Source organism: Nelusetta ayraudi, unplaced genomic scaffold (assembly GCF_046127955.1).
Source record: "Nelusetta ayraudi isolate G7.1 ecotype Tasmania unplaced genomic scaffold, CSIRO-AGI_Nayr_v1 ptg000052l, whole genome shotgun sequence".
Taxonomy (NCBI): Eukaryota; Metazoa; Chordata; class Actinopteri; order Tetraodontiformes; family Monacanthidae; genus Nelusetta; species Nelusetta ayraudi.
Window position 1 is genome coordinate 296,542 of NW_027466102.1, and position 71,793 is coordinate 368,334.

Below are 71,793 nucleotides of genomic sequence, written 5' to 3' on the forward strand. Positions count from 1 at the left end.
AGTAATGCTTGTACTCTTTACCTCTGAGTTGAATAGAAAAGATTGAGTGTCATGTTTTTCTAACTATTGAGTTGGAAGATATAAACCTCTGAATATCTCAACCTAGATGTCTGGGCTGTTCTTCTATGTTAAGAAGGTCACTGAATGCTTTGTCTATATCTGCCATCACTGAACTAAGATAGGGATTAATCAGAATCCCAAAGACCTTAGTTATATGGTAAGTTTCACTGGACATTATTCAAACCCTTAACCTCTGAGTTGGTCAGATAAGATTGGGTATCATGTTCAATAACCTCTGAATACTCCAACCCAGACATCAGGCTATTCTTCCATGTTTAATGAACAAACTGAATAGTTTTGTTAATTTATAGAAGCCATCCCTGAACTGAAGACTAATGTCAGATCACGAGAATTTTATTATTATTGAGTCTATATTCTTAATTGTTAATCAAGTCTTTCTCTCAATCAAGATATAATCTTCTGTTAAACCTTTAACAAGAGGATTATTTTTCTGCATCACCTCAAGTGGTGTTATGGGTTTAGCAACGACCTCCGTCATTTTCGTCTTTCGCGGGGTTTATCTATTGTAAAAAAAGAACTGAAAGGTTTCCGATATGGGCTCTCAATCTAAAAAATAAACTCAGTTATGAATTCTAAAAAATTGACCCTTAATTTTCAAAAACAGAGATAACAAAGGCAAAGCAAGATAATATGCACCGAGCCAGAAAAAGACAAAAGATTAAAAAATGACCTGTAAAAAATCAGAGTATGCAAGAATAGTTCGGAATGTGTATAAACGTATTTTATGTCCTTCTGAACCTGTTCAAAAGGAGGCCACAAGAGAACAAGCGTAAATTCCAAATCATAAACAATATATGTATATATATAAATTTCACTGGCCTTAAATGCAAGACCTCCATGCCGTCACCAACAGGGCAACTCGTCCTCCTGTCTGCCTCCAAAGGATCCAGGTTCAGATGAATCACAAATACAGAAAAGGAAAAGAGAAAAAAATTAGATAATAAATAAACTGGTAAAATTCTCTAAAGAAAACACAAAGCTTATTTACTTTTTATTATTAATTACTGAGAAATCATTATTTTAGTTTATAAAGTTATAAACAATTATTATCAAATTATAAACAGCCATCAACAAAAGTTAATAAACCGCTCTATCATAGTAGACCTACTCCCCCCCCCCCCCCCCCTTTTTTTTTTTTTTTTTTTTATCTCAAAAAACTGTGAGGAGGGGGTGAGGAAAAAGAATAACCCCCACTTGTAGGAGGAGCAAACAAGCCCCGCCCCTCGAGGCAGGGAAGAACTTCCAGTCCACACTTGACCACCGAAGGTGAAACACCCCACTCAGCTCCTTGGGAGCCAGGCGCACCAACCCCTGACTGACCACACAAAGAAAGACCACGCCCTAGTCCAAAAAAAAAAAAACCCCAAGGCCAAAATAACCCAAAATGAACCAAAATAAACGCACACAATCCTTATGAGAAAAGAAAAACCCACAAAATCACCCAATCCTGAAACAAACAAAGGAAAATTCTTTATTTCCACACATTTCTTTATCTAGCCCCCCTTGCACGCGCTCTTCGCTCCGGCTGCTCATTCACAGCCAGCGCCACACGCACACAAGAGCCAGCACATTCAACGCATATGTGTGTTGGTGCAACAAAAAGTCACTGATGAGGCTCCTCTCTTCACCACCTCAACAGAGACCTCCAAAAATGTTACCTAAGCAAAAAGTCCTCATTTGGGCTCATAGAAATTAACTTCAAAATATTCTAAAAAGTCCTCATTTGGGCTCATAGAAATTAACTTCAAAATATTCTAATAAACAATAAAACGTCCTAGCTGGGGCTCATAAGTTATTATTACTTATATTCAGTCTATGCAAAAGTCCCCAGTAGGCTCATAAACTTAACAATGAGGGAATCAACTCAACCTCTCCACATACATCACTATATTTCTAATATCAGCTCTAACACAGGTGATGTAAAACTCCAAACTTCCAACTTCTCCACACACAAAGAACATCAAGACAGACACACAGAGAACAAAAACAAACCCCAGTCACTCCTCCTCTCATACACACACACACATGCACATCCCCCCAAAAGAAAAACACAGACAACGGTACCCGACAAAAATAACACAGTCACACACTCCTAACCGGCATATCAACTACGGCCGCAAAGAAAAAGACTACAGCATAAAAATTATGCAAACTAAATTTGTGCTACCTTGAAGTGTGGAGATCAGATCAAACGGCATCAAACATCACTCGTCAGCATATGCCAGAGAGGTCATTTACAACCTGATATTTAACCCACAGTTCCAGCTGCCCGAAAGCTGCTGACCAGAATATCCCTAACGGACATCCAGGATTTCACAGCCACGTATGCTAGACGGCCTCCCAGAGGGCTTAGGTCAAATCCCGTGGCAGCTCGAGCGAACGTCCCAGACGCTCAAAACACGTGCACAAATAAAACACTTCACTAAACAGTGAACTTCTTGGGGGAGCCGTAAAACAACAAACTTCACTAAAGAGCGAACGTCCTGGAGAAAACTTAAAACAACAAACTTCACGAAAAACTGAACATACTGGCCACCAATCGAACCTACACGTCGCTGAAAAGCGACTTTCCAGGGGAACTAAAACAAAAATCTTCGCATATCAGCGAACTTCCCAAGGTATCCTAAAACATTTAAAATAATAAAAAAAAGAATTTTGACGAAGGGTCCTACAACATCAACACCCAAATCCACACCCACACAAATGATCTTTATACAGTGTGACCAGACGACAGCCAGCCAAAGGCCTAACTGAACCAGCCAACACTCCTAAGATAAAAGGAACATTGTGCATTATTATCTTTTGTCGACAAGGAGCAGCAGTCAGGCCAAGGAAGCAGATGGCGACAGCGTCAGCAGCCACAGCAGATCCTGTTCGTGACGCCAAATTTGTGGTGAATTCTTCTGGTGGATTCAGGTGATGTAGATGTTGAAGGAGTCTTCACTGACACAGACTTAGTTGGATAAAAACTGGTTTATTTCAAAGAAGTCAAGAGTCAGACAGCCACCATGGAACGCCTGGGGATGTCTCTGGGCCAGATGTGAGCAACTCCAATGATGCTTTGTTCGCATCACCTTTTATGCCTCCCAACAAGAAGAGGAGGAAGATCCAGGATATGGGGGGGATGTATGCATTCATAGTTACACCCCTAATGGCCATCTGGTTTCAATCTAATAACAGTGGTAAGAACAAAACCATAAATGGACAATAATTCCCCTTTTTGGGAGGAAGGCAACAGAGGGTTCAGATTGAGTTCACATTCTGCCATGTATCAAATGATGTCATATGCATAGGAAGGCAGCAGCGGGTTCAGATACCACACAGGCCAGAGCTCTGGGTGCGATGGTGAAGACAAAGGCTGGTGAGGGCTTGTAGTTCTGGAGAAAGATTATGTCAGCCAAAGATCATCCCAGGGACAATATGGAGAATAAACTCAAGAAATGTAATTTAAAGTTTACCTTCAGACAAGGGAGGCAAATGCAACCAAAAGGGAGGCCTGGGGAAAGCTTGATCGAGAGGGCGACGCCCACTGCAACGACAACCACCGCCTAAGGCTGGGCACCCCTGGTGAGCGTGGGGGACCGGGCAGCAATGCTGGAGCCCTGGCTGGAGCCCCGGTGTGGCCTGGAGTCACATGCTGGTGAGGGCTTGTAGTTCTGGAGCAAGATTAAGTCAGCCGTAGATCATCCCAGGGACAATATGGAGAATAAACTAGAGAAAGGGAATTTAAAGTTTACCTTCAGACAAGGGAGGCAAATGCAACCAACAGGGAGGCCTGGTGACAGCTCGTCCGACATGGGACGGCACACTGCAATGACAAACTCGGCCTCAGGCTGGGCCCCCCTAGTGCGAGTGGCTGACCGGGTTGCAGGCCAGAGCTCTGGGTGCGATGGTGAAGACAAAGGCTGGTGAGGGCTTGTAGTTCTGGAGAAAGATTATGTCAGCAAAAGATCATCCCAGGGACAATATGGAGAATAAACTCAAGAAATGGAATTTAAAGTTTAACTTCAGACAAGGCAGGCAAATGCAACCAACAGGGAGGCCTGGTGAGAGCTCATCCGATGTGGGGCGGCAAACTGCAATGACAAAATTGCCCTCTGGCTGGGCCCCCCTAGTGTGAGTGGGGGACCGGGTTGCAGTGCTGGAGCTCTGGGTGCGGTATTGAAGACAGAGGCTGGTGAGGGCTTGTAGTTCTGGAGAAAGATTATGTCAGCCAAAGATCATCCCAGGGACAATATGGAGAAAAAACTCAAGAAATGGAATTTAAAGTTTACCTTCAGACAAGGGAGGCAAATGCAACAAACAAGGAGGCCTGGGGAAAGCTTGATCGAGAGGGCGACGCCCACTGGAACGACAACCACCGCCTATTGCTGGGCACCCCTGGTGAGAGTGGGGGACCGGGCAGCAGTGCTGGAGCCATGACTGGAGTCCCAGGGTGGCCTGGAGTCACATGCTGGTGAGAGCTTGTAGTTCTGGAGCAAGATTATGTCAGCCAAAGATCATCCCAGGGACAATATGGAGAATAAACTCAAGAAATGGAATTTAAAGTTTACCTTCAGACAAGGGAGGAATATGCAACCAACAGGGAGGCCTGGTGACAGCTCGTCCGATGTGGGGCGGCACACTGCAATGACAAAATCGCCCTCCGGCTGGGCCCCCCTACTATGAGTGGGGGACCGGGTTGCAGTGCTGGAGCTCTAGGTGCAGTGCTGAAGACAAAGGCTGGTGAGGGCTTGTAGTTCTGGAGAAAAATTATGTCATCAAAACATCATCCCAGGGACAATATGGAGAATAAACTCAAGAAATGGAATTTAAAGTTTACCTTCAGACAAGGGAGGCAAATGCAACCAACAGGGAGGCCTGATGACAGGTCGTCCGACATGGGACGGCACACTGCAATGACAAACTCGGCCTCAGGCTGGGCTCCCCTGGTGCGAGTGGCTGACCGGGTTGCAGGCCAGAGCTCTGGGTGCGATGGTGAAGACAAAGGCTGGTGAGGGCTTGTTGTTCTGGAGAAAGATTATGTCAGCAAAAGATCATCCCAGGGACAATATGGAGAATAAACTCAAGAAATGGAATTTAAAGTTTACCTTCAGACAAGGCAGGCAAATGCAACCAACAGGGAGGCCTGGTGAGAGCTCATCCGATGTGGGGCAGCAAACTGCAATGACAAAATTGCCCTCTGGCTGGGCCCCCCTAGTGTGAGTGGGGGACCGAGTTGCAGTGCTGGAGCTCTGGGTAGGTGCTGAAGACAGAGGCTGGTGAGGACTTGTGGTTTTGGAGAAAGATTATGTCAGCCAAAGATCATCCCAGGCACAATATGGAGAATAAACTCAAGAAATGGAATTTAAAGTTTACCTTCAGACAAGGGAGGCAAATGCAACCAACAGGGAGGCCTGGTGATAGCGCGTCCGATGTGGGACGGCACACTGCAATGACAAAATCAGCCTCAGGCTGGGCCCCCCTGGTGTGAGTGGGGGACCGGGTTGCAGTGCTGGAGCCCGGGGTGTGGTGCTGGAGACAAAGGCTTGTGCGGGCTTGTAGTTCTGGAGAAAGATTATGTCAGCCAAAGATCATCCCAGGGACAATATGGAGAATAAACTCAAGAAATGTAATTTAAAGTTTACCTTCAGACAAGGGAGGCAAATGCAACCAACAGGGAGGCCTGGGGACAGCTCGTCCGATGTGGGGCGGCACACTGCAATGACAAAATCGCCCTCAGGCTGGGCCCCCCTAGTGTGAGTGGGGGACCGGGTTGCAGTGCTGGAGCTCTGGGTGCGATGGTGAAGACAGAGGCTGGTGAGGGCTTGTAGTTCTGGAGAAAGATTATGTCAGCAAAAGATCATCCCAGGGACAATATGGAGAATAAACTCAAGAAATGGAATTTAAAGTTTACCTTCAGACAAGGCAGGCAAATGCAACCAACAGGGAGGCCTGGTGAGAGCTCATCCGATGTGGGGCAGCAAACTGCAATGACAAAATTGCCCTCTGGCTGGGCCCCCCTAGTGTGAGTGGGGGACCGGGTTGCAGTGCTGGAGCTCTGGGTAGGTGCTGAAGACAGAGGCTGGTGAGGACTTGTGGTTTTGGAGAAAGATTATGTCAGCCAAAGATCATCCCAGGCACAATATGGAGAATAAACACAAGAAATGGAATTTAAAGTTTACCTTCAGACAAGGGAGGCAAATGCAACCAACAGGGAGGCCTGGTGATAGCGCGTCCGATGTGGGACGGCACACTGCAATGACAAAATCAGCCTCAGGCTGGGCCCCCCTGGTGTGAGTGGGGGACCGAGGTTGCAATGCTGGAGCCCTGGGTGTGGTGCTGGAGACAAAGGCTTGTGAGGGCTTGTAGTTCTGGAGAAAGATTATGTCAGCCAAAGATCATCCCAGGGACAATATGGAGAATAAAGTCAAGAAATTGAATTTAAAGTTTACCTTCAGACAAGGGAGGCAAATGCAACCAACAAGGAGGCCTGGTGAAAGCTTGATCGAGGGGGTGCCGCCCACTGCAACGACAACCACCGCCTATTGCTGGGCACCCATGGTGAGAGTGGGGGACCGGGCAGCAGTGCTGGAGCCATGGCTGGAGTCCCGGGGTGGCCTGGAGTCACATGCTGGTGAGAGCTTGTAGTTCTGGAGCAAGATTATGTCAGCCAAAGATCATCCCAGGGACAATATGGAGAATAAACTCAAGAAATGGAATTTAAAGTTTACCTTCAGACAAGGGAGGCAAATGCAACCAACAGGGAGGCCTGGTGATAGCGCGTCCGATGTGGGACGGCACACTGCAATGACAAAATCAGCCTCAGGCTGGGCCCCCCTGGTGTGAGTGGGGGACCGGGTTGCAGTGCTGGAGCCCAGGGTGTGGTGCTGGAGACAAAGGCTTGTGCGGGCTTGTAGTTCTAGAGCAAGATTATGTCAGCCAAAGATCATCCCAGGGACAATATGGAGAATAAACTCAAGAAATGTAATTTAAAGTTTACCTTCAGACAAGGGAGGCAAATGCAACCAACAGGGAGGCCTGGGGACAGCTCGTCCGATGTGGGGCGGCACACTGCAATGACAAAATCGCCCTCAGGCTGGGCCCCCCTAGTGTGAGTGGGGGACCGGGTTGCAGTGCTGGAGCTCTGAGTGCGATGGTGAAGACAGAGGCTGGTGAGGGCTTGTAGTTCTGGAGAAAGATTATGTCAGCCAAAGATCATCCCAGGGACAATATGGAGAATAAACTCAAGAAAGGGAATTTAAAGTTTACCTTCAGACAAGGGAGGCAAATGCAACCAACAGGGAGGCCTGGTGATAGCGCGTCCGATGTGGGACGGCACACTGCAATGACAAAATCAGCCTCAGGCTGGGCCCCCCTGGTGCGAGTGGGGGACCGAGGTTGCACTGGCGGAACTCCTGGTGCGGTGCTGAAGACAAATGCTGGTGAGGGCTTGTAGTTCTGGAGCAAGATTATGTCAGCCAAAGATCATCCCAGGGACAATATGGAGAATAAACTCAAGACATGTAATTTAAAGTTTACCTTCAGACAAGGGAGGCAAATGCAACCAACAGGGAGGCCTGGTGACAGCGCGTCCGACATGGGACAGCACACTGCAATGACAACCTCGGCCTCAAGCTGGGCCCCCCTGGTGCGAGTGGGGGACCGAGGTTGCACTGGCGGAACTCCTGGTGCGGTGGTGAAGACAAAGGCTGGTGAGGGCTTGTAGTTCTGGAGAAAGATTATGTCAGCCAAAGATCATCCCAGGGACAAGATGGAGAATAAACTCAAGAAATGGAATTTAAAGTTTACCTTCAGACAAGGGAGGCAATTGCAACAAACAAGGAGGCCTGGTGAAAGCTTGATCAAGGGGGTGCCGCCCACTGCAACGACAACCACCGCCTATTGCTGGGCACCCATGGTGAGAGTGGGGGACCGGGCAGCAGTGCTGGAGCCATGGCTGGAGTCCCGGGGTGGCCTGGAGTCACATGCTGGTGAGAGCTTGTAGTTCTGGAGCAAGATTATGTCAGCCAAAGATCATCCCAGGGACAATATGGAGAATAAACTCAAGAAATGGAATTTAAAGTTTACCTTCAGACAAGGGAGGCAAATGCAACCAACAGGGAGGCCTGGTGATAGCGCGTCCGATGTGGGACGGCACACTGCAATGACAAAATCAGCCTCAGGCTGGGCCCCCCTGGTGTGAGTAGGGGACCGGGTTGCAGTGCTGGAGCCCGGGGTGTGGTGCTGGAGACAAAGGCTTGTGAGGGCTTGTAGTTCTGGAGCAAGATTATGTGTGCCAAAGATCATCCCAGGGACAATATGGAGAATAAACTCAAGAAATGGAATTTAAAGTTTACCTTCAGACAAGGGAGGCAAATGCAACCAACAGGGAGGCCTGGTGACAGCTCGTCCGATGTGGGGCGGCACACTGCAATGACAAAATCGCCCTCAGGCTGGGCCCCCCTAGTGTGAGTGGGGGACCGGGTTGCAGTGCTGGAGCTCTGGGTGCGATGGTGAAGAAAGAGGCTGGTGAGGGCTTGTAGTTCTGGAGAAAGATTATGTCAGCCAAAGATCATCCCAGGGACAAGATGGAGAATAAACTCAAGAAATGTAATTTAAAGTTTACCTTCAGACAAGGGAGGCAATTGCAACAAACAAGGAGGCCTGGTGAAAGCTTGATCGAGGGGGTGCCGCCCACTGCAACGACAACCACCGCCTATTGCTGGGCACCCATGGTGAGAGTGGGGGACCGGGCAGCAGTGCTGGAGCCATGGCTGGAGTCCCGGGGTGGCCTGGAGTGACATGCTGGTGAGAGCTTGTAGTTCTGGAGCAAGATTATGTCAGCCAAAGATCATCCCAGGGACAATATGGAGAATAAACTCAAGAAATGGAATTTAAAGTTTACCTTCAGACAAGGGAGGCAAATGAAACCAACAGGGAGGCCTGGTGATAGCGCGTCCGATGTGGGACGGCACACTGCAATGACAAAATCAGCCTCAGGCTGGGCCCCCCTGGTGTGAGTGGGGGACCGGGTTGCAGTGCTGGAGCCCGGGGTGTGGTGCTGGAGACAAAGGCTTGTGCGGGCTTGTAGTTCTGGAGAAAGATTATGTCAGCCAAAGATCATCCCAGGGACAATATGGAGAATAAACTCAAGAAATGTAATTTAAAGTTTACCTTCAGACAAGGGAGGCAAATGCAACCAACAGGGAGGCCTGGGGACAGCTCGTCCGATGTGGGGCAGCACACTGCAATGACAAAATCGCCCTCAGGCTGGGCCCCCCTAGTGTGAGTGGGGGACCGGGTTGCAGTGCTTGAGCTCTGGGTGCGATGGTGAAGACAGAGGCTGGTGAGGGCTTGTAGTTCTGGAGAAAGATTATGTCAGCCAAAGATCATCCCAGGGACAATATGGAGAATAAACTCAAGAAAGGGAATTTAAAGTTTACCTTCAGACAAGGGAGGCAAATGCAACCAACAGGGAGGCCTGGTGATAGCGCGTCCGATGTGGGACGGCACACTGCAATGACAAAATCAGCCTCAGGCTGGGCCCCCCTGGTGCGAGTGGGGGACCGAGGTTGCACTGGCGGAACTCCTGGTGCGGTGCTGAAGACAAATGCTGGTGAGGGCTTGTAGTTCTGGAGAAAGATTATGTCAGCCAAAGATCATCAAAGGGACAATATGGAGAATAAACTCAAGACATGTAATTTAAAGTTTACCTTCAGACAAGGGAGGCAAATGCAACCAACAGGGAGGCCTGGTGACAGCGCGTCCGACATGGGACAGCACACTGCAATGACAACCTCGGACTCAGGCTGGGCCCCCCTGGTGCGAGTGGGGGACCGAGGTTGCACTGGCGGAACTCCTGGTGCGGTGGTGAAGACAAAGGCTGGTGAGGGCTTGTAGTTCTGGAGAAAGATTATGTCAGCCAAAGATCATCCCAGGGACAATATGGAGAATAAACTCAAGAAATGGAATTTAAAGTTTACCTTCAGACAAGGGAGGCAAATGCAACCAACAGGGAGGCCTGGTGACAGCTCGTCCGATGTGGGGCGGCACACTGCAATGACAAAATCGCCCTCAGGCTGGGCCCCCCTAGTGTGAGTGGGGGACCGGGTTGCAGTGCTGGAGCTCTGGGTGCGATGGTGAAGAAAGAGGCTGGTGAGGGCTTGTAGTTCTGGAGAAAGATTATGTCAGCCAAAGATCATCCCAGGGACAATATGGAGAATAAAGTCAAGAAATGGAATTTAAAGTTTACCTTCAGACAAGGGAGGCAAATGCAACCAACAGGGAGGCCTGGTGATAGCGCGTCCGATGTGGGACGGCACACTCCAATGACAAAATCAGTCTCAGGCTGGGCCCCCCTGGTGCGAGTGGGGGACCGAGGTTGCACTGGCGGAACTCCTGGTGCGGTGCTGAAGACAAATGCTGGTGAGGGCTTGTAGTTCTGGAGCAAGATTATGTCACCCAAAGATCATCCCAGGGACAATATGGAGAATAAACTCAAGAAATGAAATTTAAAGTTTACCTTCAGACAAGGGAGGCAAATGCAACCAACAGGGAGGCCTGGGGAAAGCTTGATCAAGAGGGCGACGCCCACTGCAACGACAACCACCCCCTAAGGCTGGACACCCCTGGTGAGGGTGGGGGACCGGGCAGCAGTGCTGGAGCCCTGGCTGGAGCCCCGGTCTGGCCTGGAGTTACATGCTGGTGAGGGCTTATAGTTCTGGAGCAAGATTATGTCAGCCAAAGATCATCCCAGGGACAATATGGAGAATAAACTCAAGAAAGGGAATTTAAAGTTTACCTTCAGACAAGGGAAGAAAATGCAACCAACAGGGAGGCCTGGTGACAGCGCGTCCGATGTGGGACGGCACACTGCAATGACAACCTCGGCCTCAGGCTGGGCCCCCCTGGTGTGAGTGGGGGACCGAGGTTGCACTGGCAGAAATCCTGGTGCGGTGCTGAAGACAAAGGCAGGTGAGGGCTTGTAGTTCTGGAGAAAGATTATGTCAGCCAAAGATCATCCCAGGGACAATATGGAGAATAAACTAAAGAAATGTAATTTAAAGTTTACCTTCAGACAAGGGAGGCAAATGCAACCAACAGGGAGGCCTGGTGACAGTGCGTCCGACATGGGACGGCACACTGCAATGACAAACTCGGCCTCAGACTGGGCCCCCCTGGTGCGAGTGGGTGACCGGGTTGCAGGCCAGAGCTCTGGGTGCGATGGTGAAGACAAAGGCAGGTGAGGGCTTGTAGTTCTGGAGAAAGATTATGTCAGCCAAAGATCATCCCAGGGACAATATGGAGAATAAACTCAAGAAATGGAATTTAAAGTTTACCTTCAGACAAGGGAGGCAAATGCAACCAACAGGGAGGCCTTGGGAAAGCTTGATCGAGAGGGCGACGCCCACTGCAACGACAACCACCGCCTAAGGATGGGCACCCCTGGTGAGGGTGGGGGACCGGGCAACAGTGCTGGAGCCCTGGCTGGAGCCCCGGTCTGGCCTGGAGTCACATGCTAGTGAGGGCTTGTAGTTCTGGAGAAAGATTAAGTGAGCCGTAGATCATCCCAGGGACAATATGGAGAATAAACTCAAGAAAGGGAATTTAAAGTTTACCTTCAGACAAGGGAGGCAAATGCAACCAACAGGGAGGCCTGATGACAGGTCGTCCGACATGGGACGGCAAACTGCAATGACAAAATCAGCCTCAGGCTGGGCCCCCCTGGTGCCAGTGGCTGACCGGGTTGCAGGCCAGAGCTCTGGGTGCGATGATGAAGACAAAGAATGGTGAGGGCTTGTAGTTCTGGAGAAAGATTATGTCAGCCAAAGATCATCCCAGGGACAATATGGAGAATAAACTCAAGAAATGGAATTTAAAGTTTACCTTCAGACAAGGGAGGCAAATGCAACCAACAGGGAGGCCTGGTGACAGTGCGTCCGATGTGGGACAGCACACTGCAATGACAACCTCGGCCTCAGGCTGGGCCCCCCTGGTGCGAGTGGGGGACCGAGGTTGCACTGGCGGAACTCCTGGTGCGGTGCTGAAGACAAAGGCTTGTGAGGGCTTGTAGTTCTGGAGCAAGATTATGTCAGCCAAAGATCATCCCAGGGACAATATGGAGAATAAACTCAAGAAATGGAATTTAAAGTTTACCTTCAGACAAGGGAGGCAAATGCAACCAACAGGGAGGCATGGTGACAGCGCGTCCGATGTGGGACGGCACACTGCAATGACAACCTCGGCCTCAGGCTGGGCCACCCTGGTGAGAGTGGGGGACCGGGCAGCAGTGCTGGAGCCCTGGCTGGAGCCCCAGGGTGGACTGGAGTCACATGCTGGTGAGGGCTTGTAGTACTGGAGAAAGATTATGTCAGCCAAAGATCATCCCAGGGACAATATGGAGAATAAACTCAAGAAATGGAATTTAAAGTTTACCTTCAGACAAGGGAGGCAAATGCAACCAACAGGGAGGCCTGGTGACAGCACGTCCGACATGGGACGGCACACTGCAATGAAAAACTCGGCCTCAGGCTGGGCCCCCCTGGTGCGAGTGGCTGACCGGGTTGCAGGCCAGAGCTCTGGGTGCGGTGGCGAAGACAAAGGCTGGTGAGGGCTTGTAGTTCTGGAGAAAGATTATGTCACCCAAAGATCATCCCAGGGATAATATGGAGAATAAACTCAAGAAATGGAATTTAAAGTTTACCTTCAGACAAGGGAGGCAAATGCAACCAACAGGGAGACCTGGGGAAACTTGATCGAGAGGGCGACGCCCACTGCAACGACAACCACCGCCTAAGGCTGGGCACCCCTGGTGAGAGTGGGGGACTGGGCAGCAGTGCTGGAGCCCTGGCTGGAGCCCCAGGGTGGCCTGGACTCACATGCTGGTGAGGGCTTGTAGTTCTGGAGCAAGGTTAAGTCAGCCGTAGATCATCCCATGGACAATATGGAGAATAAACTCAAGAAAGGGAATTTAAAGTTTACCTTCAGACAAGGGAGGCAAATGCAACCAACAGGGAGGCCTGGTGACAGTGCGTCCGATGTGGGACGGCACACTGCAATGACAACCTCGGCCTCAGGCTGGGCCCCCCTGGTGCGAGTGGGGGACCGAGGTTGCACTGGCTGAACTCCTGGTGCGGTGCTGAAGACAAAGGCTTGTGAGGGCTTGTAGTTCTGGAGCAAGATTATGTCAGCCAAAGATCATCCCAGGGACAATATGGAGAATAAACTCAAGAAATGGAATTTAAAGTTTACCTTCAGACAAGGGAGGCAAATGCAACCAACAGGGAGGCCTGATGACAGGTCGTCCGACATGGGACAGCACACTGCAATGACAAAATCGCCCTCAGGCTGGGCACCCCTGGTGCGAGTGGGGGACCGAGTTGCAGTGCTGGAGTTCTGGGTGCGGTGCTGAAGACAGAGGCTGGTGAGGGCTTGTAGTTCTGGAGAAAGATTATGTCAGCCAAAGATCATCCCAGGGACAATATGGAAAATAAACTCAAGAAATGGAATTTAAAGTTTACCTTCAGACAAGGGAGGCAAATGCAACCAACAGGGAGGCCTGGGGAAAGCTTGATCGAGAGGGCGACGCCCACTGCGAACGACAACCACCGCCTAAGGCTGGGCACCCCTGGTGAGAGTGGGGGACCGGGCAGCAGTGCTGGAGCCCTGGTTGGAGCCCCAGGGTGGCCTGGAGTCACATGCTGGTGAGGGCTTGTAGTTCTGGAGCAAGATTAAGTCAGCCAAAGATCATCCCAGGGACAATATGGAGTATAAACTCAAGAAAGGGAATTTAAAGTTTACCTTCAGAAAAGGGAGGCAAATGCAACCAACAGGTAGGCCTGGTGATAGCGCGTCCGATGTGGGACGGCACACTGCAATGACAAAATCAGCCTCAGGCTGGGCCCCCCTGGTGTGAGTGGGGGACCGGGTTGCAGTGCTGGAGCCCTGGGTGTGGTGCTGGAGACAAAGGCTTGTGAGGGCTTGTCGTTCTGGAGCAAGATTATGTCAGCCAAAGATCATCCCAGGGATAATATGGAGAATAAACTCAAGAAATGGAATTTAAAGTTTACCTTCAGACAAGGGAGGCAAATGCAACCAACAGGGAGACCTGGGGAAACTTGATCGAGAGGGCGACGCCCACTGCAACGACAACCACCGCCTAAGGCTGGGCACCCCTGGTGAGAGTGGGGGACTGGGCAGCAGTGCTGGAGCCCTGGCTGGAGCCCCAGGGTGGCCTGGACTCACATGCTGGTGAGGGCTTGTAGTTCTGGAGCAAGATTAAGTCAGCCGTAGATCATCCCATGGACAATATGGAGAATAAACTCAAGAAAGGGAATTTAAAGTTTACCTTCAGACAAGGGAGGCAAATGCAACCAACAGGGAGGCCTGGTGACAGTGCGTCCGATGTGGGACGGCACACTGCAATGACAACCTCGGCCTCAGGCTGGGCCCCCCTGGTGCGAGTGGGGGACCGAGGTTGCACTGGCTGAACTCCTGGTGCGGTGCTGAAGACAAAGGCTTGTGAGGGCTTGTAGTTCTGGAGCAAGATTATGTCAGCCAAAGATCATCCCAGGGACAATATGGAGAATAAACTCAAGAAATGTAATTTAAAGTTTACCTTCAGACAAGGGAGGCAAATGCAACCAACAGGGAGGCCTGATGACAGGTCGTCCGACATGGGACGGCACACTGCAATGACAAAATCGCCCTCAGGCTGGGCACCCCTGGTGCGAGTGGGGGACCGAGTTGCAGTGCTGGAGCTCTGGGTGCGGTGCTGAAGACAGAGGCTGGTGAGGGCTTGTAGTTCTGGAGAAAGATTATGTCAGCCAAAGATCATCCCAGGGACAATATGGAAAATAAACTCAAGAAATGGAATTTAAAGTTTACCTTCAGACAAGGGAGGCAAATGCAACCAACAGGGAGGCCTGGGGAAAGCTTGATCGAGAGGGCGACGCCCACTGCGAACGACAACCACCGACTAAGGCTGGGCACCCCTGGTGAGAGTGGGGGACCGGGCAGCAGTGCTGGAGCCCTGGTTGGAGCCCCAGGGTGGCCTGGAGTCACATGCTGGTGAGGGCTTGTAGTTCTGGAGCAAGATTAAGTCAGCCAAAGATCATCCCAGGGACAATATGGAGTATAAACTCAAGAAAGGGAATTTAAAGTTTACCTTCAGAAAAGGGAGGCAAATGCAACCAACAGGTAGGCCTGGTGATAGCGCGTCCGATGTGGGACGGCACACTGCAATGACAAAATCAGCCTCAGGCTGGGTCCCCCTGGTGTGAGTGGGGGACCGGGTTGCAGTGCTGGAGCCCTGGGTGTGGTGCTGGAGACAAAGGCTTGTGAGGGCTTGTCGTTCTGGAGCAAGATTATGTCAGCCGAAGATCATCCCACGGACAATATGGAGAATAAACTCAAGAAATGGAATTTAAAGTTTACCTTCAGACAAGGGAGGCAAATGCAACCAACAGGGAGGCCTGGGGAAAGCTTGATCGAGAGGGCGACGCCCACTGCAACGACAACCACCGCCTAAGGCTGGGCACCCCTGGTGAGAGTTGGGGACCGGGCAGCAGTGCTGGAGCCCTGGCTGGAGCCCCAGGGTGGCCTGGAGTCACATGCTGGTGAGGGCTTGTAGTTCTGGAGCAAGATTATGTTAGCCAAAGATCATCCCAGGGACAATATGGAAAATAATGTCAAGAAATGGAATATAAAGTTTTCCTTCAGACAAGGGAGGCAAATGCAAACAACAGGTAGGCCTCGTGACAGCACGTCCGACATGGGACGGCACACTGCAATGAAAAACTCGGCCTCAGACTGGGCCCCCCTGGTGCGAGTGGCTGACCGGATTGCAGGCCAGAGCTCTGGGTGCGATGGTGAAGACAAAGGCTGGTGAGGGCTTGTAGTTCTGGAGAAAGATTATGTCAGCCAAAGATCATCCCAGGGACAATATGGAGAATAAACTCAAGAAAGGGAATTTAAAGTTTACCTTCAGACAAGGGAGGCAAATGCAACCAACAGGGAGGCCTGGTGATAGCGCGTCCGATGTGGGAAGGCACACTGCAATGACAAAATCGCCCTCATGCTGGGGCCCCCTAGTGTGAGTGGGGGACCGGGTTGTAGTGCTGGAGCTCTGGGTGCGATGGTGAAGACAGAGGCTGGTGAGGGCTTGTAGTTCTGGAGAAAGATTATGTCAGCCAAAGATCATCCCAGGGACAATATGGAGAATAAACTCAAGAAATGTAATTTAAAGTTTACCTTCAGACAAGGGAGGCAAATGCAACCAAAAGGGAGGCCTGGGGAAAGCTTGATCGAGAGGGCGACGCCCACTGCAACGACAACCACCGCCTAAGGCTGGGCCCCCCTGGTGAGAGTGGGGGACCAGGCAGCAATGCTGGAGCTCTGGCTGGAGCCCCAGGGTGGCCTGGAGTCACATGCTGGTGAGGGCTTGTAGTTCTGGAGCAAGATTAAGTCAGCCAAAGATCATCCCAGGGACAATATGGAGAATAAACTCAAGAAATGGAATTTAAAGGTTACCTTCAGACAAGGGAGGCAAATGCAACCAACAGGGAGGCCTGGTGATAGCGCGTCCGATGTGGGACGGCACACTGCAATGACAAACTCGGCCTCAGGCTGGGCCCCCCTGGTGTGAGTGGGGGAGCGGGTTAAAGTGCTGGAGCTCTGGGTGCGGTGCTGAAGACAGAGGCTGGTGAGGGCTTGTAGTTCTGGAGAAAGATTATGTCACCCAAAGATCATCCCAGGGATAATATGGAGAATAAACTCAAGAAATGGAATTTAAAGTTTACCTTCAGACAAGGGAGGCAAATGCAACCAACAGGGAGACCTGGGGAAACTTGATCGAGAGGGCGACGCCCAATGCAACGACAACCACCGCCTAAGGCTGGGCACCCCTGGTGAGAGTGGGGGACTGGGCAGCAGTGCTGGAGCCCTGGCTGGAGCCCCAGGGTGGCCTGGACTCACATGCTGGTGAGGGCTTGTAGTTCTGGAGCAAGATTAAGTCAGCCGTAGATCATCCCATGGACAATATGGAGAATAAACTCAAGAAAGGGAATTTAAAGTTTACCTTCAGACAAGGGAGGCAAATGCAACCAACAGGGAGGCCTGGTGACAGTGCGTCCGATGTGGGACGGCACACTGCAATGACAACCTCGGCCTCAGGCTGGGCCCCCCTGGTGCGAGTGGGGGACCGAGGTTGCACTGGCGGAACTCCTGGTGCGGTGCTGAAGACAAAGGCTTGTGAGGGCTTGTAGTTCTGGAGCAAGATTATGTCAGCCAAAGATCATCCCAGGGACAATATGGAGAATAAACTCAAGAAATGGAATTTAAAGTTTACCTTCAGACAAGGGAGGCAAATGCAACCAACAGGGAGGCCTGATGACAGGTCGTCCGACATGGGACGGCACACTGCAATGACAAAATCGCCCTCAGGCTGGGCACCCCTGGTGCGAGTGGGGGACCGAGTTGCAGTGCTGGAGCTCTGTGTGCGGTGCTGAAGACAGAGGCTGGTGAGGGCTTGTAGTTCTGGAGAAAGATTATGTCAGCCAAAGATCATCCCAGGGACAATATGGAAAATAAACTCAAGAAATGGAATTTAAAGTTTACCTTCAGACAAGGGAGGCAAATGCAACCAACAGGGAGGCCTGGGGAAAGCTTGATCGAGAGGGCGACGCCCACTGCGAACGACAACCACCGACTAAGGCTGGGCACCCCTGGTGAGAGTGGGGGACCGGGCAGCAGTGCTGGAGCCCTGGTTGGAGCCCCAGGGTGGCCTGGAGTCACATGCTGGTGAGGGCTTGTAGTTCTGGAGCAAGATTAAGTCAGCCAAAGATCATCCCAGGGACAATATGGAGTATAAACTCAAGAAAGGGAATTTAAAGTTTACCTTCAGAAAAGGGAGGCAAATGCAACCAACAGGTAGGCCTGGTGATAGCGCGTCCGATGTGGGACGGCACACTGCAATGACAAAATCAGCCTCAGGCTGGGCCCCCCTGGTGTGAGTGGGGGACCGGGTTGCAGTGCTGGAGCCCTGGGTGTGGTGCTGGAGACAAAGGCTTGTGAGGGCTTGTCGTTCTGGAGCAAGATTATGTCAGCCGAAGATCATCCCAGGGACAATATGGAGAATAAACTCAAGAAATGGAATTTAAAGTTTACCTTCAGACAAGGGAGGCAAATGCAACCAACAGGGAGGCCTGGGGAAAGCTTGATCGAGAGGGCGACGCCCACTGCAACGACAACCACCGCCTAAGGCTGGGCCCCCCTGGTGAGAGTTGGGGACCGGGCAGCAGTGCTGGAGCCCTGGCTGGAGCCCCAGGGTGGCCTGGAGTCACATGCTGGTGAGGGCTTGTAGTTCTGGAGCAAGATTATGTTAGCCAAAGATCATCCCAGGGACAATATGGAAAATAATGTCAAGAAATGGAATTTAAAGTTTTCCTTCAGACAAGGGAGGCAAATGCAAACAACAGGTAGGCCTCGTGACAGCATGTCCGACATGGGACGGCACACTGCAATGAAAAACTCGGCCTCAGACTGGGCCCCCCTGGTGCGAGTGGCTGACCGGATTGCAGGCCAGAGCTCTGGGTGCGATGGTGAAGACAAAGGCTGGTGAGGGCTTGTAGTTCTGGAGAAAGATTATGTCAGCCAAAGATCATCCCAGGGACAATATGGAGAATAAACTCAAGAAATGGAATTTAAAGTTTACCTTCAGAAAAGGGAGGCAAATGCAACCAACAGGGAGGCCTGGTGACAGTGCGTCCGACATGGGACAGCACATTGCACTGTCAAACTCGACCTCAGGCTGGGCCCCCTTGGTGCGAGTGGGTGACAAGGTTGCAGGCCAGAGCTCTGGGTGCGATGGTGAAGACAAAGGCTGGTGAGGGCTTGTAGTTCTGGAGAAAGATTATGTCAGCCAAAGATCATCCCAGGGACAATATGGAGAATAAACTCAAGAAATGGAATTTAAAGTTTACCTTCAGACAAGGGAGGCAAATGCAACAAACAAGGAGGCCTGGGGAAAGCTTGATCGAGAGGGCGACGCCCACTGGAACGACAACCACCGCCTATTGCTGGGTACCCCTGGTGAGAGTGGGGGACCGGGCAGCAGTGCTGGAGCCATGACTGGAGTCCCAGGGTGGCCTGGAGTCACATGCTGGTGAGAGCTTGTAGTTCTGGAGCAAGATTATGTCAGCCAAAGATCATCCCAGGGACAATATGGAGAATAAACTCAAGAAATGGAATTTAAAGTTTACCTTCAGACAAGGGAGGAATATGCAACCAACAGGGAGGCCTGGTGACAGCTCGTCCGATGTGGGGCGGCACACTGCAATGACAAAATCGCCCTCCGGCTGGGCCCCCCTACTATGAGTGGGGGACCGGGTTGCAGTGCTGGAGCTCTGGGTGCAGTGCTGAAGACAAAGGCTGGTGAGGGCTTGTAGTTCTGGAGAAAAATTATGTCATCAAAACATCATCCCAGGGACAATATGGAGAATAAACTCAAGAAATGGAATTTAAAGTTTACCTTCAGACAAGGGAGGCAAATGCAACCAACAGGGAGGCCTGATGACAGGTCGTCCGACATGGGACGGCACACTGCAATGACAAACTCGGCCTCAGGCTGGGCCCCCCTGGTGCGAGTGGCTGACCGGGTTGCAGGCCAGAGCTCTGGGTGCGATGGTGAAGACAAAGGCTGGTGAGGGCTTGTTGTTCTGGAGAAAGATTATGTCAGCAAAAGATCATCCCAGGGACAATATGGAGAATAAACTCAAGAAATGGAATTTAAAGTTTACCTTCAGACAAGGCAGGCAAATGCAACCAACAGGGAGGCCTGGTGAGAGCTCATCCGATGTGGGGCAGCAAACTTCAATGACAAAATTGCCCTCTGGCTGGGCCCCCCTAGTGTGAGTGGGGGACCGGGTTGCAGTGCTGGAGCTCTGGGTAGGTGCTGAAGACAGAGGCTGGTGAGGACTTGTGGTTTTGGAGAAAGATTATGTCAGCCAAAGATCATCCCAGGCACAATATGGAGAATAAACTCAAGAAATGTAATTTAAAGTTTACCTTCAGACAAGGGAGGCAAATGCAACCAACAGGGAGGCCTGGTGATAGCGCGTCCGATGTGGGACGGCACACTGCAATGACAAAATCAGCCTCAGGCTGGGCCCCCCTGGTGTGAGTGGGGGACCGAGGTTGCAATGCTGGAGCCCTGGGTGTGGTGCTGGAGACAAAGGCTTGTGAGGGCTTGTAGTTCTGGAGAAAGATTATGTCAGCCAAAGATCATCCCAGGGACAATATGGAGAATAAAGTCAAGAAATGGAATTTAAAGTTTACCTTCAGACAAGGGAGGCAAATGCAACCAACGGGGAGGCCTGGTGACAGCGCGTCCGATGTGGGACAGCACACTGCAATGACAACCTCGGACTCAGGCTGGGCCCCCCTGGTGCGAGTGGGGGACCGAGGTTGCACTGGCGGAACTCCTGGTGCGGTGGTGAAGACAAAGGCTGGTGAGGGCTTGTAGTCCTGGAGAAAGATTATGTCAGCCAAAGATCATCCCAGGGACAAGATGGAGAATAAACTCAAGAAATGGAATTTAAAGTTTACCTTCAGACAAGGGAGGCAATTGCAACAAACAAGGAGGCCTGGTGAAAGCTTGATCGAGGGGGTGCCGCCCACTGCAACGACAACCACCGCCTATTGCTGGGCACCCATGGTGAGAGTGGGGGACCGGGCAGCAGTGCTGGAGCCATGGCTGGAGTCCCGGGGTGGCCTGGAGTCACATGCTGGTGAGAGCTTGTAGTTCTGGAGCAAGATTATGTCAGCCAAAGATCATCCCAGGGACAATATGGAGAATAAACTCAAGAAATGGAATTTAAAGTTTACCTTCAGACAAGGGAGGCAAATGCAACCAACAGGGAGGCCTGGTGATAGCGCGTCCGATGTGGGACGGCACACTGCAATGACAAAATCAGCCTCAGGCTGGGCCCCCCTGGTGTGAGTGGGGGACCGGGTTGCAGTGCTGGAGCCCGGGGTGTGGTGCTGGAGACAAAGGCTTGTGCGGGCTTGTAGTTCTAGAGCAAGATTATGTCAGCCAAAGATCATCCCAGGGACAATATGGAGAATAAACTCAAGAAATGTAATTTAAAGTTTACCTTCAGACAAGGGAGGCAAATGCAACCAACAGGGAGGCCTGGGGACAGCTCGTCCGATGTGGGGCGGCACACTGCAATGACAAAATCGCCCTCAGGCTGGGCCCCCCTAGTGTGAGTGGGGGACCGGGTTGCAGTGCTGGAGCTCTGGGTGCGATGGTGAAGACAGAGGCTGGTGAGGGCTTGTAGTTCTGGAGAAAGATTATGTCAGCCAAAGATCATCCCAGGGACAATATGGAGAATAAACTCAAGAAAGGGAATTTAAAGTTTACCTTCAGACAAGGGAGGCAAATGCAACCAACAGGGAGGCCTGGTGATAGCGCGTCCGATGTGGGACGGCACACTGCAATGACAAAATCAGCCTCAGGCTGGGCCCCCCTGGTGCGAGTGGGGGACCGAGGTTGCACTGGCGGAACTCCTGGTGCGGTGCTGAAGACAAATGCTGGTGAGGGCTTGTAGTTCTGGAGCAAGATTATGTCAGCCAAAGATCATCCCAGGGACAATATGGAGAATAAACTCAAGACATGTAATTTAAAGTTTACCTTCAGACAAGGGAGGCAAATGCAACCAACAGGGAGGCCTGGTGACAGCGCGTCCGACATGGGACAGCACACTGCAATGACAACCTCGGACTCAGGCTGGGCCCCCCTGGTGCGAGTGGGGGACCGAGGTTGCACTGGCGGAACTCCTGGTGCGGTGGTGAAGACAAAGGCTGGTGAGGGCTTGTAGTTCTGGAGAAAGATTATGTCAGCCAAAGATCATCCCAGGGACAATATGGAGAATAAACTCAAGAAATGTAATTTAAAGTTTACCTTCAGACAAGGGAGGCAAATGCAACCAAAAGGGAGGCCTGGGGAAAGCTTGATCGAGAGGGCGACGCCCACTGCAACGACAACCACCGCCTAAGGCTGGGCCCCCCTGGTGAGAGTGGGGGACCGGGCAGCAATGCTGGAGCTCTGGCTGGAGCCCCAGGGTGGCCTGGAGTCACATGCTGGTGAGGGCTTGTAGTTCTGGAGCAAGATTAAGTCAGCCAAAGATCATCCCAGGGACAATATGGAGAATAAACTCAAGAAATGGAATTTAAAGTTTACCTTCAGACAAGGGAGGCAAATGCAACCAACAGGGAGGCCTGGTGATAGCGCGTCCGATGTGGGACGGCACACTGCAATGACAAACTCGGCCTCAGGCTGGGCCCCCCTGGTGTGAGTGGGGGACCGGGTTAAAGTGCTGGAGCTCTGGGTGCGGTGCTGAAGACAGAGGCTGGTGAGGGCTTGTAGTTCTGGAGAAAGATTATGTCACCCAAAGATCATCCCAGGGATAATATGGAGAATAAACTCAAGAAATGGAATTTAAAGTTTACCTTCAGACAAGGGAGGCAAATGCAACCAACAGGGAGACCTGGGGAAACTTGATCGAGAGGGCGACGCCCACTGCAACGACAACCACCGCCTAAGGCTGGGCACCCCTGGTGAGAGTGGGGGACTGGGCAGCAGTGCTGGAGCCCTGGCTGGAGCCCCAGGGTGGCCTGGACTCACATGCTGGTGAGGGCTTGTAGTTCTGGAGCAAGATTAAGTCAGCCGTAGATCATCCCATGGACAATATGGAGAATAAACTCAAGAAAGGGAATTTAAAGTTTACCTTCAGACAAGGGAGGCAAATGCAACCAACAGGGAGGCCTGGTGACAGTGCGTCCGATGTGGGACGGCACACTGCAATGACAACCTCGGCCTCAGGCTGGGCCCCCCTGGTGCGAGTGGGGGACCGAGGTTGCACTGGCGGAACTCCTGGTGCGGTGCTGAAGACAAAGGCTTGTGAGGGCTTGTAGTTCTGGAGCAAGATTATGTCAGCCAAAGATCATCCCAGGGACAATATGGAGAATAAACTCAAGAAATGTAATTTAAAGTTTACCTTCAGACAAGGGAGGCAAATGCAACCAACAGGGAGGCCTGGTGATAGCGCGTCCGATGTGGGACGGCACACTGCAATGACAAAATCAGCCTCAGGCTGGGCCCCCCTGGTGTGAGTGGGGGACCGGGTTGCAGTGCTGGAGCCCTGGGTGTGGTGCTGGACACAAAGGCTTGTGAGGGCTTGTAGTTCTGGAGCAAGATTATGTCAGCCAAAGATCATCCCAGGGACAATATGGAAAATAAACTCAAGAAATGGAATTTAAAGTTTACCTTCAGACAAGGGAGGCAAATGCAACCAACAGGGAGGCCTGGGGAAAGCTTGATCGAGAGGGCGACGCCCACTGCAACGACAACCACCGCCTAAGGCTGGGCACCCCTGGTGAGAGTGGGGGACCAGGCAGCAGTGCTGGAGCCCTGGCTGGAGGCCCAGGGTGGCCTGGAGTCACATGCTGGTGAGGGCTTGTAGTTCTGGAGCAAGATTAAGTCAGCCGTAGATCATCCCAGGGACAATATGGAGAATAAACTCAAGATAGGGAATTTAAAGTTTACCTTCAGACAAGGGAGGCAAATGCAACCAACAGGGAGGCCTGGGGAAAGCTTGATCGAGAGGGCGACGCCCACTGCAACGACAACCACCGCCTAAGGCTGGGCACCCCTGGTGAGAGTGGGGGACCGGGCAGCAGTGCTGGAGCCCTGGTTGGAGCCCCAGGGTGGATTAGAGTCACATGCTGGTGAGGGCTTGTAGTTCTGGAGCAAGATTAAGTCAGCCGTAGATCATCCCAGGGACAATATGGAGTATAAACTCAAGAAAGGGAATTTAAAGTTTACCTTCAGACAAGGGAGGCAAATGCAACCAACAGGGAGGCCTGGTGACAGCGCGTCCGACATGGGACGGCACACTGCAATGACAACCTCGGCCTCAGGCTGGGCCCCCCTGGTGCGAGTGGGGGACCGAGGTTGCACTGGCGGAACTCCTGGTGCGGTGCTGAAGAAAAAGGCTTGTGAGGGCTTGTAGTTCTGGAGAAAGATTATGTCAGCCAAAGATCATCCCAGGGACAATATGGAGAATAAACTCAAGAAATGGAATTTAAAGTTTACCTTCAGACAAGGGAGGCAAATGCAACCAACAAGGAGGCCTGGTGATAGCGCGTCCGACATGGGACGGCACACTGCAATGACAAACTCAGCCTCAGGCTGGGCCCCCCTGGTGCGAGTGGGTGACCGGGTTGCAGGCCAGAGCTCTGGGTGCGATGGTGAAGACAAAGGCTGGTGAGGGCTTGTAGTTCTGGAGAAAGATTATGTCAGCCAAAGATCATCCCAGGGACAATATGGAGAATAAACTCAAGAAATGGAATTTAAAGTTTACCTTCAGACAAGGGAGGCAAATGCAACCAACAGGGAGGCCTGATGACAGGTCGTCCGACATGGGACGGCACACTGCAATGACAAAATCGCCCCCAGGCTGGGCCCCCCTGGGGCCAGGGGGGACCGGGTTACAGGCCAGAGCTCTGGGTGCGATGGTGAAGACAAAGAATGGTTAGGGCTTGTAGTTCTGGAGAAAGATTATGTCAGCCAAAGATCATCCCAGGGACAATATGGAGAATAAACACAAGAAATGTAATTTAAAGTTTAACTTCAGACAAGGGAGGCAAATGCAACCTACAGGGAGGCCTGGGGAAAGCTTGATCGAGAGGGCGACGCCCACTGCAACGACAACAACCGCCTAAGGCTGGGCACCCCTGGTGAGGGTGGGGGACCGGGCAGCAGTGCTGGAGCCCTGGTTGGAGCCCCAGGGTGGCCTGGAATCAGATGCTGGTGAGGGCTTATAGTTCTGGAGCAAGATTAAGTCAGCCGTAGATCATCCCAGGCACAATATGGAGAATAAACTCAAGAAATGGAATTTAAAGTTTACCTTCAGACAATGGAGGCAAATGCAACCAACAGGGAGGCCTGGTGATAGCGCGTCCGATGTGGGACGGCACACTGCAATGACAAAATCAGCCTCAGGCTGGGCCCCCCGAGTGTGAGTGGGGGACCGGGTTGCAGTGCTGGAGTTCTGGGTGTGGTGCTGGAGTCACATGCTGGTGAGGGCTTGTAGTTCTGGAGCAAGATTAAGTCAGCCGTAGATCATCCCAGGCACAATATGGAGAATAAACTCAAGAAATGGAATTTAAAGTTTACCTTCAGACAAGGGAGGCAAATGCAACCAACAGGGAGGCCTGGTGACAGCGCGTCCGATGTGGGACGGCACACTGCAATGACAAAATCAGCCTCAGGCTGGGCCCCCCTGGTGTGAGTGGGTGACCGGGCAGCAGTGCTGGAGCCCTGGGTGTGGTGCTGGAGACAAAGGCTTGTGAGGGTTTGTAGTTCTGGAGAAAGATTATGTCAGCCAAAGATCATCCCAGGGACAATATGGAGAATAAACTCAAGAAATGGAATTTAAAGTTTACCTTCAGACAAGGGAGGCAAATGCATCCAACAGGGAGGCCTGGTGACAGCACGTCCGACATGGGACGGCACACTGCAATGAAAAACTCGGCCTCAGGCTGGGCCCCCCTGGTGCGAGTGGCTGACCAGGTTGCAGGCCAGAGCTCTGGGTGCGATGGTGAAGACAAAGGCTGGTGAGGGCTTGTAGTTCTGGAGAAAGATTATGTCAGCCAAAGATCATCCCAGGGACAATATGGAGAATAAACTCAAGAAATATAATTTAAGGTTTACCTTCAGACAAGGGAGGCAAATGCAACCAACAGGGAGGCCTGGGGAAAGCTTGATCGAGAGGGCGACGCCCACTGCAACGACAACCACCGCCTAAGGCTGGGCACCCCTGGTGAGAGTGGGGGACTGGGCAGCAGTGCTGGAGTCCTGGCTGGAGCCCCAGGGTGGCCTGGAGTCACATGCTGGTGAGGGCTTGTAGTTCTGGAGCAAGATTAAGTCAGCCAAAGATCATCCCAGGGACAATATGGAGAATAAACTCAAGAAATGGAATTTAAAGTTTAACTTCAGACAAGGGAGGCAAATGCAACCAACAGGGAGGCCTGGTGACAGCGCATCCGATGTGGAACAGCACACTGCAATGACAACCTCGGCCTCAGGCTGGGCCCCCCTGGTGTGAGTGGGGGACCGAGGTTGCACAGACAGAACTCCTGGTGCGGTACTGAAGACAAAGGCTGGTGAGGGCTTGTAGTTCTGGAGAAAGATTATGTCAGCCAAAGATCATCCCAGGGACAATATGGAGAATAAACTCAAGAAATGTAATTTAAAGTTTAACTTCAGACAAGGGAGGCAAATGCAACCAACAGGGAGGCCTGGTGATAGCGCGTCAGATGTGGGACGGCACACTGCAATGACAAAATCAGCCTCAGGCTGGGCCCCCCTGGTGTGAGTGGGGGACCGGGTTGCGGCCAGAGCTCTGGGTGCGATGGTGAAGACAAAGGCTGGTGAGGGCTTGTAGTTCTGGGCACACTGCAATGACAAACCCGGCCTCAGGCTGGGCCCCCCTGGTGCGAGTGGCTGACCGGGTTGCAGGCCAGAGCTCTGGGTGCGATGGTGAAGACAAAGGCTGGTGAGAGCTTGTAGTTCTGGAGAAAGATTATGTCAGCCAAAGATCATCCCAGGCACAATATGGAGAATAAACTCAAGAAATGGAATTTAAAGTTTACCTTCAGACAAGGGAGGCAAATGCAACCAACAGGGAGGCCTGGTGACAGCGCGTCCGACATGGGACGGCACACTGCAATGAAGAAATTAGCCTCAGGCTGGGCCCCCCTGGTGTGAGTGGGGGACCAAGTTGCAGTGCTGGAGCCCTGGGTGTGGTGCTGGAGACAAAGGCTTGTGAAGGCTTTTAGTTCTGGAGAAAGATTATGTCAGCCAAAGATCATCCCAGGGACAATATGGAGAATAAACTCAAGAAATGGAATTTAAAGTTTACCTTCAGACAAGGGAGGCAAATGCAACCAACAGGGAGGCCTGGGGAAAGCTTGATCGAGAGGGCGACGCCCACTGCAACGACAACCACCGCCTAAGGCTGGGCACACCTGGTGAGGCTGGGGGACCGGGCAGCAGTGCTGGAGCCCTGGCTGGAGCCCCAGGGTGACCTGGAGTCACATGCTGGTGAGGGCCAGTAGTTCTGGAGAAAGATTAAGTCAGCCGTAGATCATCCCATGGACAATATGGAGAATAAACTCAAGAAATGGAATTTAAAGTTTACCTTCAGACAAGGGAGGCAAATGCAACCAACAGGGAGGCCTGGTGACAGCGCGTCCGACATGGGACGGCACACTGCAATGACAAAATTAGCCTCAGGCTGGGCCCCCCTGGTGTGAGTGGGGGACCGAATTTCAGTGCTGGAGCCCTGGGTGTGGTGCTGGAGACAAAGGCTGGTGAGGGCTTGTAGTTCTGGAGAAAGATTATGTCAGCCAAAGATCATCCCAGGGACAATATGGAGAATAAACTCAAGAAATGGAATTTAAAGTTTACCTTCAGACAAGGGAGGCAAATGCAACCAACAGGGAGGCCTGGTGACAGCGCGTCCGACATGGGACGGCACACTGCAATGACAAAATTAGCCTCAGGCTGGGCCCTCCTGGTGTGAGTGGGTGACCGAGTTGCAGTGCTGGAGCCCTGGGTGTGGTGCTGGAGACAAAGGCTTGTGAGGGCTTTTAGTTCTGGAGAAAGATTATGTCAGCCAAAGATCATCCCAGGGACAATATGGAGAATAAACTCAAGAAATGGAATTTAAAGTTTACCTTCAGACAAGGCAGGCAAATGCAACCAACAGGGAGGCCTGGGGAAAGCTTGATCGAGAGGGCGACGCCCACTGCAACGACAACCACCGCCTAAGGCTGGGCACAACTGGTGAGGCTGGGGGACCGGGCAGCAGTGCTGGAGCCCTGGCTGGAGCCCCAGGGTGACCTGGAGTCACATGCTGGTGAGGGCCTGTAGTTCTGGAGAAAGATTAAGTCAGCCGTAGATCATCCCATGGACAATATGGAGAATAAACTCAAGAAATGGAATTTAAAGTTTACCTTCAGACAAGGGAGGCAAATGCAACCAACAGGGAGGCCTGGTGACAGCGCGTCCGACATGGGACGGCACACTGTAATGACAATCTGGGCCTCAGGCTGGGCCCCCCTGGTGCGAGTGGCTGACCGGGTTGCAGGCCAGAGCTCTGGGTGCGATGGTGAAGACAAAGGCTGGTGAGGGCTTGTAGTTCTGGAGAAAGATTATGTCAGCCAAAGATCACCCCAGGGACAATATGGAGAATAAACTCAAGAAATGGAATTTAAATTTACCTTCAGACAAGGGAGGCAAATGCAACCAACAGGGAGGCCTGGTGACAGCGCGTCCGACATGGGACGGCACACTGCAATGACAAAATTAGCCTCAGGCTGGGCCCCCCTGGTGTGAGTGGGGGACCGAGTTGCAGTGCTGGAGCCCTGGGTGTGGTGCTGGAGACAAAGGCTTGTGAGGGCTTTTAGTTCTGGAGAAAGATTATTTCAGCCAAAGATCATCCCAGGGACAATATGGAGAATAAAGTCAAGAAATGTAATTTAAAGTTTACCTTCAGACAAGGGAGGCAAATGCAACCAACAGGGAGGCCTGGGGAAAGCTTGATCGAGAGGGCGACGCCCACTGCAACGACAACCACCGCCCAAGGCTGGGCACACCTGGTGAGGCTGGGGGACCGGGCAGCAGTGCTGGAGCCCTGGCTGGAGCCCCGGTGTGGCCTGGAGACACATGCTGGTGAGGGCTTGTAGTTCTGGAGAAAGATTAGGTCAGCCAAAGATCATCCCAGGGACAATATGGAGAATAAACTCTAGAAATGTAATTTAAAGTTTACCTTCAGACAAGGGAGGCAAATGCAACCAACAGGGAGGCCTGGTGACAGCGCGTCCGACATGGAACGGCACACTGCAATGACAAACTCGGCCTCAGTCTGGGCCCCCCTGGTGAAAGTGGCTGACCGAGTTGCAGGCCAGAACTCTGGGTGCAATGGTGAAGACAAAGGCTGGTGAGGGCTTGTAGTTCTGGAGAAAGATTATGTCAGCCAAAGATCATCCCAGGGACAATATGGAGAATAAACTCAAGAAATGGAATTTAAAGTTTACCTTCAGACAGGGGAGGCAAATGCAACCAACAGGGAGGCCTGGTGACAGCGCGTCCGATGTGGCACGGCACACTGCAATGACAACCTCGGCCTCAGGCTGGGCCCCCCTGGTGCGAGTGGGGGACCAAGGTTGCACTGGCGGAACTCCTGGTGCGGTGCTGAAGAAAAAGGCTGGTGAGGGCTTGTAGTTCTGGAGAAAGATTATGTCAGCCAAAGATCATCCCAGGGACAATATGGAGAATAAACTCAAGAAATGGAATTTAAAGTTTACCTTCAGACAAGGGAGGCAAATGCAACCAACAGGGAGGCCTGGTGATAGAGCGTCCGATGTGGGACGGCACACTGCAATGACAAAATCAGCCTCAGGCTGGGCCCCCCTGGTATGAGTGGGGGACCGGGTTGCAGTGCTGGAGCCCTGGGTGTGGTGCTGGAGACAAAGGCTTGTGAGGGCTTGTAGTTCTGGAGAAAGATTATGTCAGCCAAAGATCATCCCAGGGACAATATGGAGAATAAACTCAAGAAATGGAATTTAAAGTTTACCTTCAGACAAGGGAGGCAAATGCAACCAACAGGGAGGCCTGGTGATATCGCGTCAGATGTGGGACGGCACACTGCAATGACAAAATCAGCCTCAGGCTGGGCCCCCCTGGTGTGAGTGGGGGACCGGGTTGCAGTGCTGGAGCCCTGGGTGTGGTGCTGGAGACAAAGGCTTGTGAGGGCTAGTAGTTCTGGAGAAAGATTATGTCAGCCAAAGATCATCCCAGGGACAATATGGAGAATAAACTCAAGAAATGGAATTTAAAGTTTACCTTCAGACAAGGGAGGCAAATGCAACCAACAGGGAGGCCTGGGGAAAGCTTGATCGAGAGGGCGACGCCCACTGCAACGACAACCACCGCCTAAGGCTGGGCACCCCTGGTGAGAGTGGGGGACCGGGCAGCAATGCTGGAGCCCTGGCTGGAGCCCCAGGGTGGCCTGGACTCACATGCTGGTGAGGGCTTGTAGTTCTGGAGCAAGATTAAGTCAGCCGTAGATCATCCCAGGGACAATATGGAGAATAAACTCAAGAAAGGGAATTTAAAGTTTACCTTCAGACAAGGGAGGCAAATGCAACCAACAGGGAGGCCTGGTGACAGCGCGTCCGATGTGGGACGGCACACTGCAATGACAACCTCGGCTTCAGCCTTGGCCCCCGTGGTGCGAGTGGGGGACCGAGGTTGCACTGGCGGAACTCCTGGAGCGGTGCTGAAGACAAAGGCTGGTGAGGGCTTGTAGTTCTGGAGCAAGATTATGTCAGCCAAAGATCATCCCAGGGACAATATGGAGGATAAACTCAAGAAATGTAATTTAAAGTTTACCTTCAGACAAGGGAGGCAAATGCAACCAACAGGGAGGCTTGATGACAGGTCGTCCGACATGGGACGGCACACTGCAATGACAAAATCGCCCCCAGGCTGGGCCCCGCTGGTGCCAGTGGGGGACCGGGTTACAGGCCAGAGCTCTGGGTGCGATGGTGAAGACAAAGAATGGTGAGGGCTTGTAGTTCTGGAGAAAGATTATGTCAGCCAAAGATCATCCCAGGGACAATATAGAGAATAAACTCAAGAAATGTAATTTGAAGTTTAACTTCAGACAAGGGAGGCAAATGCAACCTACAGGGAGGCCTGGGGAAAGCTTGATCGAGAGGGCGACGCCCACTGCAACGACAACAACCGCCTAAGGCTGGGAACCCCTGGTGAGGGTGGGGGACCGGGCAGCAGTGCTGGAGCCCTGGTTGGAGACCCAGGGTGGCCTGGAATCACATGCTGGTGAGGGCTTATATTTCTGGAGCAAGATTAAGTCAGCCGTAGATCATCCCAGGCACAATATGGAGAATAAACTCAAGAAATGGAATTTAAAGTTTACCTTCAGACAATGGAGGCAAATGCAACCAACAGGGAGGCCTGGTGATAGCGCGTCCGATGTGGGACGGCAAACTGCAATGACAAAATCAGCCTCAGGCTGGGCCCCCCGAGTGTGAGTGGGGGACCGGGTTGCAGTGCTGGAGTTCTGGGTGTGGTGCTGGAGTCACATGCTGGTGAGGGCTTGTAGTTCTGGAGCAAGATTAAGTCAGCCGTAGATCATCCCAGGCACAATATGGAGAATAAACTCAAGAAATGGAATGTAAAGTTTACCTTCAGCCAAGGGAGGCAAATGCAACCAACAGGGAGGCCTGATGATAGCGCGTCCGATGTGGGACGGCACACTGCAATGACAAAATCAGCCTCAGGCTGGGCCCCCCTGGTGTGAGTCGGGGGACCGGGTTGCAGTGCTGGAGCCCGGGGTGTGGTGCTGGAGTCACATGCTGGTGAGGGCTTGTAGTTATGGAGCAAGATTAAGTCAGCCAAAGATCATCCCATGGACAATATGGAGAATAAAGTCAAGAAAGGGAATTTAAAGTTTACCTTCAGACAAGGGAGGCAAATGCAACCAACAGGGAGGCCTGGTGACAGCTCGTCCGATGTGGGGCGGCACACTGCAATGACAAAATCGACCTCAGGCTGGGCCCCCCGAGTGTGAGTGGGGGACCGGGTTGCAGTGCTGGAGCTCTGGGTGCGATGGTGAAGACAGAGGATGGTGAGGGCTTGTAGTTCTGGAGAAAGATTATGTCAGCCAAAGATCATCCCAGGGACAATATGGAGAATAATCTCAAGAAATGTAATTTAAAGTTTACCTTTGGACAAGGGAGGCAAATGCAACCAACAGGGAGGCCTGGTGACAGCGCGTCCGACATGGGACGGCACACTGCAATGACAACCTGGACCTCAGGCTGGGCACCCCTGGTGCGAGTGGCTGACCGGGTTGAGGGCCAGAGCTCTGGGTGCGATGGTGAAGACAAAGGCTGGTGAAGGCTTGTAGTTCTGGAGAAAGATTATGTCAGCCAAAGATCATCCCAGGGACAATATGGAGAATAAACTCAAGAAATATAATTTAAAGTTTACCTTCAGACAAGGGAGGCAAATGCAACCAACAGGGAGGCCTGGGGAAAGCTTGATTGAGAGGGCGACGCCCAATGCAACGACAACCACCGGCTAAGGCTGGGCACACCTGGTGAGAGTGGGGGACCGGGCAGCAGTGCTGGAGCCCTGGCTAGAGCCCCGGTCTGGCCTGGAGTCACATGCTGGTGAGGGCTTGTAGTTCTGGAGCAAGATTAAGTCAGCCGTAGATCATCCCAGGGAAAATATGGAGAATAAACTCAAGAAATGGAATTTAAAGTTTACCTTCAGACAAGGGAGGCAAATGCAACCAACAGGGAGGCCTGGTGACAGCGCGTCTGACATGGGACAGCACATTGCAATGACAAACTCGGCATCAGGCTGGGCCCCCTTGGTGAGAGTGGGTGACAAGGTTGCAGGCCAGAGCTCTGGGTGCGATGGTGAAGACAAAGGCTGGTGAGGGCTTGTAGTTCTGGAGAAAGATTATGTCAGCCAAAGATCATCCCAGGGACAATATGGAGAATAAACTCAAGAAATGGAATTTAAAGTTTACCTTCAGACAAGGGAGGCAAATGCAACCAACAGGGAGGCCTGGGGAAAGCTTGATCGAGAGGGCGACGCCCACTGCAACGACAACCACCCCCTAAGGCTGGACACCCCTGGTGAGGGTGGGGGACCGGGCAGCAGTGCTGGAGCCCTGGCTGGAGCCCCGGTCTGTCCTGGATTTACATGCTGGTGAGGGCTTATAGTTCTGGAGCAAGATTAAGTCAGCCGTAGATCATCCCAGGCACAATATGGAGAATAAACTCAAGAAATGGAATTTAAAGTTTACCTTCAGACAAGGGAGGCAAATACAACCAACAGGGAGGCCTGGTGATAGCGCGTCCGATGTGGGACGGCACAGTGCAATGACAAAATCGTCCTCAGGCTGGGCCCCCCTGGTGTGAGTGGGGGACCGGGTTGCAGTGCTGGAGCCCTGGGTGTGGTGCTGGAGACAAAGGCTTGTGAGGGCTTGTAGTTCTAGAGAAAGATTATGTCAGCCAAAGATCATCCCAGGGACAATATGGAGAATAAACTCAAGAAATGGAATTTAAAGTTTACCTTCAGACAAGGGAGGCAAATGCAACCAACAGGGAGGCCCTGGTGACAGCGCGTCCGACAAGGGAAGGCACACTGCAATGACAAACTCGGCCTCAGGCAGGGCCCCCCTGGTGCGAGTGGGTGACCGGGTTGCAGGCCAGAGCTCTGGGTGCGATGGTGAAGACAAAGGCTGGTGAGGGCTTGTAGTTCTGGGCACACTGCAATGACAAACCCGGCCTCAGGCTGGGCCCCCCTGGTGCGAGTGGCTGACCGGGTTGCAGGCCAAAGCTCTGGGTGCGATGGTGAAGACAAAGGCTGGTGAGGGCTTGTCGTTCTGGAGAAAGATTATGTCAGCCAAAGATCATCCCAGGGACAATATGGAGAATAAACTCAAGAAATGGAATTTAAAGTTTACCTTCAGACAAGGGAGGCAAATGCAACCAACAGGGAGGCCTGGGGAAAGCTTGATCGAGAGGGCGACGCCCACTGCAACGACAACCACCCCCTAAGGCTGGGCACCCCTGGTGAGAGTGGGGGACCGGGCAGCAGTGCTGGAGCCCTGGCTGGAGCCCCAGGGTGGCCTGGAGTCACATGCTGGTGAGGGCTTGTAGTTCTGGAGCAAGATTAAGTCAGCCGTAGATCATCCCAGGGACAATATGGAGAATAAACTCAAGAAATGGAATTTAAAGTTTACCTTCAGACAAGGGAGGCAAATGCAACCAACAGGGAGGCCTGGTGACAGCGCGTCCGACATAGGACAGCACATTGCAATGACAAACTCGGCCTCAGGCTGGGCCCCCTAGGTGGGAGTGGGTGAGAAGGTTGCAGGCCAGAGCTCTGGGTGCGATGGTGAAGACAAAGGCTGGTGAGGGCTTGTAGTTCTGGAGAAAGATTATGTCAGCCAAAGATCATCCCAGGGACAATATGGAGAATAAACTCAAGAAATGGAATTTAAAGTTTACCTTCAGACAAGGGAGGCAAATGCAACCAACAGGGAGGCCTGGTGACAGCTCGTCCGACGTGAGGCGGCACACTGCAATGAAAACCTCGGCCTCAGGCTGGGCCCCCCTGGTGCGAGTGGGGGACTGAGGTTGCACTGGCGGAACTCCTGGTGCGGTGCTGAAGACAAAGGCTTGTGAGGGCTTGTAGTTCTGGAGAAAGATTATGTCAGCCAAAGATCATCCCAGGGACAATATGGAGAATAAACTCAAGAAATGGAATTTAAAGTTTACCTTCAGACAAGTGAGGCAAATGCAACAAACAGGGAGGCCTGGTGACAGCGCGTCCGACATGGGACGGCACACTGCAATGACAAACTCGGCCTCAGGCTGGGCCCCCTTGGTGCGAGCGGGTGACCGGGTTGCAGGCCAGAGCTCTGGGTGCGATGGTGAAGACAAAGAATGGTGAGGGCTTGTAGTTCTGGAGCAAGATTATGTCAGCCAAAGATCATCCCAGGGACAATATGGAGAATAAACTCAAGAAATGTAATTTAAAGTTTACCTTCAGACGAGGGAGGCAAATGCAACCAACAGGGAGGCCTGGGGAAAGCTTGATCGAGAGGGCGACGCCCACTGCAACGAATACCACCCCCTAAGGCTGGACACCCCTGGTGAGGGTGGGGGACCGGGCAGCAGTGCTAGAGCCCTGGCTGGAACACCGGTCTGGCCTGGAGTCACATGCTGGTGAGGGCTTGTAGTTCTGGAGCAAGATTAAGTCAGCCGTAGATCATCCCAGGGACAATATGGAGAATAAACTCAAGAAATGGAATTTAAAGTTTACCTTCAGACAAGGGAGGCAAATGCAACCAACAGGGAGGCCTGGGGAATGCTCGTCCGATGTGGGGCGGCACACTGCAATGACAAAATCGCCCTTAGGGTGGGCCCCCTAGTGTGAGTAGAGGACCGGGTTGCAGTGCTGGAGCTCTGGGTGCGGTGCTGAAGACAAAGGCTGGTGAGGGCTTGTAGTTCTGGAGAAAGATTATGTCAGCCAAAGATCATCCCAGGGGAAAATATGGAGAATAAACTCAAGAAATGTAATTTAAAGTTTACCTTCAGACAAGGGAGGCAAATGCAACCAACAGGGAGGCCTGGGGAAAGCTTGATCGAGAGGGCGACGCCCACTGCAACGACAACCACCGCCTAAGGCTGGGCCCCCCTGGTGAGAGTGGGGGACCGGGCAGCAGTGCTGGAGCACTGGCTGGAGCCCCGGTCTGGCCTGGAGTCACATGCTGGTGAGGGCTTGTAGTTCTGGAGCAAGATTAAGTCAGCCAAAGATCATCCCAGGCACAATATGGAGAATAAACTCAAGAAATGGAATTTAAAGTTTACCTTCAGACAAGGGAGGCAAATGCAACCAACAGGGAGGCCTGGTGACAGCGCGTCCGATGTGGGACGGCACACTGCAATGACAAAATCAGCCTCAGGCTGGGCCCCCCTGGTGTGAGTGGGTGACCGGGCAGCAGTGCTGGAGCCCTGGGTGTGGTGCTGGAGACAAAGGCTTGTGAGGGTTTGTAGTTCTGGAGAAAGATTATGTCAGCCAAAGATCATCCCAGGGACAATATGGAGAATAATGTCAAGAAATGGAATTTAAAGTTTACCTTCAGACAAGGGAGGCAAATGCATCCAACAGGGAGGCCTGGTGACAGCACGTCCGAAATGGGACGGCACACTGCAATGAAAAACTCGGCCTCAGGCTGGGCCCCCCTGGTGCGAGTGGCTGACCGGGTTGCAGGCCAGAGCTCTGGGTGCGATGGTGAAGACAAAGGCTGGTGAGGGCTTGTAGTTCTGGAGAAAGATTATGTCAGCCAAAGATCATCCCAGGGACAATATGGAGAATAAACTCAAGAAATATAATTTAAGGTTTACCTTCAGACAAGGGAGGCAAATGCAACCAACAGGGAGGCCTGGGGAAAGCTTGATCGAGAGGGCGACGCCCACTGCAACGACAACCACCGCCTAAGGCTGGGCACCCCTGGTGAGAGTGGGGGACTGGGCAGCAGTGCTGGAGCCCTGGCTGGAGCCCCAGGGTGGCCTGGAGTCACATGCTGGTGAGGGCTTGTAGTTCTGGAGCAAGATTAAGTCAGCCAAAGATCATCCCAGGGAAAATATGGAGAATAAACTCAAAAAATGGAATTTAAAGTTTACCTTCAGACAAGGGAGGCAAATGCAACCAATAGGGAGGCCTGGTGACAGCGCGTCCGACATGGGACGGCACACTGCAATGAAAACCTGGGCCTCAGGCTGGGCCCCCCTGGTGCGAGTGGCTGACCGGGTTGAGGGCCAGAGCTCTGGGTGCGATGGTGAAGACAAAGGCTGGTGAAGGCTTGTAGTTCTGGAGAAAGATTATGTCAGCCAAAGATCATCCCAGGGACAATATGGAGAATAAACTCAAGAAATATAATTTAAAGTTTACCTTCAGACAAGGGAGGCAAATGCAACCAACAGGGAGGCCTGGGGAAAGCTTGATTGAGAGGGCGACGCCCAATGCAACGACAACCACCGGCTAAGGCTGGGCACACCTGGTGAGAGTGGGGGACCGGGCAGCAGTGCTGGAGCCCTGGCTAGAGCCCCGGTCTGGCCTGGAGTCACATGCTGGTGAGGGCTTGTAGTTCTGGAGCAAGATTAAGTCAGCCGTAGATCATCCCAGGGAAAATATGGAGAATAAACTCAAGAAATGTAATTTAAAGTTTACCTTCAGACAAGGGAGGCAAATGCAACCAACAGGGAGGCCTGGTGACAGCGCGTCTGACATGGGACAGCACATTGCAATGACAAACTCGGCATCAGGCTGGGCCCCCTTGGTGAGAGTGGGTGACAAGGTTGCAGGCCAGAGCTCTGGGTGCGATGGTGAAGACAAAGGCTGGTGAGGGCTTGTAGTTCTGGAGAAAGATTATGTCAGCCAAAGATCATCCCAGGGACAATATGGAGAATAAACTCAAGAAATGGAATTTAAAGTTTACCTTCAGACAAGGGAGGCAAATGCAACCAACAGGGAGGCCTGGGGAAAGCTTGATCGAGAGGGCGACGCCCACTGCAACGACAACCACCCCCTAAGGCTGGACACCCCTGGTGAGGGTGGGGGACCGGGCAGCAGTGCTGGAGCCCTGGCTGGAGCCCCGGTCTGTCCTGGATTTACATGCTGGTGAGGGCTTATAGTTCTGGAGCAAGATTAAGTCAGCCGTAGATCATCCCAGGCACAATATGGAGAATAAACTCAAGAAATGGAATTTAAAGTTTACCTTCAGACAAGGGAGGCAAATACAACCAACAGGGAGGCCTGGTGATAGCGCGTCCGATGTGGGACGGCACAGTGCAATGACAAAATCGTCCTCAGGCTGGGCCCCCCTGGTGTGAGTGGGGGACCGGGTTGCAGTGCTGGAGCCCTGGGTGTGGTGCTGGAGACAAAGGCTTGTGAGGGCTTGTAGTTCTAGAGAAAGATTATGTCAGCCAAAGATCATCCCAGGGACAATATGGAGAATAAACTCAAGAAATGGAATTTAAAGTTTACCTTAAGACATGGGAGGTAAATGCAACCAACAGGGAGGCCTGGTGACAGCGCGTCCGACATGGGACGGCACACTGCAATGACAAACTCGGACTCAGGCTGGGCCCCCTTGGTGCGAGTGGCTGACCGGGTTGCAGGCCAGAGCTCTGGGTGCGATGGTGAAGACAAAGGCTGGTGAGGGCTTGTAGTTCAGGAGAAAGATTATGTCAGCCAAAGATCATCCCAGGGACAATATGGAGAATAAACTCAAGAAATGTAATTTAAAGTTTACCTTCAGACAAGGGAGGCAAATGCAACCAACAGGGAGGCCTGGTGACAGCGCGTCCGACATGGGACGGCACACTGCAATGACAAACTCGGACTCAGGCTGGGCCCCCTTGGTGCGAGTGGGTGACCGGGTTGCAGGCCAGAGCTCTGGGTGCGATGGTGAAGACAAAGGCTGGTGAGGGCTTGTAGTTCTGGAGAAGATTATGTCAGCCAAAGATCATCCCAGGGACAATCTGGAAAATAAACTCAAGAAATGTAATTTAAAGTTTACCTTAAGACATGGGAGGTAAATGCAACCAACAGGGAGGCCTGGGGAAAGATTGATTGAGGGGGCGCCGCCCACTGCAATGACAACCACCGCCTAAGGCTGGGCCCCCCTGGTGTGAGTGGGGGACCGGGTTGCAGTGCTGGAGCTCTGGGTGTGGTGCTGGAGACAAAGGCTTGTGAGGGCTTGTAGTTCTGGAGAAAGATTATGTCAGCCAAAGATCATCCCAGGGACAATATGGACAATTAATTCAAAAAATGTAATTTAAAGTTTACCTTCAGACAAGGGAGGCAAATGCAACCAACAGGGAGGCCTGATGACAGCGCGTCCGACATGGGACGGCACACTGCAATGACAAACTCGGCCTCAGGCTTGGCCCCCTTGGTGCGAGTGGGGGACCGGGTTTGCACTGGCAGAAATCCTGGTGCAGTGCTGAAGACAAAGGCTGGTGAGGGCTTGTAGTTCTGGAGAAAGATTATGTCAGCCAAAGATCATCCCAGGGACAATATGGAGAATAAACTCAAGAAATGGAATTTAAAGTTTACCTTCAGACAAGGGAGGCAAATGCAACCAACAGGGAGGCCTGGTGACAGCGCGTCCGACAAGGGACGGCACACTGCAATGACAAACTCGGCCTCAGGCAGGGCTCCCCTGGTGCGAGTGAGTGACCGGGTTGCAGGCCAGAGCTTTGGGTGCGATGGTGAAGACAAAGGCTGGTGAGGGCTTGTAGTTCTGGGCACACTGCAATGAAAAACCCGGCCTCAGGCTGGGCCCCCCTGGTGCGAGTGGCTGACCGGGTTGCAGGCCAAAGCTCTGGGTGCGATGGTGAAGACAAAGGCTGGTGAGGGCTTGTAGTTCTGGGCACACTGCAATGACAAACCCGGCCTCAGGCTGGGCCCCCCTGGTGTGAGTGGGAGACCGGGTTGCAGTGCTGGAGCCCTGGGTGTGGTGCTGAAGACAAAGACTTGTGAGGGCTTGTAGTTCTGGAGCAAGATTAAGTCAGCCAAAGATCATCACAGGGACAATATGGAGAATAAACTCAAGAAATGTAATTTAAAGTTTACCTTCAGACAAGGGAGGCAAATGCAACCAACAGGGAGGCCTGGTGACAGCGCGTCCGATGTGGGACGGCACACTGCAATGACAACCTCGGCCTCAGGCTGGGCCCCCCTGGTGTGAGTGGGGGACCGATGTTGCACTGGCGGAACTCCTGGTGCGGTGCTGAAGACAAAGGCTGGTGAGGGCTTGTAGTTCTGGAGAAAGATTATGTCAGCCAAAGATCATCCCAGGGACAATATGGAGAATAAACTCAAGAAATGGAATTTAAAGTTTACCTTCAGACAAGGGAGGCAAATGCAACCAACAGGGAGGCCTGGTGACAGCTCGTCCGACGTGAGGCGGCACACTGCAATGACAAACTCGGCCTCAGGCTGGGCCCCCCTGGTGCGAGTGGGGGACCGAGGTTGCACTGGCAGAACTCCTGGTGCGGTGCTGAAGACAAAGGCTTGTGAGGGCTTGTAGTTCTGGAGAAAGATTATGTCAGCCAAAGATCATCCCAGGGACAATATGGAGAATAAAGTCAAGAAATGGAATTTAAAGTTTACCTTCAGACAAGGGAGGCAAATGCAACCAACAGGGAGGCCTGGGGACAGCTCGTCCGATGTGGGGCGGCACACTGCAATGACAAAATCGCCCTTAGGGTGGGCCCCCTAGTGTGAGTAGAGGACCGGGTAGCAGTGCTGGAGCTCTGGGTGCGGTGCTGAAGACAAAGGCTGGTGAGGGCTTGTAGTTCTGGAGAAAGATTATGTCAGCCAAAGATCATCCCAGGGGAAAATATGGAGAATAAACTCAAGAAATGGAATTTAAAGTTTACCTTCAGACAAGGGAGGCAAATGCAACCAACAGGGAGGCCTGGGGAAAGCTTGATCGAGAGGGCGACGCCCACTGCAACGACAACCACCGCCTAAGGCTGGGCACCCCTGGTGAGAGTGGGGGACCGGGCAGCAGTGCTGGAGCCCTGGCTGGAGCCCCGGTCTGGCCTGGAGTCACATGCTGGTGAGGGCTTATAGTTCTGGAGCAAGATTAAGTCAGCCGTAGATCATCCCAGGCACAATATGGAGAATAAACTCAAGAAATGGAATTTAAAGTTTACCTTCAGACAAGGGAGGCAAATGCAACCAACAGGGAGGCCTGGTGATAGCGCGTCCGATGTGGGACGGCACACTGCAATGACAAAATCAGCCTCAGGCTGGGCCCCCCTGGTGTGAGTGGGTGACCGGGAAGCAGTGCTGGAGCCCTGGGTGTGGTGCTGGAGACAAAGGCTTGTGAGGGTTTGTAGTTCTGGAGCAAGATAAAGTCAGCCGTAGATCATCCCAGGGACAATATGGAGAATAAACTCAAGAAATGGAATTTAAAGTTTACCTTCAGACAAGGGAGGCAAATGCAACCAACAGGGAGGCCTGGTGACAGCGCGTACGACATGGAACGGCAAACTGCAATGACAAACTCGGCCTCAAGCTGGGCCCCCTTGGTGCGAGTGGGTGACCGGGTTGCAGGCCAGAGCTCTGGGTGTGATGGTGAAGACAAAGGCTGGTGAGGGCTTGTAGTTCTGGGCACACTGCAATGACAAACCCGGCCTCAGGCTGGGCCCCCCTGGTGCGAGTGGCTGACCGGGTTGCAGGCCAAAGCTCTGGGTGCGATGGTGAAGACAAAGGCTGGTGAGGGCTTGTCGTTCTGGAGAAAGATTATGTCAGCCAAAGATCATCCCAGGGACAATATGGAGAATAAACTCAAGAAATGGAATTTAAAGTTTACCTTCAGACAAGGGAGGTAAACGCAACCAACAGCGAGGCCTGGGGAAAGCTTGATCGAGAGGGCGACGCCCACTGCAACGACAACCACCCCCTAAGGCTGGGCACCCCTGGTGAGAGTGGGGGACCGGGCAGCAGTGCTGGAGCCCTGGCTGGAGCCCCGGGGTGGCCTGGAGTCACATGCTGGTGAGGGCTTGTAGTTCTGGAGCAAGATTAAGTCAGCCGTAGATCATCCAGGGACAGTATGGAGAATAAACTCAAGAAATGGAATTTAAAGTTTACCTTCAGATAAGGGAGGCAAAAGCAACCAACAGGGAGGCCTGGTGACAGCGCGTCCGACATGGGAGAGCACACTGCAATGACAAACTCGGCCTCAGGCTAGGCCCCCCTGGTGCGAGTGGCTGACCGGGTTGCAGGCCAGAGCTCTGGGTGCGATGGTGAAGACAAAGGCTGGTGAGGGCTTGTAGTTCTGGAGCAAGATTATGTCAGCCAAAGATCATCCCAGGGACAATATGGAAAATAAACTCAAGAAATGTAATTTAAAGTTTACCTTCAGACAAGGGAGGCAAATGCAACCAACAGGGAGGCCTGGGGAAAGCTTGATCGAGAGGGCGACGACCACTGCAACGACAACCACCCCCTAAGGCTGGACACCCCTGGTGAGGGTGGGGGACCGGGCAGCAGTGCTAGAGCCCTGGCTGGAGCCCCGGTCTGGCCTGGAGTCACATGCTGGTGAGGGCTTGTAGTTCTGGAGCAAGATTAAGTCAGCCGTAGATCATCCCAGGCACAATATGGAGAATAAACTCAAGAAATGGAATTTAAAGTTTACCTTCAGACAAGGGAGGCAAATGCAACCAACAGGGAGGCCTGGTGATAGCGCGTCCGATGTGGGACAGCACACTGCAATGACAAAATCAGCCTCAGGCTGGACACCCCTGGTGTGAGTGGGGGACCGAGTTGCAGTGCTGGAGCCCTGGGTGTGGTGCTGGAGACAAAGGCTTGTGAGGGCTTGTAGTTCTGGAGCAAGATTATGTCAGCCAAAGATCATCCCAGGGACAATATGGAGAATAAACTCAAGAAATGGAATTTAAAGTTTACCTTCAGACAAGGGAGGCAAATGCAACCAACAGGGAGGCCTGGGGAAAGCTTGATCGAGAGGGCGACGCCCACTGCAACGACAACCACCGCCTAAGGCTGGGCCCCCCTGGTGAGAGTGGGGGACCGGGCAGCAGTGCTGGAGCCCTGGCTGGAGCCCCAGGGTAGCCTGGAGTCACATGCTGGTGAGGGCTTGTAGTTCTGGAGCCAGATTAAGTCAGCCGTAGATCATCCCAGGGACAATATGGAGAATAAACTCAAGAAATGGAATTTAAAGTTTACCTTCAGACAAGGGAGGCAAATGCAACCAACAGGGAGGCCTGATGACAGGTCGTCCGACATGGGACGGCACACTGCAATGACAACCTCGGCCTCAGGCTGGGCCCCCCTGGTGTGAGTGGCTGACAGGGTTGCAGGCCAAAGCTCTGGGTGCGATGGTGAAGACAAAGGCTGGTGAGGGCTTGTAGTTCTGGAGAAAGATTATGTCAGCCAAAAATCATCCCAGGGACAATATGGAGAATAAACTCAAGAAATGGAATTTAAAGTTTACCTTCAGACAAGGGAGGCAAATGCAAACAACAGGGAGGCCTGGGGAAAGCTTCATCGAGAGGGCGACGCCCACTGCAACGACAACCACCGCCTAAGGCTAGGCCCCCCTGGTGAGAGTGGGGGACCGGGCAGCAGTGCTGGAGCCCTGGCTGGAGCCCCAGGGAGGCCTGGAGTCACATGCTGGTGAGGGCTTGTAGTTCTGGAGCAAGAATAAGTCAGCCGTAGATCATCCCAGGGACAATATGGAGAATAAACTCAAGAAAGGGAATTTAAAGTTTACCTTCAGACAAGGGAGGCAAATGCAACCAAAAGGGAGGCCTGGTGAAAGCGCGTCCGACATGGGACGGCAGATTGCAATGACAAAATCAGCCTCAGGTTGGGCCCCCCTGGTGTGAGTGGGAGACCGGGTTGCAGTGCTGGAGCCCTGGGTGTGGTGCTGAAGACAAAGACTTGTGAGGGCTTGTAGTTCTGGAGCAAGATTAAGTCAGCCAAAGATCATCACAGGGACAATATGGAGAATAAACTCAAGAAATGTAATTTAAAGTTTACCTTCAGACAAGGGAGGCAAATGCAACCAACAGGGAGGCCTGGTGACAGCGCGTCCGATGTGGGACGGCACACTGCAATGACAACCTCGGCCTCAGGCTGGGCCCCCCTGGTGTGAGTGGGGGACCGATGTTGCACTGGCGGAACTCCTGGTGCGGTGCTGAAGACAAAGGCTGGTGAGGGCTTGTAGTTCTGGAGAAAGATTATGTCAGCCAAAGATCATCCCAGGGACAATATGGAGAATAAACTCAAGAAATGGAATTTAAAGTTTACCTTCAGACAAGGGAGGCAAATGCAACCAACAGGGAGGCCTGGTGACAGCTCGTCCGACGTGAGGCGGCACACTGCAATGACAACCTCGGCCTCAGGCTGGGCCCCCCTGGTGCGAGTGGGGGACCGAGGTTGCACTGGCAGAACTCCTGGTGCGGTGCTGAAGACAAAGGCTTGTGAGGGCTTGTAGTTCTGGAGAAAGATTATGTCAGCCAAAGATCATCCCAGGGACAATATGGAGAATAAAGTCAAGAAATGGAATTTAAAGTTTACCTTCAGACAAGGGAGGCAAATGCAAACAACAGGGAGGCCTGGGGACAGCTCGTCCGATGTGGGGCGGCACACTGCAATGACAAAATCGCCCTTAGGGTGGGCCCCCTAGTTGAGTAGAGGACCGGGTAGCAGTGCTGGAGCTCTGGGTGCGGTGCTGAAGACAAAGGCTGGTGAGGGCTTGTAGTTCTGGAGAAAGATTATGTCAGCCAAAGATCATCCCAGGGGAAAATATGGAGAATAAACTCAAGAAATGTAATTTAAAGTTTACCTTCAGACAAGGGAGGCAAATGCAACCAACAGGGAGGCCTGGGGAAAGCTTGATCGAGAGGGCGACGCCCACTGCAACGACAACCACCGCCTAAGGCTGGGCACCCCTGGTGAGAGTGGGGGACCGGGCAGCAGTGCTGGAGCCCTGGCTGGAGCCCCGGTCTGGCCTGGAGTCACATGCTGGTGAGGGCTTATAGTTCTGGAGCAAGATTAAGTCAGCCGTAGATCATCCCAGGCACAATATGGAGAATAAACTCAAGAAATGGAATTTAAAGTTTACCTTCAGACAAGGGAGGCAAATGCAACCAACAGGGAGGCCTGGTGATAGCGCGTCCGATGTGGGACGGCACACTGCAATGACAAAATCAGCCTCAGGCTGGGCCCCCCTGGTGTGAGTGGGTGACCGGGAAGCAGTGCTGGAGCCCTGGGTGTGGTGCTGGAGACAAAGGCTTGTGAGGGTTTGTAGTTCTGGAGCAAGATAAAGTCAGCCGTAGATCATCCCAGGGACAATATGGAGAATAAACTCAAGAAATGGAATTTAAAGTTTACCTTCAGACAAGGGAGGCAAATGCAACCAACAGGGAGGCCTGGTGACAGCGCGTACGACATGGAACGGCAAACTGCAATGACAAACTCGGCCTCAGGCTGGGCCCCCCTGGTGCGAGTGGCTGACCGGGTTGCAGGCCAAAGCTCTGGGTGCGATGGTGAAGACAAAGGCTGGTGAGGGCTTGTCGTTCTGGAGAAAGATTATGTCAGCCAAAGATCATCCCAGGGACAATATGGAGAATAAACTCAAGAAATGGAATTTAAAGTTTACCTTCAGACAAGGGAGGTAAACGCAACCAACAGGGAGGCCTGGGGAAAGCTTGATCGAGAGGGCGACGCCCACTGCAACGACAACCACCCCCTAAGGCTGGGCACCCCTGGTGAGAGTGGGGGACCGGGCAGCAGTGCTGGAGCCCTGGCTGGAGCCCCGGGGTGGCCTGGAGTCACATGCTGGTGAGGGCTTGTAGTTCTGGAGCAAGATTAAGTCAGCCGTAGATCATCCAGGGACAGTATGGAGAATAAACTCAAGAAATGGAATTTAAAGTTTACCTTCAGATAAGGGAGGCAAAAGCAACCAACAGGGAGGCCTGGTGACAGCGCGTCCGACATGGGAGAGCACACTGCAATGACAAACTCGGCCTCAGGCTAGGCCCCCCTGGTGCGAGTGGCTGACCGGGTTGCAGGCCAGAGCTCTGGGTGCGATGGTGAAGACAAAGGCTGGTGAGGGCTTGTAGTTCTGGGCACACTGCAATGACAAACTCAGCCACAGGCTGGGCCCCCCTGGTGCGAGTGGCTGACCGGGTTGCAGGCCAGAGCTCTGGGTGCGATGGTGAAGACAAAGGCTGGTGAGGGCTTGTAGTTCTGGAGAAAGATTATGTCAGCCAAAGATCATCCCAGGGACAATATGGAGAATAAACTCAAGAAATGGAATTTAAAGTTTACCTTCAGACAAGGGAGGCAAATGCAACCAACAGGGAGGCCAGGGGACAGCGCGTCCGACATGGGACGGCAGACTGCAATGACAAAATCAGCCTCAGGCTGGGCCCCCCTGGTGTGAGTGGGGAACCGGGTTGCAGTGCTGGAGCCCTGGGTGTGGTGCTGGAGACAAAGACTTGTGAGGGCTTGTAGTTCTGGAGCAAGATTAAGTCAGCCAAAGATCATCCCTGGGACAATATGGAGAATAAACACAAGAAATGGAATTTAAAGTTTACCTTCAGACAAGGGAGGCAAATGCAACCAACAGGGAGGCCTGGTGACAGCTCGTCCGACGTGGAACGGCACACTGCAATGACAACCTCGGCCTCAGGCTGGGCCCCCCTGGTGCGAGTGGGGGACCGAGGTTGCACTGGCGGAACTCCTGGTGCGGTGCTGAAGACAAAGGCCTGTGAGGGCTTGTAGTTCTGGAGAAAGATTATGTCAGCCAAAGATCATCCCAGGGACAATATGGAGAATAAACTCAAGAAATGGAATTTAAAGTTTACCTTCAGACAAGGGAGGCAAATGCAACCAACAGGGAGGCCTGGTGACAGCGCGTCCGACATGGGACGGCACACTACAATGACAAAATCGGCCTCAGAATGGGGCCCCTTGGTGCGAGTGGGTGACCGGGTTGCAGGCCAGAGCTCTGGGTGCGATGGTGAAGACAAAGAATGGTGAGGGCTTGTAGTTCTGGAGCAAGATTATGTCAGCCAAAGATCATCCCAGGGACAATATGGAAAATAAACTCAAGAAATGTAATTTAAAGTTTACCTTCAGACAAGGGAGGCAAATGCAACCAACAGGGAGGCCTGGGGAAAGCTTGATCGAGAGGGCGACGCCCACTGCAACGACAACCACCCCCTAAGGCTGGACACCCCTGGTGAGGGTGGGGGACCGGGCAGCAGTGCTAGAGCCCTGGCTGGAGCCCCGGTCTGGCCTGGAGTCACATGCTGGTGAGGGCTTGTAGTTCTGGAGCAAGATTAAGTCAGCCGTAGATCATCCCAGGCACAATATGGAGAATAAACTCAAGAAATGGAATTTAAAGTTTACCTTCAGACAAGGGAGGCAAATGCAACCAACAGGGAGGCCTGGTGATAGCGCGTCCGATGTGGGACGGCACACTGCAATGACAAAATCAGCCTCAGGTTGGGCCCCCCTGGTGTGAGTGGGAGACCGGGTTGCAGTGCTGGAGCCCTGGGTGTGGTGCTGAAGACAAAGACTTGTGAGGGCTTGTAGTTCTGGGGCAAGATTAAGTCAGCCAAAGATCATCACAGGGACAATATGGAGAATAAACTCAAGAAATGTAATTTAAAGTTTACCTTCAGACAAGGGAGGCAAATGCAACCAACAGGGAGGCCTGGTGACAGCGCGTCCGATGTGGGACGGCACACTGCAATGACAACCTCGGCCTCAGGCTGGGCCCCCCTGGTGAGAGTGGGGGACCGAGGTTGCACTGGCGGAACTCCTGGTGCGGTGCTGAAGACAAAGGCTGACAGCGCGTCCGACATGGGACGGCACACTGCAATGACAACCTCGGCCTCAGGCTGGGCCCCCCTGGTGAGAGTGGGGGACCGATGTTGCACTGGCGGAACTCCTGGTGCGGTGCTGAAGACAAAGGCTGGTGAGGGCTTGTAGTTCTGGAGAAAGATTATGTCAGCCAAAGATCATCCCAGGGACAATATGGAGAATAAACTCAAGAAATGGAATTTAAAGTTTACCTTCAGACAAGGGAGGTAAACGCAACCAACAGGGAGGCCTGGGGAAAGCTTGATCGAGAGGGCGACGCCCACTGCAACGACAACCACCGCCTAAGGCTGGGCACCCCTGGTGAGGGTGGGGGACCGGGCAGCAGTGCTGGAGGCCTGGCTGGAGCCCCGGGGTGGCCTGGAGTCACATGCTGGTGAGGGCTTGTAGTTCTGGAGCAAGATTAAGTCAGCCGTAGATCATCCCAGGGACAATATGGAGAATAAACTCAAGAAAGGGAATTTAAAGTTTACCTTCAGACAAGGGAGGCAAATGCAACCAACAAGGAGGCCTGGTGACAGCGCGTCCGACATGGGACAGCACATTGCAATAACAAACTCGGCCTCAGGCTGGGGCCCCTTGGTGCGAGTGGGTGACAAGGTTGCAGGCCAGAACTCTGGGTGCGATGGTGAAGACAAAGGCTGGTGAGGGCTTGTAGTTCTGGAGAAAGATTATGTCAGCCAAAGATCATCCCAGGGACAATATGGAGAATAAACTCAAGAAATGGAATTTAAAGTTTACCTTCAGACAAGGGAGGCAAATGCAACCAACAGGGAGGCCTGGTGATAGCGCGTCCGATGTGGGACGGCACACTGCAATGACAAAATCAGCCTCAGGCTGGGCCCCCCTGGTGTGAGTGGGGGACCGGGCAGCAGTGCTGGAGCCCTGGTTGTGGTGCTGGAAACAAAGGCTGGTGAGGGCTTGTAGTTCTGGAGAAAGATTATGTCAGCAAAAGATAATCCCAGGGACAATATGGAGAATAAAGTCAAGAAATGGAATTTAAAGTTTACCTTCAGACAAGGGAGGCAAATGCAACCAACAGGGAGGCCAGGTTACAGCGCGTCCGATGTGGGACGGCACACTGCAATGACAACCTCGGCCTCAGGCTGGGCCCCCCTGGTGCGAGTGGGGGACCGAGGTTGCACTGGCGGAACTCCTGGTGCGGTGCTGAAGACAAAGGCTGGTGAGGGCTTGTAGTTCTGGAGAAAGATTATGTCAGCCAAAGATCATCCCAGGGACAATATGGAGAATAAACTCAAGAAATGGAATTTAAAGTTTACCTTCAGACAAGGGAGGCAAATGCAACCAACAGGGAGGCCAGGTTACAGCGCGTCCGATGTGGGACGGCACACTGCAATGACAACCTCGGCCTCAGGCTGGGCCCCCCTGGTGCGAGTGGGGGACCGAGGTTGCACTGGCGGAACTCCTGGTGCGGTGCTGAAGACAAAGGCTGGTGAGGGCTTGTAGTTCTGGAGAAAGATTATGTCAGCCAAAGATCATCCCAGGGACAATATGGAGAATAAACTCAAGAAATGGAATTTAAAGTTTACCTTCAGACAAAGGAGGCAAATGCAACCAACAGGGAGTCCTGATGACAGGTCGTCCGAAAAGGGACGGCACAATGCAATGACAAACTCAGCCTCAGGCTGGGCCCCCCTGGTGCGAGTGGCTGACCAGGTTGCAGGCCAGAGCTCTGGGTGCGATGGTGAAGACAAAGGCTGGTGAGGGCTTGTAGTTCTGGAGAAAGATTATGTCAGCCGTAGATCATCCCAGGGACAATATGGAGAATAAACTCAAGAAATGTAATTTAAAGTATACCTTCAGACAAGGGAGGCAAATGCAACCAACAGGGAGGCCTGTGGAAAGCTTGATCGAGAAGGCGACGCCCACTGCAACGACAACCACCGCCTAAGGCTGGGCACCCCTGGTGAGAGTGGGGGACCGGGCAGCAGTGCTGGAGGCCTGGCTGGAGCCCCGGGGTGGCCTGGAGTCACATGCTGGTGAGGGCTTGTAGTTCTGGAGCAAGATTAAGTCAGCCGTAGATCATCCCAGGGACAATATGGAGAATAAACTCAAGAAATGGAATTTAAAGTTTACCTTCAGACAAGGGAGGCAAATGCAACAAACAGGGAGGCCTGGTGACAGCTCGTCCGATGTGGGGCGGCACACTGCAATGACAAACTCGGCCTCAGGCGCACCAGGGGGGCCCAGCCTGAGGCCGAGGTTGTCATTGCAGTGTGCCGTCCCACATCGGACGCGCTGTAACCTGGCCTCCCTGTTGGTTGCATTTGCCTCCCTCCCAAAGATCATCCCAGGGACAATATGGAGAATAAACTCAAGAAATGGAATTTAAAGTTTACCTTCAGACAAGGGAGGCAAATGCAACCAACAGGGAGGCCTGGTGATAGCGCGTCCGATGTGGGACGGCACACTGCAATGACAAAATCAGCCTCAGGCTGGGCCCCCCTGGTGTGAGTGGGGGACCGGGCAGCAGTGCTGGAGCCCTGGTTGTGGTGCTGGAAACAAAGGCTGGTGAGGGCTTGTAGTTCTGGAGAAAGATTATGTCAGCAAAAGATAATCCCAGGGACAATATGGAGAATAAAGTCAAGAAATGGAATTTAAAGTTTACCTTCAGACAAGGGAGGCAAATGCAACCAACAGGGAGGCCAGGTTACAGCGCGTCCGATGTGGGACGGCACACTGCAATGACAACCTCGGCCTCAGGCTGGGCCCCCCTGGTGCGAGTGGGGGACCGAGGTTGCACTGGCGGAACTCCTGGTGCGGTGCTGAAGACAAAGGCTGGTGAGGGCTTGTAGTTCTGGAGAAAGATTATGTCAGCCAAAGATCATCCCAGGGACAATATGGAGAATAAACTCAAGAAATGGAATTTAAAGTTTACCTTCAGACAAGGGAGGCAAATGCAACCAACAGGGAGGCCAGGTTACAGCGCGTCCGATGTGGGACGGCACACTGCAATGACAACCTCGGCCTCAGGCTGGGCCCCCCTGGTGCGAGTGGGGGACCGAGGTTGCACTGGCGGAACTCCTGGTGCGGTGCTGAAGACAAAGGCTGGTGAGGGCTTGTAGTTCTGGAGAAAGATTATGTCAGCCAAAGATCATCCCAGGGACAATATGGAGAATAAACTCAAGAAATGGAATTTAAAGTTTACCTTCAGACAAAGGAGGCAAATGCAACCAACAGGGAGTCCTGATGACAGGTCGTCCGAAAAGGGACGGCACAATGCAATGACAAACTCAGCCTCAGGCTGGGCCCCCCTGGTGCGAGTGGCTGACCAGGTTGCAGGCCAGAGCTCTGGGTGCGATGGTGAAGACAAAGGCTGGTGAGGGCTTGTAGTTCTGGAGAAAGATTATGTCAGCCGTAGATCATCCCAGGGACAATATGGAGAATAAACTCAAGAAATGTAATTTAAAGTATACCTTCAGACAAGGGAGGCAAATGCAACCAACAGGGAGGCCTGTGGAAAGCTTGATCGAGAAGGCGACGCCCACTGCAACGACAACCACCGCCTAAGGCTGGGCACCCCTGGTGAGAGTGGGGGACCGGGCAGCAGTGCTGGAGGCCTGGCTGGAGCCCCGGGGTGGCCTGGAGTCACATGCTGGTGAGGGCTTGTAGTTCTGGAGCAAGATTAAGTCAGCCGTAGATCATCCCAGGGACAATATGGAGAATAAACTCAAGAAATGGAATTTAAAGTTTACCTTCAGACAAGGGAGGCAAATGCAACAAACAGGGAGGCCTGGTGACAGCTCGTCCGATGTGGGGCGGCACACTGCAATGACAAACTCGGCCTCAGGCTGGGCCCCCCTGGCGCGAGTGGGTGACCGGGTTGCAGGCCAGTGCTCTGGGTGCGATGGTGGAGACAAAGGCTGGTGAGGGCTTGTAGTTCTGGGCACACTGCAATGACAAACCCGGCCTCAGGCTGGGCCCCCCTGGTGCGAGTGGCTGACCGGGTTGCAGGCCAAAGCTCTGGGTGCGATGGTGAAGACAAAGGCTGGTGAGGGCTTGTAGTTCTGGAGAAAGATTATGTCAGCCAAAGATCATCCCAGGGACAATATGGAGAATAAACTCAAGAAATGGAATTTAAAGTTTACCTTCAGACAAGGAAGGCAAATGCAACCAACAGGGAGGCCTGGGGAAAGCTTGATCGAGAGGGCGACGCCCACTGCAACGACAACCACCCCCTGAGGCTGGACACCCCTGGTGAGGATGGGGGACCGGGCAGCAGTGCTGGAGCCCGGGCTGGAGCCCCGGTCTGGCCTGGAGTCACATGCTGGTCAGGGCTTGTAGTTCTAGAGCAAGATTAAGTAAGCCGTAGATCATCCCAGGCACAATATGGAGAATAAACTCAAGAAATGGAATTTAAAGTTTACCTTCAGACAAGGGAGGCAAATGCAACCAACAGGGAGGCCTGGTGATAGCGCGTCCGATGTGGGACGGCACACTGCAATGACAAAATCAGCCTCAGACTGGGCCCCCCTGGTGTGAGTGGGGGACCGGGTTGCAGTGCTGGAGACCTGGGTGTGGTGCTTGAGACAAAGGCTTGTGAGGGCTTGTAGTTCTGGAGAAAGATTATGTCAGCCAAAGATCATCCCAGGGACAATATGGACAATTAATTCAAAAAATGTAATTTAAAGTTTACCTTCAGACAAGGGAGGCAAATGCAACCAACAGGGAGGCCTGATGACAGCGCGTCCGACATGGGACGGCACACTGCAATGACAAACTCGGCCTCAGGCTTGGCCCCCTTGGTGCGAGCGGCTGACCGGGTTGCAGGCCAGAGCTCTGGGTGCGATGGTGAAGACAAAGGCTGGTGAGGGTTTGTAGTTCTGGAGAAAGATTATGTCAGCCAAAGATCATCCCAGGGACAATATGGAGAATAAACTCAATAAATGTAATTTAAAGTTTACCTTAAGACATGGGAGGTAAATGCAACCAACAGGGAGTCCTGATGACAGGTCGTCCGAAAAGGGACGGCACAATGCAATGACAACCTCGGCCTCAGGCTGGGCCCCCCTGGTGCGAGTGGCTGACCGGGTTGCAGGCCAGAGCTCTGGGTGCGATGGTGAAGACAAAGGCTGGTGAGGGCTTGTAGTTCTGGAGAAAGATTATGTCAGCCGTAGATCATCCCAGGGACAATATGGAGAATAAACTCAAGAAATGTAATTTAAAGTTTACCTTCAGACAAGGGAGGCAAATGCAACAAACAGGGAGGCCTGTGGAAAGCTTGATCGAGAGGGCGACGCCCACTGCAACGACAACCACCGCCTAAGGCTGGGCACCCCTGGTGAGAGAGGGGGACCAGGCAGCAGTGCTGGAGCCCTGGCTGGAACCCCGGTCTGGCCTGGAGTCACATGCTGGTGAGGGCTTGTAGTTCTGGAGCAAGATTAAGTCAGCCGTAGATCATCCCAGGGACAATATGGAGAATAAACTCAAGAAATGGAATTTAAAGTTTACCTTCAGACAAGGGAGGCAAATGCAACCAACAGGGAGGCCTGGTGATAGCGCGTCCGATGTGGGACGGCACACTGCAATGACAAAATCAGCCTCAGGCTGCGCCCCCCTGGTGTGAGTGGGGGACCGGGTTGCAGTGCTGGAGACCTGGGTGTGGTGCTTGAGACAAAGGCTTGTGAGGGCTTGTAGTTCTGGAGAAAGATTATGTCAGCCAAAGATCATCCCAGGGACAATATGGACAATTAATTCAAAAAATGTAATTTAAAGTTTACCTTCAGACAAGGGAGGCAAATGCAACCAACAGGGAGGCCTGATGACAGCGCGTCCGACATGGGACGGCACACTGCAATGACAAACTCGGCCTCAGGCTTGGCCCCCTTGGTGCGAGTGGCTGACCGGGTTGCAGGCCAGAGCTCTGGGTGCGATGGTGAAGACAAAGGCTGGTGAGGGCTTGTAGTTCAGGAGAAAGATTATGTCAGCCAAAGATCATCCCAGGGACAATATGGAGAATAAACTCAAGAAATGTAATTTAAAGTTTACCTTCAGACAAGGGAGGCAAATGCAACCAACAGGGAGGCCTGGTGACAGCGCGTCCGACATGGGACGGCACACTGCAATGACAAACTCGGACTCAGGCTGGGCCCCCTTGGTGCGAGTGGGTGACCGGGTTGCAGGCCAGAGCTCTGGGTGCGATGGTGAAGACAAAGGCTGGTGAGGGCTTGTAGTTCTGGAGAAGATTATGTCAGCCAAAGATCATCCCAGGGACAATCTGGAGAATAAACTCAAGAAATGTAATTTAAAGTTTACCTTCAGACAAGGGAGGCAAATGCAACAAAGAGGGAGGCCTGGTGACAGCGCGTCCGACATGGGACGGCAAACTGCAATGACAAACTCGGCCTCAGGCTGGGCCCCCCTGGTGCGAGTGGGGGACCGAGTTTGCACTGGCAGAAATCCTGGTGCAGTGCTTAAGACAAAGGTTGGTGAGGGCTTGTAGTTCTGGAGAAAGATTATGTCAGCCAAAGATCATCCCAGGGACAATATGGAGAATAAACTCAAGAAATGGAATTTAAAGTTTACCTTCAGACAAGGGAGGCAAATGCAACCAACAGGGAGGCCTGTGGAAAGCTTGATCGAGAGGGCGACGCCCACTGCAACGACAACCACCGCCTAAGGCTGGGCACCCCTGGTGAGAGTGGGGGACCGGGCAGCAGTGCTGGAGGCCTGGCTGGAGCCCCGGGGTGGCCTGGAGTCACATGCTGGTGAGGGCTTGTAGTTCTGGAGCAAGATTAAGTCAGCCGTAGATCATCCCAGGGACAATATGGAGAATAAACTCAAGAAATGTAATTTAAAGTTTACCTTCAGACAAGGGAGGCAAATGCAACAAACAGGGAGGCCTGGTGAAAGCTCGTCCGATGTGGGGCGGCACACTGCAATGACAAACTCGGCCTCAGGCTGGGCCCCCCTGGCGCGAGTGGGTGACCGGGTTGCAGGCCAGTGCTCTGGGTGCGATGGTGGAGACAAAGGCTGGTGAGGGCTTGTAGTTCTGGGCACACTGCAATGACAAACCCGGCCTCAGGCTGGGCCCCCCTGGTGCGAGTGGCTGACCGGGTTGCAGGCCAAAGCTCTGGGTGCGATGGTGAAGACAAAGGCTGGTGAGGGCTTGTAGTTCTGGAGAAAGATTATGTCAGCCAAAGATCATCCCAGGGACAATATGGAGAATAAACTCAAGAAATGGAATTTAAAGTTTACATTCAGACAAGGGAGGCAAATGCAACCAACAGGGAAGCCTGGGGAAAGCTTGATCGAGAGGGCGACGCCCACTGCAACGACAACCACCCCCTGAGGCTGGACACCCCTGGTGAGGATGGGGGACCGGGCAGCAGTGCTGGAGCCCGGGCTGGAGCCCCGGTCTGGCCTGGAGTCACATGCTGGTCAGGGCTTGTAGTTCTAGAGCAAGATTAAGTAAGCCGTAGATCATCCCAGGCACAATATGGAGAATAAACTCAAGAAATGGAATTTAAAGTTTACCTTCAGACAAGGGAGGCAAATGCAACCAACAGGGAGGCCTGGTGATAGCGCGTCCGATGTGGGACGGCACACTGCAATGACAAAATCAGCCTCAGACTGGGCCCCCCTGGTGTGAGTGGGGGACCGGGTTGCAGTGCTGGAGACCTGGGTGTGGTGCTTGAGACAAAGGCTTGTGAGGGCTTGTAGTTCTGGAGAAAGATTATGTCAGCCAAAGATCATCCCAGGGACAATATGGACAATTAATTCAAAAAATGTAATTTAAAGTTTACCTTCAGACAAGGGAGGCAAATGCAACCAACAGGGAGGCCTGATGACAGCGCGTCCGACATGGGACGGCACACTGCAATGACAAACTCGGCCTCAGGCTTGGCCCCCTTGGTGCGAGCGGCTGACCGGGTTGCAGGCCAGAGCTCTGGGTGCGATGGTGAAGACAAAGGCTGGTGAGGGTTTGTAGTTCTGGAGAAAGATTATGTCAGCCAAAGATCATCCCAGGGACAATATGGAGAATAAACTCAATAAATGTAATTTAAAGTTTACCTTAAGACATGGGAGGTAAATGCAACCAACAGGGAGTCCTGATGACAGGTCGTCCGAAAAGGGACGGCACAATGCAATGACAAACTCGGCCTCAGGCTGGGCCCCCCTGGTGCGAGTGGCTGACCGGGTTGCAGGCCAGAGCTCTGGGTGCGATGGTGAAGACAAAGGCTGGTGAGGGCTTGTAGTTCTGGAGAAAGATTATGTCAGCCAAAGATCATCCCAGGGACAATATGGAGAATAAACTCAAGAAATGTAATTTAAAGTTTACCTTCAGACAAGGGAGGCAAATGCAACAAACAGGGAGGCCTGTGGAAAGCTTGATCGAGAGGGCGACGCCCACTGCAACGACAACCACCGCCTAAGGCTGGGCACCCCTGGTGAGAGAGGGGGACCAGGCAGCAGTGCTGGAGCCCTGGCTGGAACCCCGGTCTGGCCTGGAGTCACATGCTGGTGAGGGCTTGTAGTTCTGGAGCAAGATTAAGTCAGCCGTAGATCATCCCAGGGACAATATGGAGAATAAACTCAAGAAATGGAATTTAAAGTTTACCTTCAGACAAGGGAGGCAAATGCAACCAACAGGGAGGCCTGGTGATAGCGCGTCCGATGTGGGACGGCACACTGCAATGACAAAATCAGCCTCAGGCTGCGCCCCCCTGGTGTGAGTGGGGGACCGGGTTGCAGTGCTGGAGACCTGGGTGTGGTGCTTGAGACAAAGGCTTGTGAGGGCTTGTAGTTCTGGAGAAAGATTATGTCAGCCAAAGATCATCCCAGGGACAATATGGACAATTAATTCAAAAAATGTAATTTAAAGTTTACCTTCAGACAAGGGAGGCAAATGCAACCAACAGGGAGGCCTGATGACAGCGCGTCCGACATGGGACGGCACACTGCAATGACAAACTCGGCCTCAGGCTTGGCCCCCTTGGTGCGAGCGGCTGACCGGGTTGCAGGCCAGAGCTCTGGGTGCGATGGTGAAGACAAAGGCTGGTGAGGGTTTGTAGTTCTGGAGAAAGATTATGTCAGCCAAAGATCATCCCAGGGACAATATGGAGAATAAACTCAATAAATGTAATTTAAAGTTTACCTTAAGACATGGGAGGTAAATGCAACCAACAGGGAGTCCTGATGACAGGTCGTCCGAAAAGGGACGGCACAATGCAATGACAACCTCGGCCTCAGGCTGGGCCCCCCTGGTGCGAGTGGCTGACCGGGTTGCAGGCCAGAGCTCTGGGTGCGATGGTGAAGACAAAGGCTGGTGAGGGCTTGTAGTTCTGGAGAAAGATTATGTCAGCCGTAGATCATCCCAGGGACAATATGGAGAATAAACTCAAGAAATGTAATTTAAAGTTTACCTTCAGACAAGGGAGGCAAATGCAACAAACAGGGAGGCCTGTGGAAAGCTTGATCGAGAGGGCGACGCCCACTGCAACGACAACCACCGCCTAAGGCTGGGCACCCCTGGTGAGAGAGGGGGACCAGGCAGCAGTGCTGGAGCCCTGGCTGGAACCCCGGTCTGGCCTGGAGTCACATGCTGGTGAGGGCTTGTAGTTCTGGAGCAAGATTAAGTCAGCCGTAGATCATCCCAGGGACAATATGGAGAATAAACTCAAGAAATGGAATTTAAAGTTTACCTTCAGACAAGGGAGGCAAATGCAACCAACAGGGAGGCCTGGTGATAGCGCGTCCGATGTGGGACGGCACACTGCAATGACAAAATCAGCCTCAGGCTGCGCCCCCCTGGTGTGAGTGGGGGACCGGGTTGCAGTGCTGGAGACCTGGGTGTGGTGCTTGAGACAAAGGCTTGTGAGGGCTTGTAGTTCTGGAGAAAGATTATGTCAGCCAAAGATCATCCCAGGGACAATATGGACAATTAATTCAAAAAATGTAATTTAAAGTTTACCTTCAGACAAGGGAGGCAAATGCAACCAACAGGGAGGCCTGATGACAGCGCGTCCGACATGGGACGGCACACTGCAATGACAAACTCGGCCTCAGGCTTGGCCCCCTTGGTGCGAGTGGCTGACCGGGTTGCAGGCCAGAGCTCTGGGTGCGATGGTGAAGACAAAGGCTGGTGAGGGCTTGTAGTTCAGGAGAAAGATTATGTCAGCCAAAGATCATCCCAGGGACAATATGGAGAATAAACTCAAGAAATGTAATTTAAAGTTTACCTTCAGACAAGGGAGGCAAATGCAACCAACAGGGAGGCCTGGTGACAGCGCGTCCGACATGGGACGGCACACTGCAATGACAAACTCGGACTCAGGCTGGGCCCCCTTGGTGCGAGTGGGTGACCGGGTTGCAGGCCAGAGCTCTGGGTGCGATGGTGAAGACAAAGGCTGGTGAGGGCTTGTAGTTCTGGAGAAGATTATGTCAGCCAAAGATCATCCCAGGGACAATCTGGAGAATAAACTCAAGAAATGTAATTTAAAGTTTACCTTCAGACAAGGGAGGCAAATGCAACAAACAGGGAGGCCTGGTGACAGCGCGTCCGACATGGGACGGCAAACTGCAATGACAAACTCGGCCTCAGGCTGGGCCCCCCTGGTGCGAGTGGGGGACCGAGTTTGCACTGGCAGAAATCCTGGTGCAGTGCTTAAGACAAAGGTTGGTGAGGGCTTGTAGTTCTGGAGAAAGATTATGTCAGCCAAAGATCATCCCAGGGACAATATGGAGAATAAACTCAAGAAATGGAATTTAAAGTTTACCTTCAGACAAGGGAGGCAAATGCAACCAACAGGGAGGCCTGTGGAAAGCTTGATCGAGAGGGCGACGCCCACTGCAACGACAACCACCGCCTAAGGCTGGGCACCCCTGGTGAGAGTGGGGGACCGGGCAGCAGTGCTGGAGGCCTGGCTGGAGCCCCGGGGTGGCCTGGAGTCACATGCTGGTGAGGGCTTGTAGTTCTGGAGCAAGATTAAGTCAGCCGTAGATCATCCCAGGGACAATATGGAGAATAAACTCAAGAAATGTAATTTAAAGTTTACCTTCAGACAAGGGAGGCAAATGCAACAAACAGGGAGGCCTGGTGAAAGCTCGTCCGATGTGGGGCGGCACACTGCAATGACAAACTCGGCCTCAGGCTGGGCCCCCCTGGCGCGAGTGGGTGACCGGGTTGCAGGCCAGTGCTCTGGGTGCGATGGTGGAGACAAAGGCTGGTGAGGGCTTGTAGTTCTGGGCACACTGCAATGACAAACCCGGCCTCAGGCTGGGCCCCCCTGGTGCGAGTGGCTGACCGGGTTGCAGGCCAAAGCTCTGGGTGCGATGGTGAAGACAAAGGCTGGTGAGGGCTTGTAGTTCTGGAGAAAGATTATGTCAGCCAAAGATCATCCCAGGGACAATATGGAGAATAAACTCAAGAAATGGAATTTAAAGTTTACATTCAGACAAGGGAGGCAAATGCAACCAACAGGGAAGCCTGGGGAAAGCTTGATCGAGAGGGCGACGCCCACTGCAACGACAACCACCCCCTGAGGCTGGACACCCCTGGTGAGGATGGGGGACCGGGCAGCAGTGCTGGAGCCCGGGCTGGAGCCCCGGTCTGGCCTGGAGTCACATGCTGGTCAGGGCTTGTAGTTCTAGAGCAAGATTAAGTAAGCCGTAGATCATCCCAGGCACAATATGGAGAATAAACTCAAGAAATGGAATTTAAAGTTTACCTTCAGACAAGGGAGGCAAATGCAACCAACAGGGAGGCCTGGTGATAGCGCGTCCGATGTGGGACGGCACACTGCAATGACAAAATCAGCCTCAGACTGGGCCCCCCTGGTGTGAGTGGGGGACCGGGTTGCAGTGCTGGAGACCTGGGTGTGGTGCTTGAGACAAAGGCTTGTGAGGGCTTGTAGTTCTGGAGAAAGATTATGTCAGCCAAAGATCATCCCAGGGACAATATGGACAATTAATTCAAAAAATGTAATTTAAAGTTTACCTTCAGACAAGGGAGGCAAATGCAACCAACAGGGAGGCCTGATGACAGCGCGTCCGACATGGGACGGCACACTGCAATGACAAACTCGGCCTCAGGCTTGGCCCCCTTGGTGCGAGCGGCTGACCGGGTTGCAGGCCAGAGCTCTGGGTGCGATGGTGAAGACAAAGGCTGGTGAGGGTTTGTAGTTCTGGAGAAAGATTATGTCAGCCAAAGATCATCCCAGGGACAATATGGAGAATAAACTCAATAAATGTAATTTAAAGTTTACCTTAAGACATGGGAGGTAAATGCAACCAACAGGGAGTCCTGATGACAGGTCGTCCGAAAAGGGACGGCACAATGCAATGACAAACTCGGCCTCAGGCTGGGCCCCCCTGGTGCGAGTGGCTGACCGGGTTGCAGGCCAGAGCTCTGGGTGCGATGGTGAAGACAAAGGCTGGTGAGGGCTTGTAGTTCTGGAGAAAGATTATGTCAGCCAAAGATCATCCCAGGGACAATATGGAGAATAAACTCAAGAAATGTAATTTAAAGTTTACCTTCAGACAAGGGAGGCAAATGCAACAAACAGGGAGGCCTGTGGAAAGCTTGATCGAGAGGGCGACGCCCACTGCAACGACAACCACCGCCTAAGGCTGGGCACCCCTGGTGAGAGAGGGGGACCGGGCAGCAGTGCTGGAGCCCTGGCTGGAACCCCGGTCTGGCCTGGAGTCACATGCTGGTGAGGGCTTGTAGTTCTGGAGCAAGATTAAGTCAGCCGTAGATCATCCCAGGGACAATATGGAGAATAAACTCAAGAAATGGAATTTAAAGTTTACCTTCAGACAAGGGAGGCAAATGCAACCAACAGGGAGGCCTGGTGATAGCGCGTCCGATGTGGGACGGCACACTGCAATGACAAAATCAGCCTCAGGCTGCGCCCCCCTGGTGTGAGTGGGGGACCGGGTTGCAGTGCTGGAGACCTGGGTGTGGTGCTTGAGACAAAGGCTTGTGAGGGCTTGTAGTTCTGGAGAAAGATTATGTCAGCCAAAGATCATCCCAGGGACAATATGGACAATTAATTCAAAAAATGTAATTTAAAGTTTACCTTCAGACAAGGGAGGCAAATGCAACCAACAGGGAGGCCTGATGACAGCGCGTCCGACATGGGACGGCACACTGCAATGACAAACTCGGCCTCAGGCTTGGCCCCCTTGGTGCGAGTGGCTGACCGGGTTGCAGGCCAGAGCTCTGGGTGCGATGGTGAAGACAAAGGCTGGTGAGGGCTTGTAGTTCAGGAGAAAGATTATGTCAGCCAAAGATCATCCCAGGGACAATATGGAGAATAAACTCAAGAAATGTAATTTAAAGTTTACCTTCAGACAAGGGAGGCAAATGCAACCAACAGGGAGCCCTGGTGACAGCGCGTCCGACATGGGACGGCACACTGCAATGACAAACTCGGACTCAGGCTGGGCCCCCTTGGTGCGAGTGGGTGACCGGGTTGCAGGCCAGAGCTCTGGGTGCGATGGTGAAGACAAAGGCTGGTGAGGGCTTGTAGTTCTGGAGAAGATTATGTCAGCCAAAGATCATCCCAGGGACAATCTGGAGAATAAACTCAAGAAATGTAATTTAAAGTTTACCTTCAGACAAGGGAGGCAAATGCAACAAACAGGGAGGCCTGGTGACAGCGCGTCCGACATGGGACGGCAAACTGCAATGACAAACTCGGCCTCAGGCTGGGCCCCCCTGGTGCGAGTGGGGGACCGAGTTTGCACTGGCAGAAATCCTGGTGCAGTGCTTAAGACAAAGGTTGGTGAGGGCTTGTAGTTCTGGAGAAAGATTATGTCAGCCAAAGATCATCCCAGGGACAATATGGAGAATAAACTCAAGAAATGGAATTTAAAGTTTACCTTCAGACAAGGGAGGCAAATGCAACCAACAGGGAGTCCTGATGACAGGTCGTCCGAAAAGGGACGGCACAATGCAATGACAAACTCGGCCTCAGGCTGGGCCCCCCTGGTGCGAGTGGCTGACCGGGTTGCAGGCCAGAGCTCTGGGTGCGATGGTGAAGACAAAGGCTGGTGAGGGCTTGTAGTTCTGGAGAAAGATTATGTCAGCCGTAGATCATCCCAGGGACAATATGGAGAATAAACTCAAGAAATGTAATTTAAAGTTTACCTTCAGACAAGGGAGGCAAATGCAACCAACAGGGAGGCCTGTGGAAAGCTTGATCGAGAGGGCGACGCCCACTGCAACGACAACCACCGCCTAAGGCTGGGCACCCCTGGTGAGAGTGGGGGACCAGGCAGCAGTGCTGGAGCCCTGGCTGGAGCCCCGGTCTGGCCTGGAGTCACATGCTGGTGAGGGCTTGTAGTTCTGGAGCAAGATTAAGTCAGCCAAAGATCATCCCAGGGACAATATGGAGAATAAACTCAAGAAATGGAATTTAAAGTTTACCTTCAGACAAGGGAGGCAAATGCAACCAACAGAGAGGCCTGGTGATAGCGCGTCCGATGTGGGACGGCACACTGCAATGACAAAATCAGCCTCAGGCTGGGCCCCCCTGGTGTGAGTGGGGGACCGGGTTGCAGTGCTGGAGACCTGGGTGTGGTGCTTGAGACAAAGGCTTGTGAGGGCTTGTAGTTCTGGAGAAAGATTATGTCAGCCAAAGATCATCCCAGGGACAATATGGAGAATAAACTCAAGAAATGGAATTTAAAGTTTACCTTCAGACAAGGGAGGCAAATGCAACCAACAGGGAGGCCTGATGACAGCGCGTCCGACATGGGACGGCACACTGCAATGACAAACTCGGCCTCAGGCTTGGCCCCCTTGGTGCGAGTGGCTGACCGGGTTGCAGGCCAGAGCTCTGGGTGCGATGGTGAAGACAAAGGCTGGTGAGGGCTTGTAGTTCTGGAGAAAGATTATGTCAGCCAAAGATCATCCCAGGGACAATATGGAGAATAAACTCAAGAAATGGAATTTAAAGTTTACCTTCAGACAAGGGAGGCAAATGCAACAAACAGGGAGGCCTGGTGACAGCGCGTCCGACATGGGACGGCAAACTGCAATGACAAACTCGGCCTCAGGCTGGGCCCCCCTGGTGCGAGTGGGGGACCGAGTTTGCACTGGCAGAAATCCTGGTGCAGTGCTGAAGACTAAGGTTGGTGAGGGCTTGTAGTTCTGGAGAAAGATTATGTCAGCCAAAGATCATCCCAGGGACAATATGGAGAATAAACTCAAGAAATGGAATTTAAAGTTTACCTTCAGAAAAGGGAGGCAAATGCAACCAACAGGGAGGCCTGGTGACAGCGCGTCCGACAAGGGACGGCACACTGCAATGACAAACTCGGCCTCAGGCAGGGCCCCCCTGGTGCGAGTGGGTGACCGGGTTACAGGCCAGAGCTCTGGGTGCGATGGTGAAGACAAAGGCTGGTGAGGGCTTGTCGTTCTGGAGAAAGATTATGTCAGCCAAAGATCATCCCAGGGACAATATGGAGAATAAACTCAAGAAATGTAATTTAAAGTTTACCTTCAGACAAGGGAGGCAAATGCAACCAACAGGGAGGCCTGGGGAAAGCTTGATCGAGAGGGCGACGCCCAATGCAACGACAACCACCCCCTAAGGCTGGGCACCCCTGGTGAGAGTGGGGGACCGGGCAGCAGTGCTGGAGCCCTGGCTGGAGCCCCAGGTTGGCCTGGAGTCACATGCTGGTGAGGGCTTGTAGTTCTGGAGCAAGATTAAGTCAGCCGTAGATCATCCCAGGGACAATATGGAGAATAAACTCAAGAAATGGAATTTAAAGTTTACCTTCAGACAAGGGAGGCAAAAGCAACCAACAGGGAGGCCTGGTGACAGCGCGTCCGACATGGGAGAGCACACTGCAATGACAAACTCGGCCTCAGGCTAGGCCCCCCTGGTGTGAGTGGCTGACCGGGTTGCAGGCCAGAGCTCTGGGTGCGATGGTGAAGACAAAGGCTGGTGAGGGCTTGTAGTTCTGGGCACACTGCAATGACAAACTCAGCCTCAGGCTGGGCCCCCCTGGTGCGAGTGGCTGACCGGGTTGCAGGCCAGAGCTCTGGGTGCGATGGTGAAGACAAAGAATGGTGAGGGCTTGTAGTTCTGGAGAAAGATTATGTCAGCCAAAGATCATCCCAGGGACAATATGGAGAATAAACTCAAGAAATGGAATTTAAAGTTTACCTTCAGACAAGGGAGGAAATTGCAACCAACAGGGAGGCCTGGGGACAGCGCGTCCGACATGGGACGGCAGACTGCAATGACAAAATCAGCCTCAGGCTGGGCCCCCCTGGTGTGAGTGGGGAACCGGGTTGCAGTGCTGGAGCCCTGGGTGTGGTGCTGGAGACAAAGACTTGTGAGGGCTTGTAGTTCTGGAGCAAGATTAAGTCAGCCAAAGATCATCCCTGGGAAAATATGGAGAATAAACACAAGAAATGGAATTTAAAGTTTACCTTCAGACAAGGGAGGCAAATGCAACCAACAGGGAGGCCTGGTGACAGCTCGTCCGATGTGAAACGGCACACTGCAATGACAACCTCGGCCTCAGGCTGGGCCCCCCTGGTGCGAGTGGGGGACCGAGGTTGCACTGGCGGAACTCCTGGTGCGGTGCTGAAGACAAAGGCCTGTGAGGGCTTGTAGTTCTGGAGAAAGATTATGTCAGCCAAAGATCATCCCAGGGACAATATGGAGAATAAACTCAAGAAAGGGAATTTAAAGTTTACCTTCAGACAAGGGAGGCAAATGCAACCAACAGGGAGGCCTGGTGACAGCGCGTCCGACATGGGACGGCACACTACAATGACAAAATCGGCCTCAGAATGGGGCCCCTTGGTGCGAGTGGGTGACCGGGTTGCAGGCCAGAGCTCTGGGTGCGATGGTGAAGACAAAGAATGGTGAGGGCTTGTAGTTCTGGAGCAAGATTATGTCAGCCAAAGATCATCCCAGGGACAATATGGAAAATAAACTCAAGAAATGTAATTTAAAGTTTACCTTCAGACAAGGGAGGCAAATGCAACCAATGAGAAGGCCTGGTGACAGCGCGTCCGATGTGGGACGGCACACTGCAATGACAACCTCGGCCTCAGGCTGGGCCCCCCTGGTGAGAGTGGGGGACCGAGGTTGCACTGGCGGAACTCCTGGTGCGGTGCTGAAGACAAAGGCTGACAGCGCGTCCGACATGGGACGGCACACTGCAATGACAAACTCGGCCTCAGGCTTGGCCCCCTTGGTGCGAGTGGCTGACCGGGTTGCAGGCCAGAGCTCTGGGTGCGATGGTGAAGACAAAGGCTGGTGAGGGCTTGTAGTTCTGGAGAAAGATTATGTCAGCCAAAGATCATCCCAGGGACAATATGGAGAATAAACTCAAGAAATGTAATTTAAAGTTTACCTTCAGACAAGGGAGGCAAATGCAACAAACAGGGAGGCCTGGTGACAGCGCATCCAACATGGGACGGCAAACTGCAATGACAAACTCGGCCTCAGGCTGGGCCCCCCTGGTGCGAGTGGGGGACCGAGTTTGCACTGGCAGAAATCCTGGTGCAGTGCTGAAGACTAAGGTTAGTGAGGGCTTGTAGTTCTGGAGAAAGATTATGTCAGCCAAAGATCATCCCAGGGACAATATGGAGAATAAACTCAAGAAATGGAATTTAAAGTTTACCTTCAGACAAGGGAGGCAAATGCAACCAACAGGGAGGCCTGGTGACAGCGCGTCCGACAAGGGACAGCACACTGCAATGACAAACTCGGCCTCAGGCAGGGCCCCCCTGGTGCGAGTGGGTGACCGGGTTGCAGGCCAGAGCTCTGGGTGCGATGGTGAAGACAAAGGCTGGTGAGGGCTTGTAGTTCTGGGCACACTGCAATGACAAACTCGGCCTCAGGCAGGGCCCCCCTGGTGCGAGTGGGTGACCGGGTTGCAGGCCAGAGCTCTGGGTGCGATGGTGAAGACAAAGGCTGGTGAGGGCTTGTAGTTCTGGGCACACTGCAATGACAAACCCGGCCTCAGGCTGGGCCCCCCTGGTGCGAGTGGCTGACCGGGTTGCAGGCCAAAGCTCTGGGTGCGATGGTGAAGACAAAGGCTGGTGAGGGCTTGTCGTTCTGGAGAAAGATCATGTCAGCCAAAGATCATCCCAGGGACAATATGGAGAATAAACTCAAGAAATGGAATTTAAAGTTTACCTTCAGACAAGGGAGGCAAATGCAACCAAAAGGGAGGCCTGGTGACAGCGCGTCCGACATGGGACGGCAGACTGCAATGACAAAATCAGCCTCAGGTTGGGCCTCCCTGGTGTGAGTGGGAGACCGGGTTGCAGTGCTGGAGCCCTGGGTGTGGTGCTGAAGACAAAGACTTGTGAGGGCTTGTAGTTCTGGAGCAAGATTAAGTCAGCCAAAGATCATCACAGGGACAATATGGAGAATAAACTCAAGAAATGTAATTTAAAGTTTACCTTCAGACAAGGGAGGCAAATGCAACCAACAGGGAGGCCTGGTGACAGCGCGTCCGATGTGGGACGGCACACTGCAATGACAACCTCGGCCTCAGGCTGGGCCCCCCTGGTGTGAGTGGGGGACCGATGTTGCACTGGCGGAACTCCTGGTGCGGTGCTGAAGACAAAGGCTGGTGAGGGCTTGTAATTCTGGAGAAAGATTATGTCAGCCAAAGATCATCCCAGGGACAATATGGAGAATAAACTCAAGAAATGGAATTTAAAGTTTACCTTCAGACAAGGGAGGCAAATGCAACCAACAGGGAGGCCTGGTGATAGCGCGTCCGATGTGGGACGGCACACTGCAATGACAACCTCGGCCTCAGGCTGGGCCCCCCTGGTGCGAGTGGCTGACAGGGTTGCAGGCCAAAGCTCTGGGTGCGATGGTGAAGACAAAGGCTGGTGAGGGCTTGTAGTTCTGGAGAAAGATTATGTCAGCCAAAGATCATCCCAGGGACAATATGGAGAATAAACTCAAGAAATGTAATTTAAAGTTTACCTTCAGACAAGGGAGGCAAATGCAACCAACAGGGAGGCCTGGGGAAAGCTTCATCGAGAGGGCGACGCCCACTGCAACGACAACCACCGCCTAAGGCTGGGCACCCCTGGTGAGAGTGGGGGACCGGGCAGCAGTGCTGGAGCCCTGGCTGGAGCCCCAGGGAGGCCTGGAGTCACATGCTGGTGAGGGCTTGTAGTTCTGGAGCAAGATTAAGTCAGCCGTAGATCATCCCAGGGACAATATGGAGAATAAACTCAAGAAAGGGAATTTAAAGTTTACCTTCAGACAAGGGAGGCAAATGCAACCAACAGGGAGGCCTGGTGACAGCGCGTCCGATGTGGGACGGCACACTGCAATGACAACCTCGGCCTCAGGCTGGGCCCCCCTGGTGAGAGTGGGGGACCGAGGTTGCACTGGCGGAACTCCTGGTGCGGTGCTGAAGACAAAGGCTGACAGCGCGTCCGACATGGGACGGCACACTGCAATGACAAACTCGGCCTCAGGCTTGGCCCCCTTGGTGCGAGTGGCTGACCGGGTTGCAGGCCAGAGCTCTGGGTGCGATGGTGAAGACAAAAGCTGGTGAGGGCTTGTAGTTCTGGAGAAAGATTATGTCAGCCAAAGATCATCCCAGGGACAATATGGAGAATAAACTCAAGAAATGTAATTTAAAGTTTACCTTCAGACAAGGGAGGCAAATGCAACCAACAGGGAGGCCTGGTGACAGCGCGTCCGACATGGGACGGCACACTGCAATGACAAACTCGGACTCAGGCTGGGCCCCCTTGGTGCGAGTGGGTGACCGGGTTGCAGGCCAGAGCTCTGGGTGCGATGGTGAAGACAAAGGCTGGTGAGGGCTTGTAGTTCTGGAGAAGATTATGTCAGCCAAAGATCATCCCAGGGACAATCTGGAGAATAAACTCAAGAAATGTAATTTAAAGTTTACCTTCAGACAAGGGAGGCAAATGCAACAAACAGGGAGGCCTGGTGACAGCGCGTCCAACATGGGACGGCAAACTGCAATGACAAACTCGGCCTCAGGCTGGGCCCCCCTGGTGCGAGTGGGGGACCGAGTTTGCACTGGCAGAAATCCTGGTGCAGTGCTGAAGACTAAGGTTAGTGAGGGCTTGTAGTTCTGGAGAAAGATTATGTCAGCCAAAGATCATCCCAGGGACAATATGGAGAATAAACTCAAGAAATGGAATTTAAAGTTTACCTTCAGACAAGGGAGGCAAATGCAACCAACAGGGAGGCCTGGTGACAGCGCGTCCGACAAGGGACGGCACACTGCAATGACAAACTCGGCCTCAGGCAGGGCCCCCCTGGTGCGAGTGGGTGACCGGGTTGCAGGCCAGAGCTCTGGGTGCGATGGTGAAGACAAAGGCTGGTGAGGGCTTGTAGTTCTGGGCACACTGCAATGACAAACTCGGCCTCAGGCAGGGCCCCCCTGGTGCGAGTGGATGACCGGGTTGCAGGCCAGAGCTCTGGGTGCGATGGTGAAGACAAAGGCTGGTGAGGGCTTGTAGTTCTGGGCACACTGCAATGACAAACCCGGCCTCAGGCTGGGCCCCCCTGGTGCGAGTGGCTGACCGGGTTGCAGGCCAAAGCTCTGGGTGCGATGGTGAAGACAAAGGCTGGTGAGGGCTTGTCGTTCTGGAGAAAGATTATGTCAGCCAAAGATCATCCCAGGGACAATATGGAGAATAAACTCAAGAAATGGAATTTAAAGTTTACCTTCAGACAAGGGAGGCAAATGCAACCAACAGGGAGGCCTGGGGAAAGCTTGATCGAGAGGGCGACGCCCACTGCAACGACAACCACCCCCTAAGGCTGGGCACCCCTGGTGAGAGTGGGGGACCGGGCAGCAGTGCTGGAGCCCTGGCTGGAGCCCCAAGTTGGCCTGGAGTCACATGCTGGTGAGGGCTTGTAGTTCTGGAGCAAGATTAAGTCAGCCGTAGATCATCCCAGGGACAATATGGAGAATAAACTCAAGAAATGGAATTTAAAGTTTACCTTCAGACAAGGGAGGCAAATGCAACCAACAGGGAGGCCTGGTGAAAGCCTGATCGAGAGGGCGACGCCCACTGCAACGACAACCACCCCCTAAGGCTGGACACCCCTGGTGAGGGTGGGGGACCAAGGTTGCACTGGCGGAACTCCTGGTGCGGTGCTGAAGACAAAGGCTGGTGAGGGCTTGTAGTTCTGGAGAAAGATTAAGTCAGCCAAAGATCATCCCAGGGACAATATGGAGAATAAACTCAAGAAATGGAATTTAAAGTTTACCTTCAGACAAGGGAGGCAAATGCAACCAACAGGGAGTCCTGATGACAGGTCGTCCGAAAAGGGACGGCACAATGCAATGACAAACTCAGCCTCAGGCTGGGCCCCCCTGGTGCGAGTGGCTGACCGGGTTGCAGGCCAGAGCTCTGGGTGCGATGGTGAAGACAAAGGCTGGTGAGGGCTTGTAGTTCTGGAGAAAGATTATGTCAGCCGTAGATCATCCCAGGGACAATATGGAGAATAAACTCAAGAAATGGAATTTAAAGTTTACCTTCAGACAAGGGAGGCAAATGCAACCAACAGGGAGGCCTGGTGACAACTCGTCCGACATGGGACGGCACACTGCAATGACAAAATTAGCCTCAGACTGGGCACCCCTGGTGTGAGTGGGGGACCGAGTTGCAGTGCTGGAGCCCTGGGTGTGGTGCTGGAGAAAAAGGCTTGTGAGGGCTTGTAGTTCTGGAGCAAGATTAAGTCAGCCAAAGATCATCCCAGGGACAATATGGAGAATAAACTCAAGAAATGGAATTTAAAGTTTACCTTCAGACAAGGGAGGCAAATACAACCAACAGGGAGGCCTGGGGAAAGCTTGATCGAGAGGGCGACGCCCACTGCAACGACAACCACCGCCTAAGTCTGGGAACCCCTGGTGAAAGTGGGGGACCGGGCAGCAGTGCTGGAGCCCTGGCTGGAAACCCAGGGTGGCCTGGAGTCACATGCTGGTGAGGGCTTGTAGTTCTGGAGCAAGATTAAGTCAGCCGTAGATCATCCCAGGGACAATATGGAGAATAAACTCAAGAAAGGGAATTTAAAGTTTACCTTCAGACAAAGGAGGCAAATGCAACCAACAGGGAGGCCTGGTGACAGCGCGTCCGATGTGGGACGGCACACTGCAATGACAACCTCGGCCTCAGGCTGGGCCCCCCTGGTGAGAGTGGGGGACCGATGTTGCACTGGCGGAACTCCTGGTGCGGTGCTGAAGACAAAGGCTGGTGAGGGCTTGTAGTTCTGGAGAAAGATTATGTCAGCCAAAGATCATCCCAGGGACAATATGGAGAATAAACTCAAGAAATGGAATTTAAAGTTTACCTTCAGACAAGGGAGGCAAATGCAACCAACAGGGAGGCCTGGGGACAGCGCGTCCGACATGGGACGGCAGACTGCAATGACAAAATCAGCCTCAGGCTGGGCCCCCCTGGTGTGAGTGGGGAACCGGGCAGCAGTGCTGGAGCCCTGGGTGTGGTGCTGGAGACAAAGACTTGTGAAGGCTTGTAGTTCTGGAACAAGATTAAGTCAGCCAAAGATCATCCCTGGGACAATATGGAGAATAAACACAAGAAATGGAATTTAAAGTTTACCTTCAGACAAGGGAGGCAAATGCAACCAACAGGGAGGCCTGGTGACAGCTCGTCCGACGTGGAACGGCAAGCTGCAATGACAACCTCGGCCTCAGGCTGGGCCCCCCTGGTGTGAGTGGGGGACCGAGGTTGCACTGGCGGAACTCCTGGTGCGGTGCTGAAGACAAAGGCTTGTGAGGGCTTGTAGTTCTGGAGCAAGATTATGTCAGCCAAAGATCATCCCAGGGACAATATGGAGAATAAACTCAAGAAATGTAATTTAAAATTTACCTTCAGACAAGGGAGGCAAATGCAACCAACAGGGAGGCCTGGTGACAGCGCGTCCGACATGAGACGGCACACTGCAAGGACAAACTCGGCCTCAGAATGGGGCCCCTTGGTGCGAGTGGGTGACCGGGTTGAAGGCCAGAGCTCTGGGTGCGATGGTGAAGACAAAGAATGGTGAGGGCTTGTAGTTCTGGAGCAAGATTATGTCAGCCAAAGATCATCCCAGGGACAATATGGAAAATAGACTCAAGAAATGTAATTTAAAGTTTACCTTCAGACAAGGGAGGCAAATGCAACCAACAGGGAGGCCTGGGGAAAGCTTGATCGAGAGGGCGACGCCCACTGCAACGACAACCACCCCCTAAGGCTGGACACCCCTGGTGAGGGTGGGGGACCGGGCAGCAGTGCTAGAGCCCTGGCTGGAGCCCCGGTCTGGCCTGGAGTCACATGCTGGTGAGGGCTTGTAGTTCTGGAGCAAGATTAAGTCAGCCGTAGATCATCCCCGGCACAATATGGAGAATAAACTCAAGAAATGGAATTTAAAGTTTACCTTCAGACAAGGGAGGCAAATGCAACCAACAGGGAGGCCTGGTGATAGCGCGTCCGATGTGGGACGGCACACTGCAATGACAAACTCGGCCTCAGGCTGGGCCCCCCTGGTGCGAGTGGCTGACCGGGTTGCAGGCCAGAGCTCTGGGTGCGATGGTGAAGACAAAGGCTGGTGAGGGCTTGTCGTTCTGGAGAAAGATTATGTCAGCCAAAGATCATCCCAGGGACAATATGGAGAATAAACTCAAGAAATGTAATTTAAAGTTTACCTTCAGACAAGGGAGGCAAATGCAACCAACAGGGAGGCCTGGGGAAAGCTTGATCGAGAGGGCGACGCCCACTGCAACGACAACCACCCCCTAAGGCTGGGCACCCCTGGTGAGAGTGGGGGACCGGGCAGCAGTGCTGGAGCCCTGGCTGGAGCCCCAGGTTGGCCTGGAGTCACATGCTGGTGAGGGCTTGTAGTTCTGGAGCAAGATTAAGTCAGCCGTAGATCATCCCAGGGACAATATGGAGAATAAACTCAAGAAATGGAATTTAAAGTTTACCTTCAGACAAGGGAGGAAAAAGCAACCAACAGGGAGGCCTGGTGACAGCGCGTCCGACATGGGAGAGCACACTGCAATGACAAACTCGGCCTCAGGCTAGGCCCCCCTGGTGCGAGTGGCTGACCGGGTTGCAGGCCAGAGCTCTGGGTGCGATGGTGAAGACAAAGGCTGGTGAGGGCTTGTCGTTCTGGAGAAAGATTATGTCAGCCAAAGATCATCCCAGGGACAATATGGAGAATAAACTCAAGAAATGTAATTTAAAGTTTACCTTCAGACAAGGGAGGCAAATGCAACCAACAGGGAGGCCTGGGGAAAGCTTGATCGAGAGGGCGACGCCCACTGCAACGACAACCACCCCCTAAGGCTGGGCACCCCTGGTGAGAGTGGGGGACCGGGCAGCAGTGCTGGAGCCCTGGCTGGAGCCCCAGGTTGGCCTGGAGTCACATGCTGGTGAGGGCTTGTAGTTCTGGAGCAAGATTAAGTCAGCCGTAGATCATCCCAGGGACAATATGGAGAATAAACTCAAGAAATGGAATTTAAAGTTTACCTTCAGACAAGGGAGGCAAAAGCAACCAACAGGGAGGCCTGGTGACAGCGCGTCCGACATGGGAGAGCACACTGCAATGACAAACTCGGCCTCAGGCTAGGCCCCCCTGGTGCGAGTGGCTGACCGGGTTGCA